General features: G+C 39.6%; 1 pseudogene; it reads left to right on the top strand.

Annotated features, from left to right (window-relative positions):
- The first annotated feature begins 41,823 nt into the window (after positions 1-41,823).
- On the top strand, positions 41,824-67,125 carry LOC132347365 (nitric oxide synthase-interacting protein-like; annotated as a pseudogene).
- Positions 67,126-72,089: the final 4,964 nt, after the last annotated feature.

Raw genomic sequence — 72,089 nt, 5'->3', positions numbered from 1 at the left:
AATGTAGGTGTTGGGAGGATTAAATAAGATAACATAAGTAAACTGCAGTCCTGGTACACTGTAAGAGCTCAATAAATATTTATCATCATCATCAACATCATAGTTTTAAATGCCAGTGAGTGTTCAGACTTATGCACTGGAGTAACCTGGCAGAACTTCCCAAGACAGGCAGAAAGGAGTGGGGCCATAAAGATGAGGTGTGGGGTGAGGGAAGACCTTTACAAGTGAGAGAAAAACAAAATGAATTTGGATCCATATGACCAACTGAGAATCCTATGCAGAAATAGCCTTTGACAATGGCCTTTTGAAGTGTGGGTGGCCCAAGTTGTATACACTCTCCTGTGGCTGGTGGATGGTCTAAATATTTGCCTCACCTTGGACTCCACTGCACCATGGATGCAAAACTGGAAGAAGTGTAGATGCTGGGAGCCCCTGTCCTACTCAATTTTAGAATTCAACTACAAATTTTGGCAAAGTGAAAATTGTGCTTTTTCTACTACAGACTTCAAAGGAATTGTTTCATAAAGGCTGGGCACTCTCAACAACAGCATATTGTGGAATATGAGGGTATGGTAACACTAGCAGTATCTAGGAGTTATTGGGCAAATCCCACCTATCTTTTTCATAATAACCATTTTCCCTGAAAGGTTTTCTGTATCATCGTGGCTACTGGTTAAATTAAGCTTTAAGGAAAAATAACAGAATAATTAATATTAGGTTCTGTAGATTTCCAGTAATAAACATCACTAATGCTTCATTTTGGGGCCACTGGCAACTAATTTAAACTTTTTTCTCATTATATAGTCAATTTCCTTAATTCGAGGAGGCCACATTATTTTTCTATTAGCTTTTGGTCTTCCTCCAACTTGTCTTAATCAAAATGCTTATTGTGTCTTGCCATTAAGGATAATCTAGTTCCTCTATAGATAACAAACTGCACATTAAAAAAAAAGAGAAGAAAAAAATTCAGTTGCTGCCACACAATTTCACTGCTTCTTCCAAGTGAAAACAAAAATATTTGCAATTCAACAGTATGGAGCTATCGCAGGACAAGGGCTAATGGCAGTTAAATGAAATATTCTTTGCCAACAGCATTGTGCAAATTAAAGTTCTTTACTTTGAATGTTGAATGATCTGAACTACGTTTTCCGCATTGCCATTGCCACTGGAAAGAGGAGAAGAAACTTTGTAAACATTTCATTTCATTTTCCTTCATCACATACTCACTGAGTCCCTACTGTGTGCCAGGCAACTGTTCTGGGCTCTAAGGATGGATGTAACCATGAGTAAGACAAAGTCTTTGCTCCCACTGAGCTTAAACTCAAGTAGGAAATCAGCCAGCCAGCATACAGGTACATATTGGGTGGAGGTAGAATCTATGAAAGTACATAAAGAAGGTAAAAGGGAAGTGGGAGAGAGCGCCAGGGGATGGGGAGGAGTCCTGTGTCATATAGTGTGATAAGGGAAGAGGTATCCAATAAAGGACACTTGATCAGGGACCTGATTGAAGTGAGAGAATAAGCGACGTAGATACCACAGTAACAGGCTAAAAACACCCTCTCCAACACTTGCATATGCTTACACGTGCTCAGCAATGAACAGTCTGGGTAAACAGATTTGGAAGGGCTTTTCACTCATCCAAATTCTCTAAACTTGTAGTGCTACCAGAACTTAGGTCTCTCTCTTTAAAATGTTAATAAACGGTTGCCTGCTTAATTTTGACTCCAAGGGAAGACTGTAAATCTGAGAGGCGGCCATTCTGTTATACATCATGCATATTGCAGAAATCAGCAGGCTCCAACTGCCCAGAAGGCTGAACAAAAGTGGGATTTATACTCCTCCCTCTCTGACCTTTCACACATGAATCAAATAATATATTCCCAAAGAAGAATGAGAAATTGACACAGTCTGTGCCAGCATGTAGATAAGGTTGGGACCTGTGTGTATCGATGGTTACACTCGGATCTCGTGTCCCTCTGCCATATGGAAATTAATCTGGCTCAGGCCCTGCTGATCGCTGGAATTAATAACCATCCTTACACAGTACCAGCCAGTCACCACAGAAACGTGATCCTGAATGGAGCCGGAGTCATCAAGTGCAACCCAGCCATCACCTGCTCCCATTCCCCACTTTGTCAAACTTAAAATTAAACATAGTCACAAACCACTTACAGAGAGGACAGATTTCCGCAGCCCTTAGGAATCCTGGAAGCAGCTTTCACAAGGTCACAGTACCAAATCCAGGCCGTACCCTTTCATTCAGTCCTACTGACTGCTACTTAAAAGCAAAAAGCTCCAAGAGCTCAAAACTAGATTTTCAGCTCCCAGAGGATTTTAATTTGCTAACTAGTAGAAGCAGGAAAAGGAGACTCATAAAAGAAGGAAATAATGGAAATCGACGACTTGGTAGAGACAGAATACAGAGGGGAAAAAATTAAAGATGCAGCAGAACCCAGCAGTAGGTTACAGCACAGAACAAAAGTGTATGCTGACTCTGAGCTAGGTTTGCCATTTCCCATCTTTGTGACTCTGAGTTCCATAATCTCTCTATTCCTCTGTTTCCTCAGTTGTAAAATGGAATGAACAGTAACCCCTTCTGATGAGGGCTATAACTTATACCGTGTGCCCATGAGACAGTGAGTATGCATGTCTATGATGGTGACTTTTACTCTACATTCTAAGGGCAGCCTTTTGCCCTAATTACGATTCACTTTGCAGCATTTGATATGAAAAGACCCAGCCACTGTAACCATTTGTATCTATTCTGATCCACACTGGAGGTTTTGTTATTTAGCATACCGAATGTTAGAAATGGGTTTTCATTAGTGAAATGACTGGGTTTGACTTAACGGGTATTAGTACTGGGTTTTCATTAATTAAAACTAGTGATGTTTAAGATGTAGATTGGCTAATATATTATAAATGTATTTTTCACCACTCCATGGACAAGGAATAAGACCCTAGAATTTCTTCACTCTTAGAAGTAGTGTCCTGGGCTTAATTCCTAAAGAACTGTTCCTAAATAACTCTTGGTTCTGAGGGATTAACCAACTGAAATTGACTAGATGGCTAGCCAATTTCCACTCTAAAGTGTTGTCATATTTGCTTTGGGGGAGCCTTTCATGCGAGGACCAGTCAGATCTCCCCAAAACACACAGATTTTATAGAACAGGTTAAAACTATCATTTCATACCTTCTCACTTAGAAATGTGTGTAGTGTTTCTACCATCTGTTTAAGATGACACAATAATTTGTTATATATTTTTGAAATGTTTCCATCGTATTTATCCTTTCAAATTTTGGCAACTGCAAGCATGAGTTTCAGTTATATGAAAATGTCACCTATATGAAACACTCCATTTCCAGTGAAGTTCACATTTTCAGGTACTGATTTTTGACTTGTTACTGCAAAAATGTTGCACCTAAGTGATTCACACTGTTGGGAAACAACTCCTCATGGGTCTCTCACATTTGTGTACATGTTGAATGCACAAGCACTACTGTCTGACTTTATTCTGGACTATTTTTTCAAGGATATTTGTATGGCAAACAACTTTGAAAGACAAAGACAGTGTCTCCCTTTGGAGCAAAGGGCAGGTTTATTTACTGTCCATTATAATAAATATAATGTCTCTGGTGCAAAGTTCAGGCAGGATAATTGTCCGTTATAAAATATATAGGTTTTCTAAACTTGGGATTCCTCTCCTATAATGCACTTTACTGTGTATGCAAAACTCACCCAACCCTCCAAGTGTTGGCCTGTGGGAACTGGGGCTCTGGGAACCAAAGTAAAACGATGATAAAGTGGCTCTGGCTATTGCTGTAAGAATAAATCATCTTTTCTCTATCATCTAGGAATCTTGTGTCCTCTGTCAGCATCCATCATACTGTGGCATGCTACCCTGTTAGCTTGTATGTAGGGTAAAATCTCAGATTGTTCACAGTTTTTGACACACATCAACTCTGAATCAATTTTACTTCAAGTAAATAATCGTGATGAATGCCATGAAGTCCAAAGATGAGCGGGAATACTATGGAGACCTCAAGAATTTTCAGCAAAGAAAAGGGAGAGAACAATTATCATTCTACTTTGGACAGAATCATGACTGAAAGCTGCAAAGTCTTGGTGTCAGAATTGATTGCAAAAGGAGAGTTATAATGTTAAAGAGAGTCAACTCTTCTCAAGTGCCTCCAAGCTGACTGGAAGCATCTGTTTACATGAATATAATTAAAATTCCAAATATAAATGATTATTTTTTAGTCATTGAAGAGATATCCTCTGAAAATGTACTAAATAATACGTTTGCCTATTTTTTAAAAAACAGTAATTTTTTCTTTAAATATTTGACTTGTTTTTCTTTATTGTATCTGATAATGCAAGTACTACATAGTCATTATAGAAATTATTAAAAATTGTGTAAAATTATGAGTATTAAGAATGTACTCGTTGGAGTTCCACTCCTGGAACGGCAGTGTGAGGAGCTCCATTGCCCCAACTCCCTAGTGAAACAGTCATAACTTTTGAAATTATTTTTAAAAACATTTAAAATTGTTCTAATTTAATTAGGACAATTGAGCTGTCAATTAAAAGAATAAAGAAAGAAACATATATTCATAAAAATCTACTAAGTCTTGCTAAGAACAGCTGGAGTCTGTGACATCTGAGCCACCCCTCCCATTCACCTCAGCATGACAGAAGCTCCACTCTGGATGGGTGTGGCCAACAAGATAAGGCTTCACCATCATTCAGCTCTCAGTCAAGGGATCAGTGTTTGACTGGGAGAGGCAGGACATCAGGATTTCTCACCACCCTCCCTCCAGCTCCAAGTTTCAGAGGCTAAGTTCCTGACAGGGGGGCTGAGAGGCCAGAGGCTCCTTCTCCCACCTATCTACTACTCACAGGGCAGGAGGTTTACCACAGGTACAGAGAGCAGGGAATACTGAAGTCCCAATGTTCTTCATCCCAGCTCATTCACAGGGTAGAAGTTTCACCCAGGAGAAAGAAGCCAAGAAGATTACAAGCTACTGTCTCTACCGAGTACCCTCCTTTTTCTAAAGCAAGGGTGTCTCAAGAAGCAGGTCACTGTACCGATCCCCATCTGAGGAGTAACTGGGAGATTCTCATCAGGGGAGAGGATGTCCCTAAGAACAAAGAAGTTTGAATATGTCCCCCAAAACACCTGATATTATCTGGAAAAGTGTGGGGAAGTTCAAGTTTAAGGATGCTCTCAAAAAAAGGAAAGTAGATTTGGGTAGTGTGCAATTATGAAAAAGTTGAGAGCTTCATGAGAGCAGTAACCTAAAATATAGACCAGGTAACCAGAGAGAATCAGGGGGAAAAAAATCAGCTAAAAAGGGATTTCCTGGGTTCAGAACAAATCACAGACTGGTCTCAAAAACCACTCCTGAAAAGGTGTCTGGATTTAGCTGGATAAGATGGTAGAGCAATTTATGCCCCCGAACATTGCTGAAAACAATAGAACGACCAGTTGGAAATTAGTGGAACCTAATAGCTGGATGTCATACAAACAGAGGCAGACAGATTAAGAGTGATATCAGGGAAAGAGAGAGAGGCTTATTAAAACCATTAACCCAGAGTGACTGTGTGAATACCCATGTCTTAGTCATCAAGAAGAGCAACATCAGAGGCTTCATGCTGCAGATGAGGGAAATAAACTTCACTAAAATGCTCCAGTCAATTCATCAAACAAATAAGCAAGCAAATAAAAACAAACAAAAAAGCCAAGGTGGACCCCAAAGGGGATCAGCATCTAAGGTTGCTATAACATGCTGCCTAAAATGTCCAGTTTTCAACAATAATTACTAGACATGAAGAGAAATAAGAAACTGTTACCCATACATAGAGAAAAACCAAGCAATAGAAACAGACTTTAGGAAGCCTCAGATGGTGGATTTAGCAAAGGCTGCAAAGCAGCTATAATAAATACATTTAATGAAAACTATGTTTAAAGAAATAAAGGAAGGTATGATGACAATTTCTGACTGAACAAAATCACTGAAGAAATCAAAATTATAAAAAAGAACTAGGGGCTTCCCTGGTGGCGCAGTGGTTGAGAATCTGCCTGCCAATGCAGGGGACACAGGTTCGAGCCCTGGTCTGGGAAGATCCCACATGCCACGGAGCAACTAGGCCCGTGAGCCACAACTACTGAGCCTGCGCGTCTGGAGCTTGTGCTCTGCAACAAGAGAGGCCGTGCCAGTGAGAGGCCCGCGCACTGCGATGAAGAGTGGCCCCCGCTTGCCGCAACTAGAGAAAGCCCTCACACAGAAACGAAGACCCAACACAGCCAAAAACTAAAATAAATAAATAAATAAATAAAATTAAAAAAAAAAAAAAAGAACTAAATGCAAATTCTGAAGTTGGAAAGTACAGTAACTAAATGAAAACAGTTGCTAAAGGGGCAAACAATAGATTTGAACTGGAAGAAGAAAAAAATCAGAGAACTTAAAGATAGATTGATACAGACTATGCAATCTGAAGAACAGAGAGAGAAAAGAATGAAGAAAAAACAGAGCCTTAAAGAAATGTGGAACACCACTGTGTGCAACAACACACACATATAGGAAGTACTATAAGAGGACAAAGAGACAGGACTGGAAAAAATATGCAAAGAAATAATGGCTAAAAATCTCCCATAAGAAAGACATTAACCTACACATCCAAAAGCTCAATGAACTCTAAGTGGGTAAAATGCAAAGATATCCATCAACAGTTAAAATAGTGAAAGGCAAAGAGAAAATATTGAAAGCAGCAAGAGAAAAGAACTCATCATACACAAAGGGTCCCCAGTAAGATTAGTAACTGACTTCTCATTGGAAACCATGGAAGCCAGAGGCAGAGGCAGAGGCAGTGGGATAATGATTTAAGTGCTAAAAGAAGAAGAGGAAAAAAACCCTCTCATCAAAGAATCTTATATCCAGCAAAACTATCATTAAAAATAAAGGTAAAATTTAAAAAAATACAAAACTGAGACACAAAAACAGAGAGAAGATCGTGCTAGCAGATCCACCTTATAAGAAATAACTGAAGGAAGATTTTTCAGGCTGAAAGTAAGTGCCTCTAGGTAGTAATCTGAATACACACACAAACAAGAGCACCAGTACAGGCAATGTGATAATTATAAAATACATTTGGGAACATACTCTGTATACCACTTTGCAACCTGCTTTGTTCACTTAGTACTGTATTTCCAAAGAAAAATGATTGTGATAAAGTAAGAGATTTAGAGAAATTATTTGTAGATTAAAAAATCCATAAAGTGGTCCAGTGGCGTAAGGGAAACTAGTAAAGCTCCTAAGAAGATGTGAAACTACTAAAAATTAGCCTATTGATTGAGGAAATAGGTGTCTTAACTCTATCCCCTAATATACCATTTGTGTCCCATATGAGATTTTGCTATTGATGCCTTTTGAGATTTTTAATTCTCATGGAAAAAGTGAACTTATTAAGTGGTATAAAAAATCAAAAAATCTTGGCTAAAAGGCAATTAGCTAATGGGCAGTGTGGCTGGGCAGCTGGCAGTGAGGTTCAGTGAGTAAAACATTGGCCTAGAGGAGAGCATGCCTTAATTAAGTTTTAAGTTGAAACTGCTCCTAATTCACTGTCCTCTTCTAGGCAGGCAGTCAGACTGTTAGGAGTACTCACACTAGCAAAAGCAGTCATGGGTGGTGGTTATTAAAAAGACTGACAGTATTACCCTGAACTTTAGCCAGGTGTCATGGAACTTGAAGTTGGGAACCAGAAAGTTAGGAACTGAGTCAGGGGTGTTACCTTCTACCTCTTACTCTTGCCCTTTGTTACTGCCAGTTCTTGCCCCCCTCAGAATCTGCTAGGTTACCCTCGATGCAGCAATGAGCCATCTACTTCCACGTCTCCTACTCCCTCTCAGTTCAGGCTCACACATGCCTCACGTGAATGGGTGCTGATTGCAGCCTTGACTGTAACAGTCCTTTCAGCTCAAGGAATTACTGACCACCTTTGGTCTCTTAGTTAAAATTTTGGAGAGAACAAATTGCAGTGGCTTAGTCCAACTTATAGGTTAATTCCTCTCTACGTCTCCAAGTTGAAGCAATCTCCTGTGAAAAAGAAATTCATGTACGGTTGTCCCACCAAGGGTGGCAATTAGGGGCAGCTAAATTCAAAAAGAATATAGGTGTGTGTTGTCAAAAATTCAGAAACAGTAAAAATTAAAACCAGACCAGTAAAATATTATTTAGTAAGAGTTTATTTTGCACAAAAACACAGTTTATGAACTGGGAGTCTTCAAATGCAAAACCAATAAGAAGCTCAGAGGCATGACATTATGGGATGATGGCTTATAAAGTGAAAATGAGGAGGCAGTTTAACAGTCACAATAATTGGTTATTACAATGAGGTTTCCAGATGGCAGGGGACTGGTTAAAAGTGACTCTCATACAACTTTAGGAAGATGACTTAAGTTTCTTTTATGATTATCAGAGGCATTTACCAGAGATAACCCAAGTTAACTTTTGCTTATGTTCATGGAATAAGCTAGATTTAGTTTTGCTTATGTGGCTTAAATGGTTTTGCGTGCTTGGGGAGTTTCAAGCCTGGTCTCTATTTTTACAGTCTCAGTGTCTGTTACATTGTTCTTTATTAAGTTACTGCCTCTTTTATCTACAATACTCATCTATAAAATTCTTCTCTGTGGCTCCTTCGATTCAACATAGAATAGTCTACTTCTCCAGGGATACATGAATAACTAGTACCCAAAGGCTTTCTGAATTCTTGAGTGTTCTGCACACCCACTGGCATGACACGGGACGATCTTCAGGTACCGGACAGTGCCAGAACTAGGTCATACTGTGTTCTAGCCCCCCACTCACTCCCCCAGCCCACCCCCAACACTACCAGCATACCTGGTACCTTCTTTGTAACTTGGAATTCCATATTCTCTTTGGTTTATTTTCAAAGAACCAGGCTCTAGCCTAGGCATCTGACTTGAGAATTTTCCCAGTTACATTTTGAAAGAGATCCCCACTTATTTCTTTTTCTACATGGAAATGCTTACGCATATCTGACATTAATTAAAGGACTAATTTAATAGCAATTCTAAGAAAAATAAGCCAATCTCTAAATATTCAACCTCATTCTCTCTTCTCTGCATATTGCAAATAAAGTCAATCCTATAAGTAATGTGTAAGCCATAGTGTGAGCAATTTGAGTCCTTAATTGGATGAATATATCTGAGGCCGACTGACAGAACTTATGTTATCAAGTTGCTACTGTATGTCTTCAATGCAGAATTTCCAACAGATGTACTCACTGGGGGCTGAGGGGGGGGAGGCAGACACAGCATTGAGGATGAATCAAAGGAGAAAGTGAAAGTGGATTTTACCAATAAAGTAAGCTCAAGTTGCTGTCTTCACAAGCCCTTCAAAGCACAGTGGCAAATCTGTTCTTGCCCTCCCCTGATTTCCCATCATCTGTGACCTAAAACACTGGCCCTCTTGACCGACAACATGGTGGTCCAGAAACACTTTTACTAAAAATCTAAGGAATGCCCAATAAATCTCGAAAAAAATTCTACTGGATAATCTAACTTATAGCTTGATTATATTTAGCTCAGAATCTTATTAGAGCCTCATACTCGTCTTTAACTATTTTCTTCTACCACAATTAGACTGTTAGTTCTTTATCAAAAAAAGATTGGGGGCTTTCCTGGTGGCGCAGTGGTTAAGAGTCTGCCTGCCAATGCAGGGGACGTGGGTTCGGGCCCTGGTCTGGGAGGATCCCACATGCCGCGGAGCAACTGGGCCCGTGAGCCACAACTACTGAGCCTGCGCGTCTGGAGCCTGTGCTCCGCAACAAGAGAGGCCGCGACAGTAAGAGGCCCGCGCACCGCGATGAAGAGTGGCCCCCACTTTCCGCAACTAGAGAAAGCCCTCGCACAGAAACGAAGACCCAACACAGCCAAAAAAATAAATAAATAAATAAAAACATGTCAATTCATTTAAAGAAAAAAAAAGATTGGGCCATATTTTTCTTCTGAATCCTACTGGAATTCTTAATATATTATTAGCTAAATGCATAGTAGACACTCAAAAATGCTTATCCCTTTGAATCAAGTTGAACATATGGTCTTTTAGGATCTAAATCAGCCATTCCAGTTTACCCTGGAAGTTAACTTCCATTTTCCTTAGCAAATGGAGCAGGGAAAAAAAGAAAATCACATATATGAAAAGCCAGCATGCTCATAGAACAATAGATAATAAAACACCAGAGGGTTCCTCCCTTAGATATTGTCTAAGGTATTCATTTTACTGAGGAAGAAACTGAGAATGAGAGGGGTAAGCTACCTGCTCGAGGCACATCGTTCATCACAATCTTGGCCCCTTCTCTGCTCTCATCATTCCAACTGCTGAACAATTATTAAAAAGTCAAAAAAGACCTCGATCTTGCTCTACAGTCATTCTGCACCAGTCTGCCAAACTTCTTGTTACTGGTGATTTGCAATCTCTCAAAGGGGACAGTTATTCAGCAGGCTTTCACAATGCCTTGAATGTCTCCATTCATTAGTGTCGCTTTTCCTTTTCCGTTACACGAAGTCATCCACAGAATTCGCCCATCAAAATTCTGCCCCCTCCTTCATATTCAAAGCAGGGTGGTTATCACTGCTTCTTCCTATCTAAATAAGCCAAATAATTATGGCACATTCCCTAGAATGGATTCTCAGGGGTAGCAAAAGGATGAGTAAACCTGGAAAGGCACTGCTTTAAAAGTTTCTCTTACTGAAGGGTGAAGGATCTATCTAGGATCAGGTAACAGTCATGGAAACCTCAATCTCACATCAACCAAATAATAAGAGGCAAGTACAGGAGACTTTCCATCCATAAGGAAATGTATTCCTCTTCGAAGAGGAATATACAGAGACTGAAAATGACAAAGCTATGAGTTAGGAACTTGGCAACTTGTCTCTTAGGGACTTCTAAAAACATTCATTTCCAACACAGATTCTATGCAGTCTTTGCAAAGGAAAACATCTCTAATGCGTGCGGGCTTTCTCTAGTTGGGGCGAGGGAGGGGCTACTCTTCGTTGCAGTGGGCAGGCTTCTCATTGTGGTGGCTTCTCTTGTTGTGGAGCACGGGCTCTAGGCGTGCGGGCTTCAGTAGTTGTGGCACACAGGCTTAGTTGCTCCACGGCATGTGGGATCTTCCCGAACAGGGCTCGAACCCATGTCCCCTGCATTGGCAGACAGATTCTTAACCACTGCACCACCAGGGAAGCCCCCATCATGGGATTCTTATACCATGTAACATCACTCTGTCCAGGCTTGACACCATGGTCCAGTGAGGCATTAATTACATTCTGCCCTCAGGCTTCAATTAGTGGATCATGATGTGGACTCATCAGAGGAACTACATGTCTTTACAGAACACTAAAAATTGTCGGGGCTTCCCTGGTGGCGCAGTGGTTGAGAATCTGCCTGCCAGTGCAGGGGACACGGGTTCGAGCCCTGGTCTGGGAAGATCCCACATGCCGCGGAGCAACTAGACCCGTGAGCCACAACTACTGAGCCTGCGCGTCTGGAGCCTGTGCTCCGCAACAAGAGAGGCCGTGACAGTGAGAGGTCCGCGCACCGGGATGAAGAGTGGCTCCCACGTGCCGCAACTAGAGAAAGCCCTGGCACAGAAACGAAGACCCTACACAGCCAAAAATAAATATAAAAATAAATAAATAAAATAAATAAATAAATGAAACCTCTAAAAAAAGAAAAAAATTGTGGAAGTGCAAGCATGCATCTTGATGACACATTATCTAGGGATCCCAGTTAGCCATTCTGTCATTAAGAGACCTCCACCCCAAGTAAAGGAAGATGGAGTGTAGAGTTTGGGAGCAGACAAATGGTTTATGGCAGAATTACAAACACCAAATGGAATGGAAGCTACAAAATCACATTTGCACAGATTTCAGCTGAGGAGAAAAAGGAAAAGAGAGAAAGGAGATTTCTCTCTTGGTGATATGTAACTTCATTTGGTTCTCACAATGCTGGCATTTGTCTTGTTGTTATTAGTTTCTTCTCTCAAACTCAAGAAAGAGCAAGAGTAGAGTTTTTACTTAATATGTTCTCCAAAGTGAATTTACAACCATTCGTAAAGTAGAATATATTATAAAATAGGGGAATAATTGTCCTAAGTGACAATAATCATTTTAGAACAAGATCATCAGGGTGGGATTTTGAATCCATGTTGAGTTTCCAATACAGCAAAGCTTTTCAACCATCTGCATTTTGGTCCATGACCTCACTCACTAAATCTAAATCTTCTCTCAGTCATTACTGGTATGGATTCTGGGGAAGCAGGACCATAAGAAATTTCACAAACTAAACTGATTTACTACTCAGACTTAGAATAAAATAAACACAAGTTATCCTAGATTAATGGCATAGCTGAATATGTCCAGGGGAAAGCTTTATCAGAGTTCCATCTGCAACAGAATCTGAAAGATCTGTGACCCTCCGAGCAAGTATTTCTGCTCACTCCCACAGGTCTAGATCAGCTCGGTTGCCTGATGCTCCAGATTCTTATGTGGAACCCTGCCCCTGCCTCAGCAAGCTCCTTGGAAACTGTACCCAGACTGTGCACTGGATTTACCTCTCCTGGTTTTTACTTCATGCTTTCCCTGAAATGACTTCCCTGGGACTAAATCTTCCCACCACGTGAACTTTGAATTATGCCATTAACAATGTTCCCTTTCCATCCTGCTCTTTCCCACAGCCAGCTCCAGGTATGCCCAAACACCATTGCTGCTTTCCCCGTGGTAGGTCCTCCTGAGAACTACATTCCTTAACCTTTCTAGATGTACTCTATCTGGTGCTTAGAAATTTAAGAAATCAGAGAAATGTGACATTTAATAAACACTTGTTGAAATAATGAATACAATAATGAATGAATGAATGAATGAATGAAGAATGACTATCAAGAGCACTGGGCTTGAGATCAGGAGACCTAGATTCAAGTCCTGACTTAACCACACTCTGGTCATATGATTTTGGACTATGCTTAATTCTTTGACCCTCAGTGACTTAGTTCAGGCTATGTCAAAATACCAATAGACCAGGTATTTTAAACAAGAAACACTTCTGTCTCATAATTCTAGAGGCTGAGGTGTCTAGGATCAAGGCACCAGCAGATTCAGTTCTTGGTGAGGGCCCTCTTCCCAGCTTGCAGACATCTGCCTTCTCACTGTGTCCTCATGGTGGAGAGAGGAAGCTCTGGTGTCTCTTTCTCTTCTTATAAGGGCCCCATTCCATCATGAAGGCTGCATCCTCATGACCTCATATAAGTCTAATCATCTCCCAAAGGCCCCACCTCCTAACACCATCACATTGAATGTTAGGGCTTCACAGAATGAATTTTGAAAGGACACAAACATTCAGCCCATGATGCACAGGGTTTTTGTTTGCTTGTTTTGTTTTCTCTTGTTTTACCAGTAAAATAAGGATAAATACCTCTTCTATCTATTTCACGGTTTTTATGAATATGAAAATGGATTTTTCAAACTGTAAAGTACAACCGAAATATTTTACTGTTATTATTAGAGAACCTTACATACAGACTTTATTCAATTAAAGTGAAAATACTTCCAGACAGAGAGAAGAATTGGGCAAACAGAACCCAGAACTATGTGCTGTTGTATTTGATATACTGTTCACTCTGTTTGGAATTCTCCTTTGTCCTCCAGCCTCCAACCCTTCAACACTCACACCTGGGAAATTAATTTTGACTTATCTTTTAACACTCAGCTCAGACGTCATCTTTGACAATTTTGTGTCAAAGCAGTACATGGTTAAGTGGGGGGAATAATGCTAAGACAGAAGGCTAAAGTGCGATTACTCAATGCCAGATGTACCTGCCACCACAGGATGTACTATAACCAAGACATTGCCACTGTGCAGATGGCAGAGAAGTGGAACATTCATTCATTCACCAAAAGAACGTTCAGACATTTCCCATGTGCCTTATTTCACGATACTAGACACAAAGAAACTTACGTCTTGTCGGAAAGTGTCAGACTGTACATTAGTCAACAAAGAAATATATGTCTGAAAAATATAGTGTCAGAGTTACACCAAATGGAATATGAAAGAGTTATATTTGAAATCTGCAACATGTGAACATATTACTTAGGAACTTTCTGTCAACTTGGAATCTACTGCTTGAAGAGTCATTCAAAGGGATTAATCCCAACCTAATTCACGACTATGAACAACCCATTCCATGGTTGAATTACCACAGTCAGAGACTCAACAGGTATTTACATGCAACTTTTATGTGCTGGATACAGTGCCAGGCATAGGGTTGTGGGACTGGGGGCATGAAGACAAAGGTACATGCCCTACCACCATGGAGCTTACACTCTACTGCAACAGAGTTCATATTTTGAATCTTTTGGACTGGAAAAGTCTTTAAAGATTAACTGTGATCTATCATTATTATTCTATTCTAAATAATACTTCCACAACAAAATTAGAGAGGAGGGACTTCCTTGGTGGCGCAGTGGTTGAGAATCTGCCTGCCGGTGCAGGGGACACGGGTTCGAGCCCTGGTCTGGGAAGATCCCACATGCCACGGAGCAACTAAGCCCGTGAGCCACAACTACTGAGCCTGCACTGTAGAGCCCACGAGCCACAACTACTGAGCCTGCGCATCACAACCCGTGCTCCACAACAAGAGAAGCCACCACAATGAGAAGCCCGTGCACCACAACAAAGAGTAGCCCCGGTAGCCACAACTAGAGAAAGCCTGTGCGCAGCAACAAAGACCCAACTCAGCCAAATAAATAAATAAAATAAATAAATTTATTTAAAAATATATATATTGGAAACCAAATCCTTTAAAAAAATTAGAGAGGAGATCATATCAAAAAATTTTTAAATGAGTATGCAGTTCTGTGAAAAAATGCCTACACTGTTATTTTTCTCATTTCCCTGCTAATCTGAAGAATTTTATTACCAACTGACCTTAGCTTCTGGACTTTGGGTTGGGAAACACTGCTCCAGCAAATATGAGGTTTTCTTGATCCCTACGCCGAAGGTACAGAATCAAGTCAGCCTGAAGGGAGGAGAAAGAGGCAAAATTTTTCTTCCTATCATTATTAAGTTAGTGGTGCCAGAAAAACTGATTTGAAAATATGGAAGTTCATTTTGGACCCCTTCCTTCTACCTTTTTTTTTTTTTTTTAACATCTTTATTGGAGTATAATTGCTTTACAATGGTGTGTTAGTTTCTGCTTTATAACAAAGTGAATCAGCTATACATATACATATATCCTCATATCTCCTCCCTCTTGAGCCTCCCTCCCACCCTCCCTATCCCACCCCTCTAGGTGGTCACAAAGCACCAAGCTGATCTCCCTGTGCTATGCAGCTGCTTCCCACCAGCTATCTATTTTACATTTGCCTTCTACCTCTCTTGCTACATCTCTGGCCTACCTCTCAGAAAGTGCTCGTATTCTCCAACTACTATAAACCCCATCTCAAAAGTAATCCTTGTACTCAAATGACTTATTGAATCCTCCTCAAATCAAAACTCCCTCCCTCTGTGCAACTGAACTCAATTGTTTCAGAAAAGCAATAAGGTTGAAACAACCCTCCCAGATGTGTTTGCATTTGCAAAATAACTTTTATTGCTTTTTTCTAATTATAAAAGTAATTCAGTTATTGTAGAAAACATATGAAATATAAAACAGTATGAAGAAAAAAACAAAAATTCTCAAAGCCTGTAGGATATTTGCATTTCCAAGAGGGAATGTTTGTTGACAGATGTATGCAGACAGGGTAGATATACTGAAGGTTTACAGTATTACCAGAGGATTGTCATAGGGACTTTGAGAAAATTAAAGTGAGGCAGAAGCAGATCTTATCCTCAAATAACTTATACTATAGTACACAAATTATTCTAGTATTAATGAATTAAAGGTCAACAAATGCTCTGCATTCCAAATGGAGAGTATAACCCTAGCTTTGTGAAATTCTGTTTTCAGCTGCAGAAATAAAGGTTCAGCTTTTAAGCTGAGCTCATTTCAGGAAACTTCAAATATGAATGTCGAGTTCTCTCTACAGGATCTACCATCCTTGGAAAGCATGAACCAGGCAGACAGAGAAGGGATTATTACAAATTATGTTAACCTAAGACAAATAGTTTATTTTCCTCACATATTCACTTTCTCTCTTTATAGAACTTTTATAAGAAAGTGAAATCATCTAATACGAACTCTAAATGCCCCTCCTTCCACGTCTCCTGTTTTGTTGTTGTTTGTTACTTACTCTTCATTTATATACTGTAAATTTTACTCTTTATGATAGTCAGTTCTATGAGTTTTGACAAATGCATAGAGTTGTATTAGTACCAAAACAAGATGCAAAACCGTTCCATCAGCATCTCTCTGCAATTCCCTTGTGTTACCCTTTTCAGTCAATCTTCTCCTGCCCAGCAATCTTTGGTAACCACTGATCTGTTCTCCATCCCTATAATTCTGCCTTTTTTTAAAATGTCATATCAATGAATGTGGTTTCTTTCACTTACCACAGTGCATTTGAGATCCATCTATGGTACTGAATGTATATATAGTTAGACTTGTCACTCACAGATCTCCTCAGTCAACTCAGCAGAAACCAGAAGAGACATGAGATTATACAGGTTACACTACAGATGAGCCTCTCATCTAACAGAGTGAATCTCCATGACATACATGGGAGACCTACAAGGTTCTTAAGAATTTTATAGCAAGAAAAACACTACCAGCTTGGATCAAAAGGGACAAAAGGCAAAATAAAAGAAAGCTGTTAAATCTCCTTTTGGAACTCCTACATGCAGAAAAACAGGCTGCTAAAAACTACTCAGCTGAAAATACGTGTTACCATTCATATAAAAGGAAGGAGGACTCTAAGCATGGGACCTGGAGCCCAGAGGCCAGAGCCCTAAACCAGAGAGGATTATTCCTAGGCCTTCAAACCTAATGGAGTTTGCCTAGTTGGATTTCAAAATTGCTTGGAACTGATGGCTCCCTCTTTCCTTCCATTTTCATCCTTTTCAAAGGGAGCGTCTACAACTGCTGTCCTATGTCTGCCCCATCACTGTATCTTAAAAGCATCTAATTTGTTTTCTAGTTTTACAAGTCCACAGATAAAGAGAAATTTTTCCCCAGTATGAATCATACCCAGAGTTTCACCCTTTCCTGACTTAAATGATGAGATCTGGGACTCTGAGATCGTAAGATTTAGAAGAAAATATGGAATTTGAGTTAATACCATTACAAGTTGAGACTTTCAGTAACCTTGGAATAGGATAAATATATTTGGCATATGGGGTGGATGTGAATCTTTGGGGACCAGAGGGGAGACTGTGGTAGGCAGAATAATGGCCTTCCAAAGATGTCCATGTCCTAATTCTCAGAACCTGTGAATATGTCGCTTTGCATAGTAAGAAAACTTTTCAGATATGATAATTTAAAGATCTTGAGATGGGGAGATTATCCATTTTAATCACAAGGGATCCTATAAGAGGGAGACAGGAAAGTCAAAGTCAGAGGAAAAAGGTGGGAAGTGGAGATCAGAGTGATTCAGCAGTGAGCCAAAGAATGCAGCCAGCTTCTAAAAGCTGGAAAATAGAAGAAACATATTCTCCCTCCCAGATCCTCCAGAAAGAACGCAGCTCCACCAACCACATTTAGAAAGGCTTTTTCAAATCTTCCCACTCCCAAATGATAAAGGTATCTGCTTATGTTTTCTTTTCACATTTAGATAACTGTCACTGGGAACTTATCGCAATGTAGATCTATCTTTTTCAAATGACTATCTAATTGTTCCAGCACCTTGTATGAAAAGTTACCATTTTCCCAATTGATGTATGACGCTACATTATTATATTATAAAAGTTTCAAATGCATTTTGTCTATTTCAAGAATTTTGTTTCTGTACCCTTCACTTTTTATCTGTTCATGAACAAAAACCATGCCATTTAATTACACAGGCTTTAAAATGCATTTTAGTATTTGATAGGCTGGCACTCCCTGGCTTAGTCTATTCCTTGTTGACTTATAAGCAGCAGCAATTTATTTCTCACAGTTCTGAAGGCTGGGAAGTCTAAGACCAAGCCACCATCAGATTCAGTGTCTGGTGAGAGCCCACTTCCTGGTTCATAGATGGCTGTCTTCTTGCTGTCCTCACAAGGTGGAAGGGGTAAGTGAGCTCTCTGGGATCTCTTCTTATACTAGCATTAATCTCATCCACAAGTGCTTCACCCTCATGACCTAATCATCTCCCAAAGATCCCGCTTCCTAATACCATCACATTCGAGGTTAGGATTTCAACGTGTGAATTTTGGGGGAACACAAGCATTCAGTCTATAACACCCCTGTACTGATCTTCTTTTCCAGAGTTTCTATAGCTATTCTTGGACGTTTATTATTCTACTTTAAGTTCATAACTAATTTGTTTATATCCATAAAAAACTAATGATATTTTAATGGTATTATATTACCATTTCCCATTACCTTAACATAGAGTTGACATTATTATCATGTTTAGGTTTCTACCCTGAAAACATTTTCATTGATTTCATTCTTCACTGTGTACCAACTTACACTAATTTACTCTATCTATGAATCTTCAGGTAATACAACTACCTGCAAGAATGGCTGACCCTGTTATGAAAGAAAAAAAAACTTCCCCCTTTGGCATATTCCGAAAGGCTCACCAAGTTATAGAAAAAACACTTTTTCCTTCTATCTTTGTCTTCAGGGAAGAAATGCCTTCATTATATATTATCGAGTTAGTAACAGAATACCTCTGCTTTCAAAAAGTAAGTGGTGGTCCATCAGGAGTCCCAAATTGGTAAAACATATTTATTAGATGAGAGATCTCATCAAGGTTCTGTTAATTCACATGTCTGCAAATGTAACCAAAATGTTCTCTCTCTCTCTGAACAAGACCACTTTAACAATATCCTCTCAGCCCCTTCTTTTTCTGCTTTCTCTCCAAAGAAACCAAAGTAGGTCCTGTCAGACACTTAATTTGCACCATAATTGCATATAATAGTCATCCTTGAGCTTCTGTAATTGATGATTTCACATCCAGTGTCATAGGGTCATATTAATGGAACAACTTGTTCACCCCTTTACTCATCCTGGGTTGTATTCACAGGTACATGTAAATCCCTCCAAACATAAACAACATTTCTGTTTGACTTCCCACCCAACTGGGGATGTCCACATGTAACAACTTCCCCGCACTATAGTAAACAAATAAATAAATAAAGCGCTGTGCTCATGCTTTCCCCTTGCTTTCACTTCCTAACCAACCCTGGTGCTACCCCATGTGGCTCTATGTGGCATGGTGTGCTGCTTTCTCTTGGGAAATGTGAAGAATAAACTCTTCTTTCAAAGGCAGTTGTCTTTGCTTCTGCCATCTTACCATACCTGACTGAAACAAATCCAGAGTACATTTTAAAACACTGAGACCTCTGCTTTCCCTCTGCTCTGGGAGCTCTCCTTTCCATCCATCTCACATATTGTCCATCACTGCTTTGCTTGCAGCTTTAATGGTAGTGGAACTATCTGTTCACATTATGGCATTAAAGCATTTTTTTTTTTTCTGTTGCTACTTATTGCTCCTCTCTATCACTGCTTTCCCTGGATTTCAGGTGCTGACATATCCATCCAAGATGCAAAAAATTCCCCTTCATAAACTCCCACAGAATTTCTGTGCCCCTAGTCACAGGGTTACTTTAGTATTATCATAGATTCCCCTTCTTCCCTGGGTACATAAGTGCCTCCAAGAGAGATGAGCCAATAACAATTTCTGTTCTGCCTAGTACTTTAGGACAATCCACTGCTTTCTCCCGACATTCAAGCCTGGTTGCTTAGTCTGACGCACCATGCCCAACAACTTTCTCTATTTGGATGGCTTTTTCCTCCATGGAGCTTCATTTGTCCATCTCATCGCCCTGCAATCTAGCTTTTACAGCCACTTTGCCCTCACGTCCACCAAATGTTAACGTCTAAGCCCAGTTACCAATGAGGTTTAAGTTATCTTTCAAGGAGAATCCTAGAACTTTACAAATATGTGAGCTAGACTAGATGTGACTAGGGATTAGATTTGACTCACTCCACAAATCAGCATACCCTAGCCTTGGCTCTTACCCTTCTGGAACTTACACATCATAATCATTCATTGTGTACAATGCTTTTAACAGATTCATGTTCTAATTTCTTTGACTAAATTATCATTATGACAGAGATCTGTACTAATATTAATGATGTGAAATTAAATTATTCTATTAAAAATGGGAAAAGTGTCATTTCTACAGATTGTTAGGCTAGAAACAAAAGGGCTTAAGGCTAGAGGTGAGTTTTTCAGCTCTTTTTCTAGTTAAAAGTCATGACTTTAGAATCAACTAGAGGTTTCAAGATGTGAACAGCTGGCAATAGAGATGGTGTCAAAAGAAAGGATATAGTGGGGGTTTCACTTTTTTTCTTTTAGGTCATGACTTTTGACGCCAAAAAAAAGTAAAGCTCTTGGCAAGGAACAGAGTTTACCTCATGGGGCCTGAGAAGAATATGTTTTCTGGGAGACTTGCCAACATGATAAAGAGAGATTTCAACTGAAACTTGAGAAAAGAAGGAGGAAATGCCCAGCTTGCACTATAAAATTCTGCCCTTAGAGGTTATTAGGTATGAAGGAGGAAAAAAAAGAAACAGTGGAGAAGATGCCAAGTAATTCATAAAAGGGAATAACAGAGGAGAGAATCAAAGGATAAATCTGACAACTTCAGAGTCCCTGTAGCAATGAAAGAAGTATGGGTAATAAATAAAATGAACTTGAGACATTTAACCCAGTGAAATTCATACAAGTTCATGAATGTCACTGGGACTTGGCAGAGCTACTGGCAAATGATGGTTGGAGGAGAACATGTCCTATGTGAAGGGGGGAAAAAACCTCATAGAAGGGGAAGGGGCAGCTCTGCATTTTAAGAATGTCTAAACCTAAATGGAAGTTCAGGAAACTGAGTAGAAATCATACTCTCAAGTATCTGGAGGAAGATGCAGGAAAGCCAAATGGACAAGGTACTGAACAGTGCCAGCCTGAGACAGGAGTCATCCATGGTATGGTGGAAACCAGGCCATCATGGGGTTCTAGAGATACAACTCTCACTAACTAGGAACGTATTCTTTCAGGAGGTTCAACAGGTCACAAGGAGATTTTCGAATCAGGATGAAGAAACAGAAGCATGAATAGAGGAATATACGATATACCCATGATATAAAAGTTTGAAAACTCCCCACTTTGACTATATGTAAATAATGTTATCAGGGACTAGTCATAATAGAAGAAAGGAGGGTGTTCAGAGACCGAAATCATGAAGGCATGTAGTGGAAAGAATGTGGAGGTGGGATGAATTGGGAGATTGGGATTGACATATATACACTAATATGTATAAAATAGATAACTAATAAGAACCCACTGTATAAAAAAATAAATAAAATAAAATTCAAATATTAAAAAAAAAAAAAAAAGAATGTGGAGAAATGAATTTAAGAGGAGAGACAAGAGTGCCTTCCCCGCTCCTCAATTTTGCCTGGAATTAGTCCTGGATCCCATCCTAAGGCAATCTAATCTGACTTTGGACTGCTACAGCTCATTGTGTACTAGGACAAAAAGGAAGAAGAAGGGGCTACTTTATAACATAGCTGTTTCCACTTCCTCAGCCTATGTGCACCTGTGGGATGGGTGGGTGGCAGGTGCTGAGGAGAGAGGAAGCTGCAGCTGTGAAGGAAAGTACCATAGCGGGCCCAGACCAGGTGGACCACCAGGCAGACTTGTTTTTCAGGTTCAAGTTGACCACTGAGCAAAGTTTGAGAGCTAGAGACTAAGAAAGTAGAATTTAAACTGTTCCACAAAATAAAAGGAATGTTCTTTCTTCTTTTCAAAAGTGAAATCTTTGGAGGCTGTATTGAATTTAGGAAGTTATTTTTTTTTTCTTCCTTATCATGGATTTAGACTGCACAGTTCCTCAGAATTATCATTTGGGGTGTAGTGTGTGTGTGTTGTTCAAAGACTTCTCTCAAAAGACTAGGATAGGGTTTCCCTGCTGGCGCAGTGGTTGAGAATCTGCCTGACAATGCAGGGGACACGGGTTCGAGCCCTGGTCTGGGAAGATCCCACACGACGCGGAGCAATTAGGCCCATGAGCCACAACTACTGAGCCTGTGCGTCTGGAGCCTGTGCTCCGCAGCAGGAGAGGCCGCGATAGATAGTGAGAGGCCCACGCACCGCGATGAAGAGTGGCCCCCGCTCGCCGCAACTAGAGAAAGCCCTCGCACAGAAACGAAGACCCAACACAGCCATAAATAAATAAATAAATAAATAATTAAAAAAAAAAAAAAAGACTAGGACGTGGTGAGGCTGGAGGATGGCAGGAAGAAGCAGCCATATATTGAACTCACACTGGGACAGGTACTTCCCCAAAGGGGACTCGATCTCAAACTCCAAGCCCACTGAAAGTGTCAGTCAAGGTCTCCCAACTATGCGACTATATTAGACTCCAGAAAATGTTTTGCAGTGAACTGCTGTATCCTCAGACTAGTGGAAGGAATGACTGAGCAGAGGACCAAATCTAAAGCACAGAAGGGCGCTCCTGAAGGGTGTGAGATTAACACTGCAACGTTTGGAGGAGGGGCTTGCACTCTGAGGAGGAATGACACCAGAAACTGAGGCTATCCATGAAGAACGACTACCAGATTTAGAAAAAAAATACAGAATGCCCATTCAAATTTGAATTTCAGATAAATACTGATTTTTTTAGTATAAATGTATCCTGTGAAATATTTGGGACACACTAAAAATTATTTGTTATTTATCTGAAATTCAAATTTAACTGGGCATTTTGTATTTTACCTGGCAACCCTACCATGAGGAAACTCCTATTTTTCTTTTCTCTTGGACTTTGCAAACAGTCCTCTATATCACCCAGTTTCCCACCACCGCGTTTAATTTGCTCATGGTATGTCCACAACTGTTGGGCTGGCGAAGTGGAACGCACACAGCTGCTGTTCCTGGTGTCGCTGAGGATAAGTGAAGAATTAAAGGATGGGCAGAGGAGACCTGTGGGGTGAGGCAGGGCAGGGAGGGGCAGAGAGTGCTGCACCTCCTCTGCTGAAGCCATTGACTCTTTGAGGCTGGTAATAACCACCCTCCAGGGAGAGACCCACAGAAAAGCAATCAGAACTCTAAGGCCAAGCTCAAGCCACAACTGGGGATCAGGTGAATCAGACAAGCAAAAGAGAGCCTCTTAAAAGGGAGTAAATTCTACCCCTTTCTAATATGTGGCAGAACCTACCAGGTTTTAGACAATTCAGTCAAACTCATTGTTATTATTAATAACAATAATAAAAATACTTTTTATCTTTTCTACTTCCTCCATGAAAAAAGTTTTCATTGATGCATGTGGTGCTGAGAAAGTCTTCTTTCCATCTAATAGAAGTTTTTCTAGCTGAATGCTACAGACCTGTGTTATCTAATACAGTAGCCACTAGCCACATGTGATTATTGAGCACTTGAAAAGTAGCCAGTCAGCACTGAGATATGCTCTAAAATATACACTGGGTTTCTAAGACATAGTATAATAAAAATAAAGTGAAATAATTCATCTAGATTGAAGGTCAAAATACTAACATTTTGATTATATTAAGTAAAGTGTACTATTAAAATTAATTTCACCTATTTCTTCTTCCTTTTTTTTTACATGGCCACTAAAAACTTTTATACCTGGGGCTCAAAAATATCTTTCTATTGGACAATGCTGTCATAGACTCTACCCCTAAGTTTTCAGAGCTAGAAGTGACCTAAAAGATTATCTAGTTTAGGACTATAATTTAGGTGGTGAGAAAAGTGAGACCAAGAGGGCTGAAGTGCCTGGCCAAGGCCACCCAGCTAGTTAATGAGACAGGATCAGAATTAAAGTCAGGACATCTTAGTGGGTTTCAATTTTCCACACTACTTCCTGATGCTTAGCACAATGTATTATTAAATGATGATAAAATTTCAAAAAAGCATCTAAAGTTTGGAAGGATCTTTAAAGATCAAGGCAATTGACCTGTGGCATCTGGAAGGTTTCATCTGATAAGAATTCCACTTTGTCTTGACAAAACGGAAGAAATATCAGTGATAAATAATTTTTATTTTTAAAATAGTGCTGTAAAATATACTTTAATAGCCATCATTTTATTGTGAATAAAACTTCTTTATAACAAAATATAAAAACATCAAAAACAGCACTTGAACTTTGTGCTAGAATAGCTTTTCTATGTGGCCTCATAATTAAGGTAAATAGGGCTGACCCCATTAAAAAAAAAAATACGGAATCTGGTAAAGTCTGATAGCATTTCTCCTTAGCTCATATCCCAGCTTCTGTAATGATGACCACTGCCAAATTGCAAAGCTCTCTTACTCTCTCTGTAGCTCTCTCTCACCCTCCATGTATTGATATTATAAAAACAACAAAGTATCTGATAGTCACTAATTCTTGTTGGCTGGTCGATGAAAGCCCATTCACACAATATATAATAGCAGCATACATATCCTAAATATTTTCTAACTGTGGAATTTCACGAAATGATACAGGTAGAAATCAAGCAATCTTGCCCTTCAAGACAAATTCTAAACAGGGGAAAAATTGAAGCTAACTGTGGAAGTCAAAAAAAGCAAGCCACTTTAATTTACTTATGGTCTATATACTCACTTGGACCCTACTATGGTCTTCGTGCGTTCCCCCAAAATTCCTATGTTGAACCCTAACCTCCAGGTAATGGGGCCTTCTGGAAGTGATTAGGTCATGAGGGCAGAGCCCTCATGAGTGGGGTTAGTGCCCTTATAAGAGAGGCCTGAGAGAGCTCCCTTGCCCCTCCAACTGTGTGAAGACACAGTGAGAAGTCGGTGGTCCAAAACCCAGAAAAGGGCCTTCCCCAGAACCAGACCGTGCTGGTATCCTGATCCTGGACTTAAGCCTTCAGAACTATAAGAAATAAGTTTATGCTGTTTATAAATAGCACCACCCCCAACCCCTGCCAATGCTATGGTATTCTATCTATTACAGTAGCTCAAATGGACTAAGATAGATCCTCCCCCTCTTCACTTCCCATGTCCTATTTCTTCAATGGGCCACGTCCGTATTGCACTAACATGTATTTATGAGGACTTACAATGCACCGGGCACTCTTCCAGGTGCTGGGAATACTAAAGCAAACAAGGCAGGGACAGTCTACCCCTCAAGAGCTAACCTCCTATGGCTGCTCACCTAATCTCCTTACCCCCCACCCAAAACTACAGTCCTCTACCTTCTTTCCTTTCTTGTTGTGGTCTCACACACATGATGCTCATTCCTTGTCCCTACTCTCTATGTCTTGCATTTATTCCTTCCAAACAAAGGATTCTGATCAGCCTGGGCCATAGGCTCTTCACCATCCTGTGACCTCCTAAGAGCCCCGGGCACTCATGAATCACAGTAGGATGACAGACTTTCTTCCGTGGTCCACTTTAGAAGACCTCCAATATCTAGGCCTAGCCCACTCCTGATGTTGACTCAGAGGATCCTCTTCCAAGCCTTCAAGCTCAGGCCCCTTCCCTAATGCCTCTTCAGCATCCTTTTCCTCCTCCCTCTGCCAGAGCACCAGGACTTCTTCTACCTTCTCTGCCTTGATCCTAGTGAATCCCTGTCTGTTTTGAGACCACCGTACACATTTCATCTTTGCCGCTACAGCTGGCATTATCTCAGCTGGTACTTAATGATTTCTTCACACCATAGTGCCTTCTTCCTCAGCTGACAGATCCATATGCCTTCTGTGCCAGGGAATGAGATTTCTGAGAAATACAAATATGATCAGAATGCCTCATATTTGACAACAGAGGTTATCACCCAATTACAAACTCAGGGTTTTTAGGGGTTTCATTTCAAATTAATATCTGTTCCTTAATTAAAATGATCTCATAAGCATTTATTTTCTTTTAAAAGCATTTTTTTTCTTTTTAACCTGAAATATTAATTACTTATATTAGAAGTAAACAACTGAAAGCTAATAAATTTACAAATTCAATTACCACAAAAACTATCAAATGTCTTTTTGTTTAATTGCTATGGCTTCCCCTTTAGACATCATAATGGAATTAATAGAACATTCTAGCAATCAATGGAAATTGATTAATTGATCAATCTGCAGAACATGGCTAGATTCTTTAACCTCCAGACATTATTATTAATGCCTAAGCAGTACCAGAGCAAGCACCGGGCAAACAGATATGAGAGGCACACAACCAGGCTAGAGGGAGGACATTTGGACACTATCCAAAGTTCAGTGTGGGGTGATGAGTCTTTTGCATATATATGAAGCATGTCACCCTTGAAGGGTAAGCATTATGCTTCTCATTAATATATTATCAAGGTCTCTGCATAAGTGAAGGAAACACAGTTATCCTTCATGGATGAGCTATTTGCATTTATTCCTGAGGATTTATTAAAAATTAACACTCCATCACTTTACATTTTTGGTACCTGCCAGCACCTTAAAAACAGAGGGATGGATTTTGGCCTAAAACTTTTTTAAAAAAATGCTCTGATATGAAAAGATCTCCAAAATAAACATGACCCTCCTCCTCTTCCACCTTAAAGCTTCCCCTCCCACTCCCTCCTCCTGGGTTTCCTGTTGCTTTCTGCTTATCACCAGAAAATTTTTTTAGATCACATATGGGACTCACAAGCTCCTAGAAAGCAGGATCTATTTTTGAGGGAGGAAACTATTAATGTCATCATCACAAACAGTCTACACTGCAAGTTTACAAAGCAGTGGGTCTGCCCTGTCCTGACGTGCAGTCGCATCCCTCCATAGACATGGGATGCGAGGTTGGAGCCGATGCTGCACAACGAGGCAAGGAACCCAGGACAAGGAGCTAGCGGGGGGCCCACAGGTCTCTGTCTGACCCGCTGTCCATCTGGCATAGGACCCTGACTCTGGCAGTGGCCCTGAACATGTCTAGTTTAGGGTGACATAAGTTTCAAAGAGTAGCAATGCTCCCCCAGACAGTCTCCGCTCTCTTCATAATCTACAATGAATGTTATATTCACTAATCATCTAAACCTCTTAGAAGCAATTTCAGTTTTATCCTGGAATTCTTAGTAAAGCAAAACCCACAATTCCAATCCTATTACTAGTATTAGCTACTATTACTGAGCCCACACTAAGTGCCAATTACTCAACATGCCCTTTGCATACATCATGGGGCGCACACCCCTCCACACTCACTTAATTCCAGCCAGGCTGACTCTCTTCCTCCTTCAATCTTTAAGGGACTACACGCGTCCACTTCATCTCTGCATGGAACACCCTAATGCTTTTCAGAGCCAACATTCTCCTCTTCTTCAGATCTTAGATGAAATATCACATCTTCAGGGAAATCTTCCCAGACAAATACACTCAGTTAGTTACTACCACTTATACTCTTGTATTACTCCTACTTTCCCTTCAAAGCACTTATTATTGAAAAGAAATAATTTTGTGAAAAATTATTTTTTTAATATTATCTCTTCCCTGGGATAAGCTTTATGAGGGCAGGGAAATTTCTCATTTACTATTATATCTCCACTGTCTAGTACTGTTCCTTAGCACACAGGTGCCCAATCAATAGTTATTACAAAAATATGTTTTTTCATCAAATTTGCACAAGAAGGTAGGTAAAGCAGAAGCCCTAATAAGCAATCTCGACCTAACCGACTGCATCAGTGATGCTTTCAGCTTCGAGTGATGGAAAAATCTCAATTCAAAACAGCATAAATAATGCAAATATTACTTTCCCCATATATGAAGCAGTTCAAAGGTATGGTCAGCTCCAGGGATGGCTGACTCTGCAGCATGAGGATATCATCAAGGTCTCTCAGTCTTTAGAACATCACTCACACTGTCATGCTCTGTATGTCAGCTTTGCCACTGGGCTGGCTCCAATCAGGGTCCCACAATAGTTGCCCCAATTCCAGGTGTCACATCTAAACAGGATAGTTTAGGAGACGATTGTCCAGATAGACAGGCAAAGATGAGCAGAAAGTATTGTGGGGTTCTTTATCAGTAGATAGGAAATCACTGATTAACAAGCCATAAGCTAATGAATCAGCTCCTATGCCTAATTGTGCCCAAGAGAGGGATACAGCCTGTCTTAGTCAGTTCAAGCTACTATAACAAAAATGTCACAGAGTAGTTTAATAGAAATGTATTTCTTGCAGTTCTAGAGGCTGGGAAGCCCAACATCAAGGTGTTGGCCCATTCAGTTCCTGGTCTAGTTTCTTGGTTTGCAAGGTGAGGGCTCTCTCCAGGGTTTGTCGAGGGATACCCTCTTACTATATCCTCACATGGCAGAAAGAAAGAGCTCTGGTCACTTCATCCAATTCCATCATGGGGGAGAGAGGGTCTACTTCCGTGACCTCATCTAAACCCAATTATCTGCCAAAGGTCTCATTTCTAAATGACATTCTACTCTCCAAATGGCAATTAGGGCTTCAACATGAATTGTGAGAAGACGCAAATATTCAGTACATAACACAGCCCAAAGCAGGTCACCTGCCATCATCAGAATTCTCAAGTAAGACTAAATCCTTTTGTCACCTCTCATATTAATAACAGAAGACTTCAGGGAACTTAAAAGTAGCACTTCTTCAGAAAGGAGCGAGATACCCCTGTTGTAGGAGGGCAACGCCAGCCGATTACAGGGCTGTGCCAGCCTTATGAGACCAGAACCAGGAAGGACAGTGACACCTCCAGGGAAAACAGCACTGACAGTGGGCTGCTGATTAGAACGAACTTGCAGAAGCTACAACTGCCCAGCTGCCGGACAAGGAGGCAGAGCGGGAGGAAGAGGGAGGCTGTACGTAAAGGGTCGAGCTTGTCAGCGGTCTGTTAGAAGCGCTCTGCAGAGGCTTACTTGTTAGCAAGGCTCTCTGGCGTATCTTCTCTTCTCTCCTCGTCGTGTTGGGGGAAGTGGATGCTGGGCAGCTGAGGAAAGCAGCTGTTGGCTATACTGATTCTTTGCAAAAGCCGAGATTATTGGATCTTTCACAGTTGCTTATATTCCCATTAAAACTAGGCAAAGCCAATAAGGTTGGCAGAAGCACAAGATTTCATGGAGTCAAAAGTGACAGTTATACTCTATTTAAAACAACTGTGAAAATGTCTTTGGTCAAAAGGACAGCACCTCTGGCCAAGCTAGAGAATGTATATTTCTTTTCTGAATGGCAAGAAATGAACATTTTGAGTATCTAGTACTATCTGTACCTATGCCAATGTTGGGAGATAGACAAGCATTTTTCTTCAGGGAACAAGCAGTCTAAATATTTACAGGGAACATGGGCTGTGGGAGATGCAAAAGAAGTGAGCATCATGCCTCCAGTCCCAAGGAAAACAAGTCTAAGTCTTTAAAAACATTTTAAAATAGCTACTTTAAAACAGCGTAAGACAGTATTCAGTTGCATAGTACTGATCACTAGTACTGCGTAATTCTAATATAAGCTGGTGTCACCAGAAGACTTCATGTAAAGGGAGAAGCTTAAAGAGTGACTATGGTTAGATTCACAGAAGCACTTATGTTCTGGCCACTTCGCCTCCCCACTATTGCCTTTTCTCCTTATCTAATGGGATGCTTAGTGAGCTCAGAGTTATGTCCATTTAGGAAACAGGAAATAAATTTGTGTCCTTCTTCTCTCCCAATCAGAATGTCTTAAAAGTCCCCAAATTAAGTATTCTTTTGATGGGGAAAAAATAACCAGAAACTGTTGTTTCAAATTAATGGAAACAAGCTCATCTCCAGCTCATAAACACATGTAAACCTGCATATGCTAAGCCTTAGAAAGAATGAGATGCTCAAGAGAGCAGAAGAGAGGAAATGCAATGCTCTCAACTTCCTTCAGCTGCAAAGACTCAGCAGACTTTGTCACAAATTATTTGCTGTGTTTAATAAGCATGCTGGTGCAAATGTGCTAAACACATAAATGCAGCAAAGTCATAATCACTAGGTTCAATGTCAAGCACCATTTAAATCCACTGATTAAATCAATTTGATTATAGTAAACCTGTTTTATTAGAAGCACTGTCTGAAGGAGAAAGCAAAATTTAGGGGAAAACTGTACTTCTACTCTTTCCTTGCAGGAAAGGAAATCTATTAACTACTTGAATTCCATTAATGGTTTAACTACTTTTCTTTGCAAGGGATCTAGTGCAATCTAACCTTTTCTCATTTAGAGTAAAACGATCTATTTTCTTCTGTAGAGTCAGGGTAGTGGGTTTGTCTATGGATGGACTGAGGTTCCTGTACAAAGTCTGGGTGATAAGAGGAAGAATTTATTCTTTGGTGGTGCAGGAGTCCATGCCAGATACCTCAGCTGCATTGATGAGTAACTTCGGAGGCCTGAGTGCTGCCCAGGAAGTTTCTGATACCATCCTGTCAGAATCCGAGCCAACATGAGGCCACCTCAACTTTGTCCCCTTACATAGCACCACTCCCTCAGCTTCAGCAAGACCAAGTTCCCTGCCAACTTAGAAATGAGGTCACAAGGACCCTCATAGAGCATCAGCTCCAATGTGACATCAATCATGCCCTCCAGATGCATCAGCAGAATGGAGATGCTGAGAAGGGTTCAAAAAAGAACATATCAACATATTCAATTAGATCTTATCATTCATGGATTTTCAATAAATTTAGAGGAATAAAAGATAAAACATATCTACATTCCAGAGTATATCATACAAGGTCTTATACAGTTCCTTTCAACATCAGAATGTAAGTTATCAGCATCCAAATAAGAAAAAAAAAAATCAAACTGAGGCGTAATTCAAAAGCTCTACAAAGCAAAGGAAATCATCAACGAAATGAAAAGGCAACCTACAGAATAGGAGAAAATACTTGCAAATCATGTATCTGACAAGGGGTCAATTTCTAAAATATAGAAAGAACTCATACAACACAACAGAAAAAAAAAGCCAGTTACATAATGGGCAAAGGATCTGAACAGACATTTTTCCCAAGAAGACATACAGATGGCCAACAGGCACACGAAAAAGTGCTCAACATCACTAATCATCAGGGAAATGTGAATCAAAACCACAATGAGATATGACCTCACATTTGTTAGAAAGGCAACTATCAAAAATATAAGAGATAACAAGTGTTGGTAAGGAAGTGGAGAAAAGGGAAGGCTTGTGCACTGTTAAGGGAATGTATATTGGTGAAGCCACTATGGAAAACAGTATTGAGGTTCCTCAAAAAATTAAAAATAGAACTATCATATGATCCAGCAACTTCACTTCTGGGTATTTAGCCAAAGGAAACAAAAACACTAACTTGAAAAGATATATGCACTCCCATGTTCATTGCAGCATTATGTATAATTGCCAAGACACGGACACAATCTAAGTGTCCATCAATGGATAAATGGATTAAGAAAATGTGATACATACACACACATACATGCACAGAATATTATTTACCCATAAAAAAGAAAGAAATCTTGTTATTTGTGACAATATGGATGGAACTTGAGGACATTACACTAAGTGAAATAAGTCAGACAGAAAAAAGACAAATGCTGTATGATCTCACTTATAAGGGGAATTTAAAATAAAAAAAAGAAATCCAAACTCATGGATTCAGAGAACAGATTGGTGGTTGCCAGAGGTAGGGATCAGGAGTGAATAAAATGGGTGAAATGGGGTCAAAATGTACAAACTTCCATTACAAGATAAATAAGTCATGGGGATGTAATATACATGAAGACCGTAGTTAATAATACTGTACTGTATATTTGAAAGTTGCTCAGAGAATAGATCTTAAAAGTTCTTAAGAATAACTGTAATTATCTGAGGTGATAGATGCTAGCTAGGCTTAATGTGGTAATCATTTCACAATACATACAAGTATTGAATCCTTATTTTGTGCACCTGAAACTAACGTAATGTTCTATGCCAATTACATCTCAATTAAAAAAAAAATCAGGTAATTAGTTCTAGCATCTGAACTCTTATCACCTATACCAAAACATCCCTATACCCCCAGAAAAAGCCAGACAGTAAATGTAATCTTAAAAAATAGGGAGGTAGAGAGGCCATGGAAAACTTTTTGCAAGAGATAAAATTTTATCTGAACCTTAACAATGAGTAGGATTTTGACTAAGAGAAGAGAATGAAGTACAGAATAGAAAAACGAAAAATGAAAGTCAGGAGATTTGATGTTTGTGGGGGTTTTTTTTCCGTTATGTGGGTACAGGTTATCTAGGCAAATTCTGCATGTGCTGTGTCATGGCTGTGGCCCATTTCTCCCACTGTCAGCAGGTCTGTGTTCATACAATCATTTATTGAATGATGTGATTAAAAGGATTTATTAAGAGCTTGTTATCTGCTAGGCTCTATGCTAGTCACTATAAGGTTGGCAAAACAAAGTCCATTCCTATCTGGAGTTTAGAATACAGTGGATTTTATTCTTCAAAAACAAAAAAGAACTCATTTCCATACCTGGATGCTTGGTTCTTAACTTACAGTGACCAATTATCACTGTAATGATCTTTTCTTAACAAAGTAACTTACTGTATTGTATTTTCTTCTTAGAAGAGCAATAGAGACATGGCTTAGTGCCACATGATAGACTGCTCTGGTCCCTTGTCACTACTACAAACACGTGGAAATGCTGGATAAAACACATTTTTAAATTTTCATACAGTAAAATTCATTCCTTGGATGTACAGTTCCAAGAGGTTTACCACATGGATATATCCATGTAACCAGTTTACAATAAGGATCCAGAATAGTTCCATTACCCCCAAAATCTCACTTGTTCCTTTATGGTCAAATATTTCCTCACTCTAACTCCTGGCATCCACTGATCTGCTTTCCGTCCCTGTAATTTTGTCTTTTCAAGATGTCATATAAATGAAATCATATACAACCTTTTGAGACCACATTGTTTCATGCAGCAAAATGTCTTTGTAAATGATCTTTCTGGGATATTTTTAAGGAAAATTATCATAAGCAGAGGTAAAAGTAAGGCACAGGCAGGAATAAGATATTTAAAATTTACATAACCAACAAAGAATTAATATCTGTAATATATATAGAATTCCTGCAATTCCAATAGAAAAAGCCAACATCTTGGTTAAGCTGCAATTAAAATTTTCACATGAAGGCTATTCAATAAACATTGGAAAAGATGCTCAATTTCAATAGTTTCAAACTGAAGCAAAGTTCTCCATTATGGTTGAATTTTGAGGCTGTTGAAAGCTCTTCTCTGTAATTAAATTTTCGTAAAAGAAAGAGAGCTTATTAAGAAAGTTATCTCAAAATCCAGGCACTGTTTTGCTGTTTCATAGTTTTGGAAGAAGACGTGGTTGAAGTTTGTAATTTTAGGTGGATAGGAATTATTTAAGTTGCAATCACAGAATATTATTATCTCTTATACCAGTTATGGTTTATGACTTTTCATAATTTTAAGCATGTTTCATGACTCAGACAAACAGAGTTTCACAGTACTGTATACATGTGTCATGAAATAACAGAACAGTAAAAGAGTCTTTATCTCTTTACATTGGTTGAAAGGGAAAATCTCTGTATAAGAAATATGCCAACTGTAACTGTGCAAAGCCAAATTTTCAGTCTTACTTTGTCTCAATCTGATTACTTACCAGGCATGTTCTTTGTTTAGCTCTCCAAGTTATAAGTATTCTGTAACCTTGGCTTTTCTTATCAACAAAGAGAAACAATTTACAACTTACAGCCTTTACTCAAAAAGTATTTTTAGGTCTAAGTGACTTACTTCAGAGTTCACTTTTAATTAAAATTGATTCCCTGCTTAAACAGAGACATATTTTTCTTACTTCACTTAACGCTTGAACAGAATGAGGACTTATATTCTTTTGCTTTCACATCAGTTATTGAAGTTTCATGACTTGTAGCAATAAGGTATAATTTTATTGCTGAAGATTAACAAACAACAAAACTTAAATTTTATACAATCAAGTACTGGCAAGCATGTGGGGAAATGAGTATTTTTACACCCGTCTGTGTAAAACTACTATTTCCATGTGGAAATAGAAACGATTTTTATGGAGAGCTTAACTGGTGCTGGTCATTGTTCTCCATGTTTTTAATGCTTTTCGAAAAGGCAATTCTCCCAAATACTTATGAAGTAAATATTATCCATGCTACGGCTAAGAACTAAGCCTCAAAGAAGAACTTGGTCACAACCATATGTGACAAAAGCGAGGACTGACCTGGGGTCATCTAACCGCCCCCCCCCCCCAAGGCCCTTGCTCTCTTCACTAGGTCATTCTGTTTCTAAGACAACGAAGGATTAGTCTAACCATCCACCAAAGATTCAGTGAAGCTAATGTTTCCTAGAACAACAAGGATAAACACTGTAATGCCAAAGCCAAGTTCACACCTTTCACTTCCATTTTCTCTTTCCTGTCTAAGTTGTCATTAGCAACAACAGGTTGTTGTGATGTAAAATAAATGATGTGGAAAAAACTCATTTTCCACCTACTTCCCTCCCTTTCCCTACTACTTGAAGAGTAGGCTGACTTCAGCTACCGGAAATGACTTCTTTGCAGCTTCAGACAGAGATTGATAATTACCCCTTGACCTCTCACCACGTATCCACAAGGAAAGCTCCCATCATTTCACTCATATTTGCAAATGTAATCATCCTTTGCTTAACATATAATACATTCACATTACCCTTTTTCAGGATCATAGCTTTAGAAGAATGTATAACATTTTCCCAAACAAGAAACAAACATTTACATCTAACAAACACCACAACCTTGGTTGCTGCAACTGAGCAGAGTTGTAGCCTTTCAGAGAGGAGTTTTGGGAAGCCACAGTGCAGACTGGTGGCAGGAGATCTTGTGTGGCTCCCCTTAGCTCACAATCCAGAGACCATCTGCAGAAAATCATCAGTCATAATACAGGAATGCACTTTAGCCAATGCTTCCTTGTTCTCGTGTGAATTGAAAATTCATTCTGAAAACTAAGAACAGTGCCTGGTGGGTTGGGCAAGAAACAGGGAAGGTTCCTTTGCAGCAGTGAAGTGTCCAGGCAGATCTGATATCCAGTTGGCTTAGTACCAACAGCAGCAGGGATATTTTTCTTAGGAGATTAATCAGGCTTGTTAGCCCTGTGTTGATGGATCTGTCCAGTTGCAGTGGCCCATTCTGTTTGGAGCAAAGGAACCTTCTTTTATGTGACCTTCCTGTGTTAACCAAAGCCTTAGTGGGAAGTTATAGTCAGGGGTAACAGAGGACACCAGTGCTTTTACCTCTATAAACTACAGAGAGTATTTTTATACTTTAAATACTTCCAACAATTAAATCACACTTCAAACAGCAGAATTAAGTTTGTATAGAAAGGTGAGGTGGAGGCCGGTAAGGAGTAAGATGTAGTTCTTGCAAGATTAAAAAATAACATATAAATAATAATCATTTTACTGCAATACACTTGACTCTTCTAACCACTTTAGAGATACCAAATTTAAAACATCATACTTTAAAATAGTATGTCCAATTTTTGGATGTGGTATGGGCTACCCAAATCATCACCAGAGGATGCATTACATTGTTTTCCTTTAGGGGCCAAAGGTAAGGGAGCAGTTCTCAAAATTGCATTTAAACAAAAAGTATGGTTTCTGCCCTTTTATCTTTAGGCTTGTATACGCCAGAAAATCCTGCCTTTGGAAGAGAAGTATTTTTGCCTCATGAACGTACACTTTTATCATGTTTTTGTTTGTTTGTTGTCGAATAAATCACATGGGCATAAATGGACATCCAGGAGAAAATCGTGCATCTGTTCCTCCCAATCCCTGGTCCTAACATCACCCTGAGGCTGGGGATTATTCAAAAAGTGCTGAGCCCACAGTGGACTTTCAATAAATAGGAAATAAATGAATGATAAAACAAAGGGAATGGCAGAGCTCCTGAATAACGGTTTAAATTCAGAAGAAGAGAAATTTTCTTCCAGACATGAATCTATCTTCTCCAGGCACACAACTAGACATTATTTCTCTTGATAGAGGGGGAAACTGTGCTCATTTTGCTTATTCTTAGCAAAATTCTATTTTCAATTATTGATATCCATAGGAACAATTCAGCATATTTACTTGATACTCAGTAAAGATATGGATGAATGAAGCCTTCACGAAGCCTTAAGGGAAGCTATGAAACACACATAAGTTACAGTGACTAGACCACCACACAATTTCTCATTCATTCATTATTTATTCAACAAATATCTATTGAGCCCTGTTTGCCAGGAAATGTTCTAGATGCTTGGGATACATCAATGAATAAAAGAGTCAATGGTACCCGCTAGCCTGGAGTTTGCATTTTTAGCAAGAAGGAGATAGATAATAAATGATAAACAAAATAAATAAATTATATAACATCTGGGACAGTGATATGTGCTATGGAAAAAGAGTAAGTATAGTAAGAGAAGGAGTATTTGCTTTGGAGGGGCAACTACAATGTGAAGAGTGGTCTGGTAGGCTACATTGAAAGGTGACATTTTAAGCAATGACTTAAAGGGAGTGAGTATGAGAGAGACCCGGGCAGTAGGGAAAAGTGCAGAGGCCTAAGGAGGAAGTGCTCTTGCCAAGTCCAGGGAACAGTAAAGGGGCCAAAGGTGGCTGCAGCAAAGGAAAATGGGGAGATTTGAGGTCAGGGAGCTCATGGGGGGTTGGAGATTGAGGTAGGCAGATCAGACAGGGCTTACTGGCCACTGTAAAGACACTGGCTTATTTTCCAACTGAAATAAGAAGTCACTGCAATGGTTTGCATGGAGGATGATATAATTTAAAATTGTTTTAGAAAGATCACACATGTTGAGAACAGACTATCCGCAAGTGTAGGAACAGGTAGATCATTTAGGAAGCTAGAGCAGTCATCTAGATTAGATACAGAGGTGTTGAAACCTGAGTGGTCTCAGTGAAGATGGTGAGAAGCAGTCAGATTGCAGATGTTTTGAAGAAACAGCCAACAGGAATTCCTGACACTGGATATAGGGAGTGAGAGAAAGGGAGGAATAAAGGATGATTCCGATTTTTTGGAAGGATAGGGTTTTACTGATTGAGGTAGATGAGTTCCCAAGGGAAAGGGAGAGTGAGGGCTGTTGGAATAGGGATCTCTGATGGCGATGAGGAGGCACCTCGCAGATCTCCAAGTACAGGGAGTGTAATTGCCCAGTGAACTGATGCCAAGCTTCCCAAGATCAGCTCCCACCCAATGACTGAGGACAACAGGGCTACCAAAGTAGACCCAGATCCTGGAAGATGCGGGGACCCTTCTAAAAGGCAACTTTGGCTCAAAGACTAGTCAGTTCTGCTAAAACTTTCTTAGAACTGCATCGCGATCTAAGACTTGTGCTACCCAAACTTCTTTGTTCCCTCTCTCCTTCTCAGGGGCCTGAGTTGCAATCTGAAGATTCTCCCAACATCCTCCAGCTTCCTCTTTCTTCCTTCATTAGTATTTTTCCCAAAAAGCTTCCTGCACTTCTAATCCCATCTTGCTCTATGCTTCTCAGAAAACCAGAAGTAACTCAGGGTATTAGACTGAGTGGATTAGAAAGGTAGAAGGTGGTGATTGGAGAGAACAGAATGCATTGAGTTCATGGAGAGTTGCAGGTACTGGTAATTGCAACATCTAGGATGTGTCCATGGAGAGAGAAGGTGAGTTAGGGTGAAGGACGAAACCACTGTTGGAAAAGAATCCAAGATACTAAGGGCCAGGATATTGGAAGAATCATGTTTATATGTTCTGAAACTGCAAATAATACAGTGAGCCAGCAGCTAAAGTAATCAAAATGAGGGGAAAGTGATACAATATCAGTAGATGAAACCACAATGAAGAATAGAGGGTGATGTAATCTAACGACATGATATTCCCAGCTAAAATGTTTGGGAGGTGGGGGGCAAAGGAAGGAGAACAGACTGATGTGACAATAAGTTGCAAAGACTCCATCTCAGTCCCAATTATTGTAGAGCTAAGGGAGGTGACAGGGTGGGGAGGCAACAGCTACACCTTGAGAGCGTTTCAAGGGAAGCAGTATCTTTGGGAGGGAGCCAGTTCCCTTAGCAAGTGGTTCTCAATGGGGGACGATTTTATATCACCCAGCTTCTCTGTCCCCTGGGACATGTGGCAAGGTCTGGAAGTTGGGAGTTTGATCCACCTGCATCTAGTGGATAAAAGCCAGGTATGCTATGAAATATTCTACAACACACAGGACAGCCCCCCACAGCAAAGAGTTACCTGGGCCAAATGTCAATAGCGTTGAGGTTGAAAAACCCTTCATTGGAAAAATAAGGTGATAGGAAGTTGAGAGAAGGGGTTGAGGAGACAGGGAATTTTGGCCAGTCCTGCAACCTGAATTACTGAAGGCACAGTGGGAGGGGTTTAAGAGCTGGGGAAGAATGGAATAAAGAGAGAGAATAGGCCACGTGCAGATCCTTACCGGAATTAGAGTTTGGAGACAAGGAATGGCCAGAAGGCGTGAGTTTCTTGTGCTAACTGATATACATGAGATAATGTACGTGTTGGTGAGGGTTGCAGACGTGAGTTTCTGTTGCTCCCTCTTCCTTCTCGTTGATGATGGTGAAAGACGAAGAGTGTGTGGACTGAGGTCTCAGTTCCAGGGCACTGAGTTAACCTGGATTCTTGCCTGGAAAGGACAAGCATACAACTAATGTATGCGTGGTGTCCTGGCTCATACAGACACTTCATCTTTTCTCTCCTTTCTGGGTCTCTCTTTTTTATTATAGTCCTCACTACCAGTCACCCTCAAGTCCTCATATTTGCTCAGAAGCCCTACCAGAATCTAATAGCATCCCTGATGATCATTACTTTTTCTTTCTAATTCTTCCCTACACACACACACACACACACACACACACACACACACACACACCCCCTACCAAAACACACCTGCTAGCCATTTCATTACCTCGGGGTTCTGATAAATTAGTGGTTGCATTAACTACCACTCCTAGATTAATATGTTAAACCTACTAGAAAACAATGAATCTGAACAAAGGATTTCAATATTTTATGGAGTCATTACCAATGGAATTTCAGACATGGAGGCAGAACTACTGTTAGAGACATTTTCCAATCATTCTACCCAGGCGGCCAATTTTGTTCAGAAAGAGCCTTTAAAGAAGGAACAAATCTTTATTAACTTCCTTGAGGTTACTTCCTAGTGGCTGAAAAACTCCACAAAGACAAATTCCAGAAAACATTATTCAGATATACACTGAGAAGAGTTGTATCTCCTATGTCACTCTCCACTTTTGTTCCTATTTAGCTATTCACGCCAATCAGAAGCTGTCGCTACTATGGCTTGATTTGAGTATCCTCTTTGCCATCTTGATTCTGATGTAGTGCATGATTCATTTCCTTGCCTGACAACACTCTCTCCTGCCAGTTTCCTCACCCACATTCCTTCCCCCTTTTTCACCAGCTGAGTGACATATAGTTCTGTGCTCCCAAGGCACCCAATGCATTTATCACACTACATTCTTCTTTTACTCACCATTTTCCCTAACTTTATTGTAATTCTTGGTTTACTCACTTCTTGTCCCAAATAGACTCTGAGCACTGTAGAAGCAGGGACCATGGGTTACCCATCTTCATACGAGTAGACTTGCAACGGTGCCTGGCACATAAATACTTGCTAAATTAGTGAATAAATGGAAGGACGGATGAGTGGATGAACAACTTTAGCTTTTATAAGGGTTCTAACATTGATGGCCTTTTGTGAATGACCCTGAATTACTGGAGTTTTCAATTATCATCTTTGTACTGCTTTTTTCTCCCATCTTTTACTGTCATGCAATCAATTCTCACCATTGACTGTCTTGCCTGTTTCTACCAGTGCTTCCTACAGTTTCACTATCCTGTTTATTTCTATTCTGCTGTGAGGTGGGAAATCCCAGGTAATCAAGATCATGATCAAGTTAGTAAAAGCTACGTGCAAGTAGATAGGCTCTAAGGACTTTGAAAACACTATGAAAAAAGTACATGATTTTCAGGGCGTGTGATTTTTGAAAGTTAGTCTTGTCTCCCGGAAGCCCTCTGCTTCTTGTGTGGTGCTCATCTGTGCTCTTGATGGCTGAGGTCATGAGATAAAGGACACATTATCACACTCACATGTGTATTGGTTAAAGACTGAAATGCTATTGGCCTGGTCTAGGGGTGTCACCTCAAAGGCAGGAATGCTGTCTAAACTTCTTTGCATACTCTTCAGCATCTCATACATTCTTTTTGCATTCTTTAAGAGTTCAATAAAAGCCCCCGTTTGCAAGCATTTTACAGCACTGCTTCCACTCAGTCACAACAACTTAATATACAGGGATAACTCCTGGATGCCCTCTACCTTATTTTTCTTTCTTTTTCTTGTCTTTGTTTTTATCTGCTTTCACCATAAGGCAAGATAAATGGTTAAAACACAACTTTTAAGGGAAAGGCTCTAATTCCACTTCCAGTTCCACCACTTAACTAGGTGAGCAGACACTGGGGAAAAAAAATCTCAACTTTTAAGACTCAGTGTCCTCATCTACAAAAATCGGAATAACAGTAATATTTAATTGCTAGGATTTAGATATGAACCAAATGTCCTACTGCATTAAGAAAACCATGGTAAGCTATGAAACATTGTAAGCTAAACATTTCTATGTTAGATCTGAAGGGGAGGACAAAGAGGCTAGGGAGTTACCTTGGAGCAGAGATTCGGAAAGAGCTGATGTGTGCGGAATATGAAGAAGCAGAAGACATGTTTCCTAAACCCAAGGATTATACAATCTATTTACAGAAATAAGAGTTCTATATAAGAAACAATCAGCGAACACTACCAAATGATATATACAATCAATTGAGAAACTGTGTGGTACAGAATATTAACCGCTTTAGGACTTTAAAGAAGGGAGGCACATGTGAGCTGAATAAATTAAGAAAGCCATCTTAGAAATATTACACTCAATTTATTTTTTAAAACCTTATAGAAATCCTAAGACATCTCTAGTTCCAACTTCATCATTTCAGAGATAAAGAAGCCAAGAATTCATCCCACTTCCTTCAAGAAGAATCCAATCCTCAAGAGTTAAAGGATTTGATCAGTATCCAACAGTTAGGCACGCCCTTCATCATCCAGGCTTCCTTCTACCACTCCCCGCTTGGAGAAGAAAAAAAGCAAGGATGGGGCGTACAGTTAAGAAGATACTGTGATAATCCAGTGCTTGGACTAGGAGCTGACCATAGAGGAGCCAGGACAAACAGGGAAGCTGTAGCTGAACTCTGTTGGGCCAGTGATTAGCTCTAGAGACCAAGGTCAAGAAAAACACCTTATGATTCTCACAGAGCTGTCTGGGGCCATGAAGTGTCACTTCAACCTTTTCTCCAAAAGAAAAGAAAGACAAGAGAGAGGCTCTCCTACAATTCTCTGGTATGGTGAAGACACCACCATGTTTACTAGCCCTTGCTGGTGAGCAGCATGGGACAGCTGCCATATGAAATCCAAACATCTATCATGTCAAACATAATCACTACTCTGATTTTAGATAAGTTTCAGAGGGCAATTGATTTCAATTGAGAAAACACTCTCTGAAGGCCAAGCACCTCAAAGGTGTGTCAGGAGCTGAGAATACAAAAACTTATCTCTGTTTGAAAGTGGCTCACTAGCAGTAGTGAAAATCAGAAAAGTAAACAGTTGGTTTTAACGCAATGCACTTAGTGCTGCAACAGAACAAAGCACCAGAACCAAAGAGCATCTCAGATCCAATTCAACTTTTTGACTCAATCTACGTTTTAGCCCCTAAACCCAACCTGCTGAAGGATGAGGTCCAGGAAACACTTCATGGGCACATGGTGCCTGAACTTTGGAAAAAGAGGATGATTTACAAAACTGAACTGTGAGGTGGGCAGTGTTGTGAGGTGGACACTATATTGATTATTGTTACTTCTCCCAGTCCTCAGATTTGGGAATTTAGTGTACCCTTTTGTCCTCCCAAGTTTGGAATCAATGGAGAAATATGACACAGGAGATGGGCAGATGCAGATCACAATGCCATCCACATTATTGATAAAGCTGATTAAACAAGATGGCTTTGTATTTGTGACCGAAGTTGGCTTCCTACTGGAAAGCCTACTCACTTCCTACAGGAAGAAAGGAATTAAGGTGTGAAGGGAAACTGTGAGTGATCCTTCCATATTCTCCCCGCTGGAACATAAAGGCACGGTGCATGCTCCAAAAGTGTTTGTTGAGTGAATGGAATGTGTGTAAACATTTTGTCTGTTGAGCTTTCTGAGAAGCGAGGATGGCCATATTTTCTAGAGAACAGCTGCTCTGGTAGAGCAGGTATTGTTGTCATTCCTTGCTGGGAGGAATCAAAGGCAAGATGTTGTTCTGTAGGAGCTGCCATCAGTCAGAGAAAAGCACTACATTTCTGCCTACTAATTAGTGGTCCTATTTCAAATGACCAGCTGTCTTGGTCTCGCTTCTATGTGGCAGTGTCAGCAGTTTTGGGCTCAAAGTCTCTCTCTCAGTTTTCTTCGGTGCTATAACTTTATAACTGTCTCCATCTCTTTTCTCCTCTTCCTTCTTTCGTCCTCTTCTCCTTTCTTTCTTTCCTTATTTCTATATATCTCTCAGGCCACTGTTTTCCTTGCCTGTTCAGTGTGCCAGACATGGGCTATAACTTGCATAACCATAGGTTTGACATGACCCTCCCCATCGTTCCACATACCATGTGACTTGAAAGAAAATTATGATGCATTTTAGTGCAGAACTAATGCTACTGTTTTATCCAATGAGATGTTCCTCAGCACAAAATCCCTCATGCCATCTCTTTTTACCTAAGTATTCAAATGTATAGCGCTCTACATGGGACAAGACATCTTCTCCAATTTCTTCATGGCAATCACCTTGTGCTCTGAAGCACGAGATTCAGTTACCTATATCATTATCTTGGCCCGCATGGCTACAACTGTTATTAATGATCATAGAATTACCTACTTCTTTGATATAAATTCGGTCACAGTTATGCAGTTCCAATCACACATCAACCAAGTACATTAAAATATATTTTCCCAGCTTCTAGGGAATAAATGTCCCTTAACAAAATTTGCATTCCATTTAAGACAAATTTCAAAAAAAAAAAAAGAAAGAAAAAGAAAAAGAAAAAAAACACTTGTGAAATGGAAATGACTGAACAGCCTAGCTATTACCCAAATTAGGAAAATGCTTCAAAGAGGAAATAAGGTGACTCTAAATAAATGATATGTTTATTTTCTTTACTGTGTATTTGATCTAGGTCTCTATTTGAGGTGATATGTGTGTGTTATTTTTAAGAGACTTTTCTGAACTAGCCATGGATCTTTGCATTAACAGGTGGGAACACTGCCTTGAGGCAGAGGTCACAAGATGCATCACAATTAAGCCAGCACAGCAAGGACGGAATCTTGCCTACTGGTGTGATAGTGAAATTGCCTGTGAGGAGCCTGTGAAGTCTTTAAACCTCAGAAAAGGAAGCTTCCTACTGAAATCTCTTAAAAATCAATGTTACTTTGTACTCACTCTCCATGACATTCTGGAACTGCACAAGACAGTGATAGCACATACATTTTAAATTTTAGAAATCAAACTTTTAATCATTTCATTTTTCAGTATACATTTCTGAAAGATAAGGATTCTTTTTTTCCTTTTCTTTTTTAACATGACCACAATATCATTATCACACAGAATAAAATTAACAAAAATGTGTTAATATCAAATATCTTGTAAAAGATTTAAATTTCTAATTGTGTGTTAAATATCAATTCTTGATTAATGTTTGATTAAAACAGGATCCAAAAATGACCTAGTCACTGACTAATATGATTTTTCAATCTCTTCATATTTTAAACCAACTGCATAGAGGTTTAATTTACCATAACATTTACTCATTGCAAATGTACGTTGATGACTTTAGCAACTTTACATTGTCTCTTTTAATCTATAGGTTTCCCCTCCATCTCTGTTTCCTTTCATTTGTTGTAGAAACAGGGTCATTTGTTCCACAGATTCCCAGATTTTATCTTATTGAGTTCATCTCTCTGTATAGTTTTATATGTTTCTGTTTTTCATTGTTAGCTTTTAATTTACCATTTATATTTTTATAAATTTAGTTTTATAAATTTTATTAAAATAACTTTTATAGTTTTTAGTAAATTCATTATTTACCATAAATTGATAGTTGGCATCATTGGTATGAAGTACTACCTTTAGCTACAATATTCATAGATGGTGATGCGTATTTCATCTGGATGCATCCTCTTGTGATGTCAGCAGTGGTTGATGAATGCCTGCCTCTATTAATCCATTAGTGGTTGCAAAATGGTAATATTCTAAATCTATCATTTCTCCTTCACTTATTAGCTGAAAAACTGTCATAAAAAAAGTACTATTCCCCAACTCATTATTTAGTTACCCACTGGTACAGTTTATATAGGAAAGCCAGGATAAAATGCTTGATTTATTTTATTTACCAGTTTTCAAAGTAATGAGTTAGCTTCCAAGCACTGTCCAATAGTGAACAGTATTTTTTATTGATGTAATTTGTAGATTTTGAAATACTTGAAATGTTTTAATCCTTTGAGTTTATCGTCATCGTTTCTCAAATTGCCCTACCACCTGGTCAGTGGTATCCTCTTCATATTAGTTCCTGAGTCCTTATGATCCAACCTGAAATAAGATATTCCTTATCCAAACCTGGAACTGGCCATGAGAATCTCGACATGAGATAAGCATAATGATGTTCCAAAATCTTGAGGGTCTGCAATGTGATTTGCCTGCAAAAGCCTTCCAAAGGCATCCCTATGTGACACTTCAATGATTATATATCCAGGAGGAAGGACAGCTCACATTGCCCGCTGGACCTATTACAGAGTTTTCTTTCTCTTTCTTGTCTGAACCCAACTGAAAACTTGTAGCTTTTCAGCTTACTCTGTACATGGTTGTAGTAGCATACCACAATGAGACCTATGTTTCCTCCAGAATACAAAGAGGCCCATCAATTGCTACAGATATTTCTTAGTGGTAGGAAGCACCAGATGCAGCAACTTGCCCTTCACTTTGAAAAGGATATCCCGACAGCCTCAGATCAAAGAAACTTCACTGAGGTATGTGGTAGACAAAATAACGTCTTCCCCAAGATGTCCACATCCTAATGCCCCAAACCTGTGAGTATGTTCACGTGTCAAAAAGGACTGCAAGTGTGATTAAAGTAAGGACCTTGAGATAATTACACAGTATTATCCTCATGGATTCAATATAATCACAAGGGTTCTTATAAGAGGGAGACAGAGGGTTCAAGTCAGAGATGATGTGACAATGAAAGCAAAGGTCAGAGAGAGATGGAGGCAGAGAGCTTTAAAGATGCTGTGCTGTGGGTGTTGATGCTGGAGAAAGGGGGCAGTAACTACATGCTATCTTCTGAAGCTGGAAAAGGCAAAGAAACAGATGCTCCACTAGAGTATTCAAAAGGAGCACAGTCCTCACAGCACCTGTAATCAAGGTGCACGGACTTCCAGCGCAGTGAGATAATAAACCTGTTTTGGTTTTAGCCCCCTAAGTTTGTGGTAATGTATTACAATGGCAATGAGAAACTAATATTAGGTGACAATGAATTTGGTGGTGTGGGGGGGTTATTTTCCACCTCCTAAATGTCTAAATCAAATAACTAGAGATTTTGTTTCTTCCCGTTCATCAGATCCACGTATCACGATATAATCAATGTAAAGGAAGAGTGTGATGCCTGGTGGACTGGAATTGAGGCAAGTCCTGGTCGCCTAGATTATGACAGGATTTGAGAGTTGATAGAGCCCTGAGTTAAAACAGTAAAGGTGTATTGCTGACCCTTCCAGCTGAAAGAAGACTATTCCTAAAGGTCTTTACTAATGGGTACGGGTGAAAGAGCATTTGCCAGATAAAGAGCTGCATACCAGATGACATGGGATGTATCCATTTGCCTAGCAATGAAACCACATCTGGACCAACAGGTGCAATTGGGCTCATCATCTAATTAAGTTTACAATAGTCTCCTGTCACTCTTCAAGATCCATCTGTTTTCATCACAGGCCAGAAAGGTTAATTGAACAGAGTTGTATTATAACAAGGACCTACTGTATAGCACAGGGAACTATACTCAACATTTTGTAATAACCTATAAGGGAAAAGAATCTGAAAAAGAATATATATATGTATAACTGAATCACTGTGCTGTACACCTCAAACTAATGCGACATGGTAAATCAACTATACTTCAATTTAAAAACATAAAGTTGTATTAGGTATGACCACTCCTGCATCTCTTAAGCCCTTGTTGGTGACAATATTCTGCAATTCCCTTAGGAATGTGGTATTGTTATTATTATTAAACTATTTTGGTAGGGAGAGGGAATTTTAATGGCCTCCACTTGCCCTTTGCTACCTGTATTAGTTTTCCAAATGCGGCGTAACAAATGACCACAAATTTATTGGCTTAAAACACCACTCATTTATTAGCTTGCAGTTCTGTAGGTCAGAAGTCTAACACAAGATGGGTGGCTTCTCTGCTCAGGCTGAAATCAATGTGTTGAAGTGCATTCTCGTGTTAATTGCAAGATCGTCTTCCAAGCTCGTTCCTATTACTGGCAGGAATTCAGAGACTCTCCACCAAAGAACTCTTTAAAAATACCTCTCCTCACAACTGTTTTTATCGCAGCCTTGGTGAAGGAATTGTCTTCTGGACCCTCTCGGGGAACATGGTTGGGGGGTGGATAAGCAGATCTTACTGGAGAAATGTACTCCAGCATTCAGCTCTCCCTAAGCTTTTGGATTTCATCCTCTACAATATACCAGGAAGTTTTGGCATTTCTACTTGATTTCATTTTCAGTTTGACATTTCAACTTCATAGGAGATTTGGGGGTACAGCTTTCAAACAACCAAGCTGACTTTTAAAGAGACTCACAGTAGCTCAAAGTAACATACTGAATCCAGAATTACCATTTAGTAAGCCATCCAAATCCAACAGTTTATTCCTTCCACTCTCCCCCAATACGCTTAGGATCCATTCCTAATTTTCCCCCAGGTTAATTTCAGTATAAAGCGGCAAAACCGGGGCTTCCCTGCTGGCGCAGTGGTTGAGAATCTGCCTGCCAATGCACGGGACACGGGTTCGAGCCCTGGTCTGGTAAGATCTTACATGCCGCGGAGCAACTGGGCCCGTGAGCCACAACTACTGAGCCTGCGCGTCTGGAACCTGTGCTCCGCAACAAGAGAGGCCGCGATAGTGAGGGGCCCGCGCACCGCGATGAAGAGTGGCCCCCACTTGCCACAACTAGAGAAAGCCCTTGCACAGAAATGAAGACCCAACACAGCCATAAATAAATAAAAATAAATTTTAAAAGTTGTGTTATAAAAAAAAAAAAAAAAGCGGCAAAACCTTGCAATTCTTCTTTACATTGCACGTCCTCATAGGCCATAGTATGTGCCTTACCCTCTCAGGCAGTGTCTGGACTTGCATTTGGTTATAGGCCTAGAAGCAATGGAAGGTTTATGTACTGGGATTGAGAAGGAACAGTAGTCCCCGGCAAGGAACATATCTTCGAGGCCCATTTCAGGTTCTTCAGCCAAGAGGATGTTAACCTCCTCTGCCAGGAAGAGAAGACAGAAAGCCTGCTTCTGCTGGTAAAAGAGGCTCGGTAAAATTTAGGGGTCCAATATCCCCAGATTTATTGGAATCTGCGCATATGAATCCAGTTTCCGGAACACCATTCCTTCCAAACAAATGCCTTAACTGTAACATAAGAGACTCTGTGACACTGGTAATTCAACTGTGCTGTAATTCAGCCCCATGCAGGTTTAGACCTTGGATTTAACACTGAGAAATCTCAGCCATGAGGCTACAGGAGATAAGGGTTTCCTTCGGGGTGATCTTAGAGCTTCCTGGTTTCTTCCCAGACATTGAAACGGAAATTTAAAAGCCCTGAGCTCATAATTTTCTTCCCCTAAGTTCTCTACCACACTTAAAAGCGACCAGCTAACCCCATTATAGTCCTTACTTTCACTAAAGTTATTCCATGCCAGATTCCTGGTCACTCAAAGGCTTGCTTCTACAGGCACCTGATTATCACATGCTGTCGGATGAACAAGGTGAATTAGCAGAGGAACAATAACACGTGTAAGCTACCCCAGCTCATGCACCACTGACCTTCAGAGCAGACATGGCTGCTGATTCACTTCTGCCTCCCAAAACTCATGTCAATTTCTCCCGTTCCTAAGCTGGAACCATATGAAGAAGAAAATTCGTGGAAATTCAGTTCCCCCTTAGCCAAGATGACAAAACCACTACTTAAAGCCCCTTCCTGTGCCAGCCAGTGAGCTACATCTTGAAGATGAAAAGCTGAATGCCCCATTAGCTCTGGAGGAGATGATTCTGCGTAAAATGTGGTTGACAGACATAAAAAAAAAAAAAAATAGAAGATACATTCTAATACGATGTAGTCTGTGGGAGGATAAAGAAAAAACACTAGTACTTTCTCCCTCACCCAATCTAACACAAAATGAATCAATGAGAGTATTCACTGATTCACTGAACCCAAAGAACTCTAGGCTACATTCCAGGTTTTGGAATGTTGTCTTCTGAAGATTCTCCTTTTGCAATATTTTTTCCACATTCCATGTTTTGGAACGTCGTCTTCTGAAGATTCTCCTTTTGCAATATTTTTTCCACCTGTTCTTCTTGGGTTCCCATTGCTGCCCCCTCATAATTAACATCTATTATCAATACTTTATTTATGGACAGTTATGTGTCCACCTGACCGGTATGCTGTCCTCAGTCTCCCACTGTGATCCATCTGACATATCTCAGCAGATTGTTTTACTTTCATCTTGTCATTTTTCTGCTCAAAACCCATTAATAACCTACTCTCCAATCCCCATTCCCCATCTCCAGGAAAATGTCCTCACTCCATGTAGGGCCCTTTCCAACTTTTGTTTCATAACTAAACTGTATTAAAAAATCATCGCTTTGATAGGTGGTAAAAAGGCAGATCTAGCTAAGAGTAGCAAGGACTACACAAAAGACAGAATTTTGGCTCTGCAGGAAGAGGCTGACTAGCTCCGTAAGTCAAACAGTGCATAGGTCAGATTTTGCAGTTGTTGATCATACTGCAAGTGATCAAGTGTATTGTATAAGTTGAAGCAGGTCAGAGTTTGTGTCCATAGAATTTCACTAATACAAAGAGTGAAGGAAGCAAAACAGCTCTAAAAAGGCAAAGTCTAAAGTTCAGGAGGTCAGATTGTCAAAGATAATTGCACTGAAGTGCAGACACTGAGCTAAAGCCTATTTTTTCTCCTCTACACTTGACACAGCCTGATAGGGGGTAGCCAGCCCTGCTCACACAATTACCACAGCTGGAACGGAGTTAAGGATCTGAGGGCGAGGGGCACAACCAGGATGACCACGGGTCTCAGTTTGCATGGAGCATTCACATCCAGTCAGTAGCCCTGCCACGCTCAAAAGTGGCCAAATTTGGATAATAAATTATACGCTCATTTTACACTTAGATAATACCTCAGCTCCCACAAGACTGAACTAGTTTTGTTTATCTTACTTTCAAATTTTGACTTACATGAACTTGAATTTCTCTTCCTAATTTTCTTTTTCTTTCTGGTGATTAACACCTTTAACGTTCCAATTTACATTACAGTCCCTCATTATGTTCTGTAATGTTGCTACCCTGGGTTTTATTTTGTTACCAGTTGCAAGACCTTATGGAAGTTACTTAACCTATCTGTGTATCAGTTTCCTAATCTTTTAAGTGGACATAATAGGTATCTACAACATGGATTTGTTATGAAAATTAAGAGAGGTTAATACACGTAAAGTGTTCAGATTAGTGCCCTGAACCTAACATATGCTAAATAAATGTTTAACTTCATCAGTAGCAAGGACACCGACGATCTCTCTCTTTACCTGAACTCACATAGCACCCTCATGTGGCACTTCAATTGTTCGTTAAATCTTTATTTGTGGCTGTTTTGTTTTTTTAATTTAATTCTAGTCCTTAATAACAGGGACTATGTCTTATTTTTGTATTCTCTAAGAACCCACCACAACGCCTTGTAAAGAGTAAGAGCTCAGTAAATAAAGATGATTTACTTTAAGATCATCTTTCAAAAATAATTTGCCATTTTTAAGTAGAGCCCACAAGTAAAACAAGAACGTTATTTCCGGTGTGGGATTGCATCTCAAGGCCTCCATCTTGAGAATAAATTCCTTACAGATTGGGACAATGGGTGTAGATGTGAAAGCGATTTTTGAGCCTTGAACTAACTCCTAGGAAACCAGATGAAAGCAGGTGATTTTGTTTTTTAAATGAAATATTTAAATAAAAGTTGTTTGTTGATTTTTGTCTATTTCTCTTAAATTTGGTTTATCTCTTTAGATAATTAAATATTTTACCTGGTAGTTTCCAGGTAATAAAAATTTAGCCATAGCTTCATTCAATGTCCAGAAATTGGTACCAGTCTTAGCACTGTGCTAGGATAGTCATAGGATTAAAAACACAAAAGATAATTTCCCTTTCTTGAGAGACTTACAATCTGAAGAAAATAATTTTAAAATACAGTTTATATATCTAAATTTTAGCAATAAAGCTGTAAAAATATGGACATAAAAATAGGAGTCAAAGTATACACAGTCATAGTTCTAAGGATATTACAGATAAATGAAAAGCTACTATTTTATTTTCTGCACTATCCAATTTACTTCTAATTGCATACCTATTCCATAATTATTTTTTATCTTTCGAATCAAAGTACAAACTTATCAAGGACAAAAAATAGATATTCTCCCTTTCATTTCCAAAGAAGAGCAAACCTTAGTCAATCAGCATTAGAAGTTAGTTTAAAAATCCCTACACTGAGAATAAAGTCAAGATTCTTCATAGTGTTTTTAAATGTTACTGCTAAAATCAACACTTAGAACGACTTTCCCTGTGCTTGAAGAAAGGGGAGAACAGGTGTTGTTTCCTTAGTTCAGGAGGATCTGATTGTTTTTATACTTCTTGAGTTAATAAGAAGTGAACTTATAATCACTTGATTCAACATTACAAGTTTGATGTAAACTCAAATTTGATTTCCTGTAACACATATATGACAAGTTAACATATTCCCTACGATAAATAGGAAAACATGCATCACAGTCTCAAAGTTAAAGGTTATATAACCATGTCTCACTGTAGTTAAAATAGATTCTACAGAACTTCCACGAGAAGGAGGCTATTTAAATCCACATATGTCACTTTTCTTCCCCATAAAACACTGCTAAAACTATAGTAAAGAGGTAGATACTTAAGACACAAACCCCTAGAAAGCTAAATTCTAGGCCAGCAATGGAAAGAGCCAATCAATAACCAACCCGATTTACTTCCTCCAGAAATAGTGGTACCCACTACCTCTGAAGGTTAGGAGGGAGTTAAAGGGTGTTTACAGAGCAGCTACATCATTAGATCCCTTCATCAGTGGGGAATTATATCTCTCAACACCAACAGAACACTAGATGTTTAATTTCTGAAGAAGATAAACAGAGGGGCTCTCACAGGGCATGTTAGACCCAGTTGAGAGACTGTAATAAAAATGGGATAGGAGACAGAGAGGAAAGATTAAGAAATTCTTCACACCTAAATTTCAAAAACTGCATTTAGAATGGGAGTCAAGGTTGATTTTGAAGAAAGTATTATCTATTTCAGAATGTTTCCTCCTAGAATTTTAAAACCAGTGCATAAAATTAGCCACCCAACATCACTGTTAAAAGGTAGAAGTTAGAGGGTATTTTTACAAAAGCTACAAGTTCAGATATTTGTAACCTCAACAGTAGCCAAGGACTCAATTGCACATCTCTCCCACTTTCCCCAACACATCTTCCAGGTGCAACAAACACCCACCCACACCAGGGCGTCAAAGGTGAAAAAGCTGAGAGATGGAGAAGAAAAGATACTACAATGAAGGAAAAAATCATTTTAAAAAGTACGTGATATTAACAAAAACAGAAACTGTCCTAACTAAAATTTAATGATTTAATGAGGCTAGGGTTTTTTTTGTTTTTTTTTTTTTTTAATTAATTATTTATTTATTTTTATTTATGGCTGTGTTGGGTCTTCATTTCTGTGCGAGGGCTTTCTCTAGTTGCGGCAAGCGGGGGCCACTCTTCATCGCGGTGCGCGGGCCTCTCACTATCGCGGCCTCTCTTGCTGCGGAGCACAGGCTCCAGACGCGCAGGCTCAGTAGTTGTGGCTCACAGGCCCAATTGCTCCGCGGCATGTGGGATCTTCCCAGACCAGGGCTCGAACCCGTGTCCCCTGCATTGGCAGGCGGATTCTTAACCACTGCGCCACCAGGGAAGCCCAAGGCTAGGGTTTTTAAATATATATTTCAAATAATTTAATCACACCATGTATTCTATGACCAAATGGAACAGAATTAGAAATCAATAATAAAAGGAAATTAGAGAAATTCACAAACATATGCATACGAAGCAATATACTCCTAAAGGGATCAAGGAAGACATCGCAAAGGAAATCAGAAAATACCTGGAGACAAATAAAATCAAAACTCAACAAACCCAAACATAATGGGATGCAGCTAAAGAAGTGTGGAGGAAAATTGATACCTATAAATGCCTATATTTATTTTATTTTTAATTTTTATTAGTTTAAGGTATAAAACAGAGCGATTTGATATTTTTTAGACATTATGAAATGATCACCTCAATAAGCCCAGTTACCATCCCATCACCATACAAAGCTGTTATAATATTACTATGTCTCCTATGTATACATAACATTCCTGTGACTTATCTACTGTAACAGCTGGAAGTTTATACCTCTTAATCTGCTTCACCTATTTTGTCCATCCCTCCACCCCACCTTCCCTGCCTCTACAAACTATCAGTTTGTCCTCTGTATCTATGAGCCTGTTTTGTTTCTTCACTTGTTTTGTTTTTGAGATTCCACATACAAGTGAAATCATACAGTATTTATTTCACTTAACATACTACCCTTCAGATCCATCCATGTTGCTGTAAGTGGCAAGATTTTACTATTTTTATGGCTGGGTAATATGCCACTGTATATATCCATTCATCAAAAAAGGGACATGTACCCAGGCTTCAAACTATACTACAAGGCTACAGTAATCAAAGCAGTATGACACTGGCACAAAAACAGAAACATAGATCAATAGAACATAATAGAGAATCCAGAAATAAACCCACACACATATGGTCAATTAATCTACAACAAAGGAGGAAAGAATATTCAATGGGGAAATTCAGTAAATAGTTTTGGGAAAAATGGACAGCTATATGCAGAAGAATGAAACTGTACCACTTTCTTACACCACGTATAAAATTAAACTCAAAATAGATTTAAGACATGAATGTAAGACCTGAAACAACAAAAATCTTGGAAAACAACATAGGCAGTAACCTCTTTGACAACAGCCTTAGCAATATATTTTTGGATCTGTCACCTTGGGCAAAGCAAAGAAAGCAAAAATATACAAATGGGACTACATCAAGCTAAAAAGCTTTTGCACAGCAAAGGAAATTACCAACAAAATGAAAAGGTAGCCTACTGAATGGGTTAAAATATTTGCAAATGGTATATCTGGCAAGGGATTGATATCCAAAATATATAAAGAATTCATACAATTCAATATAAAAAAGCAAATAACCCAATTTAAAAATGGACAGAGGACCTGAAATAGACACTTTTCCAAAAAAGACATACAGATAGCCAACAGGTACATGTAAAGGTGCTCAATATCACAAATCATCAGGGGAATGCAAATCAAAACCAGAAGGAGCTATCGCCTCACATCTGTCAGAATGATTATTGTCAAAGAGACAAGAAGCAACAAGGTTCGGTGAAAATATGGAGGAAAGGAAACTCTTGTGCACTGTTGGTGGGAATGTAAATTAGTGCAGCCACTATGGAAAAAAGCATTGAGGTTCCTCAAAATACTAAAAATAGAACTACCATACAATCCAGCAATCCCAATTCTGAATATTTATCTGAAGAAAATGAAAACACTAATTTGAAAAGATACATGCACACCTATGTTCATTACAGCACTATTTACAATAGCCAAGATGTGGAGGGTATCATTTTCTTAATAGCTCATCCTTTGGTGCTTCTCTTCAAAGAACCTAAGTATTAGTTTGGAAGAGTGTTTTCATACAATTCTTCAAATTATCTTTGTTTAGGCTTGAACTTACTGAATCTTTTCCACCAAAACTCAAGAACCTGAGGAATAAAGGGAAGGGGTGGCAATCACACGGGGAAAATAACTTCCAGGAGCCCATCTGAATGGGAGAGTTTGCTCTTTACTCAAGGGTCATTTGGTGGCATGGAGAAGAAAGGAAACTGCTGATGTGAGACCTTTTAGTGGTTCAGATGCTGCCCTACCCCACTGTGTCAACATCTTAAAGTGCTGCCCTGGACAGAGTAGGGGAGAAATACTCTTCACTTTAATTTTGGTGCTTTGAAACAATCCCCTTTCATGGAGCCAGTAGGATTCTACATTCCATATACCTGTCTTGACTTATTATAGAACTCAAGAACAACAGTAAAATATGGTCTCAGTAAGGAATCTGCTCAAGATGTATAAGAAGGCAATGTTTCTTATTTTGTACTCTTTGGGTGAAATTGAGTCACTGAAGAAACTGTGAAGAGCACAGAGCTTTAATATACAGGGAAACTCAGATCTATCCTAAAAACTGGGGATTATTTTATCTGCAGATTGATGATTGATTATTTGGAAAAAGATGGAAGAATCTTTTCCCCAGATTCTACCTCGTCTTTGCAAATACTAAGGTACATGGTGAGTTCCTTGAGTAGTAATTCTGCGTTACTCTTAATATCCAAACAGCTGGAAGGAAATTTAAAGGTCAACTATTCTGATCACTCATGTAACATATAATAACTACACAGCATTCCTGACACACAGCCATAACTCTGCTAAAAATTATTCACGAACAGGAAACTTACTATCTCAAAAAGCCATTCAGTCCATGTTTGGGCACTCCAATAGTTAGAACAGACTTTCCGGACTTTCTCAGCATAATATCCATTTAATACCAAAGGTAGTACTTCTAAGGAACAGATAGCTAAATGTGACTACCTTTAAAAATAATAATAAATCTAGCAAAAATATCCTTGCATCTGTAAGGATAGGCTAGATTATGCTGCAGTAATAAACAACCCCCAAATCTTAGGAGTTCAATACAACAAAGGTTTATTTTGTTTACATGTTTTGCAAGTAGGAGGTACCACTCATCTTTGTCACTTGGGGATGCAGGCTGACATTGTCTCCATCTCTGCCATCATCACATGCTGCCACGATCAACGCAGAAGAGGAAGTTGCACAGTGGCTGCTGAAGCATTTATTTGCCCACAAGTAACATAATGGCTATTGCTCACGTTAAAGTGAGTCATATGACTGTGCTTAACTTCAAAGAGGGTAGGAAAGTGCAGAGAGCTCAAAATGTTTGGGGAGCAAAACTGATCATTACTTTTCTGGGTAAAAAGCGAAATATTACAGATAACATTAAATGACAGAGGACTAATTAGGTAAAACTACTCAAAATACACACGTCACAAAGATTTGCTATCTTTTACGTATGGAAAACTTTTAGAACTCAGTTAAAAAAAAAAAAAAAAAGAGAAAGAGCGTTAATTCCAATATATGAATGAATAAAGGGCCTGGAAAGAGAGGACTGAAAAGCAGAGAGAGAATATTTTAACAGATACGGCCAAATGCTCAACCTCACTGGTAATGGAAGACAGATACAGTACTTGTAAAAATAAAAGCTAATACTTTATTGAATAACTGCACTGTGTCAGGCACTGTACTTACAATTTATACACATTATCTGAATATTTCCCCAACCTTGCTACAAGGTGAGTACCATTTATTAATCCACTTTAGAGATCAGGCTTAGATCTATTAAATAAACTTCCTGGGGTCATGCAGCTTGCAATTATGGAGTTCATTTCAAATCCAGGTGTGTCTGACTCCACGATATGTACTAACCCCTAAGCCATATTTAAATATGAATGAAAATTATAATATGAATGAAAATTATAATTTTTAAAAGTTATAATGCCAGCATTGAAAAAAGAATGAAATCTGATGGATAGTGTAGGTACAAATTCTGAACATCTTTCCAGAGAATATTTAAATTGTAAAAAAAGATTCCCTGTGCATACTCTGAGTCATCAATTCTACTTGTAGTAATCAAATAGATCACTTAAAATATAAGGAAATAATCATAGTTGGGAGCAAAGACACACTGTTTGAGGGCCAATTCTGAAAGCAGGAGCAACAGAGTTCCCGTCCTTATGGCACTTTCAATCCTGCAGTAATAATGAAAATATCAAAGTCACTCTCCTCATTCAGAAAAGCTCACGCACAGAAAGTACCCACTAAACCACATCTGTGCTATCCATTGTGTCCAAACTAGATTCCCTGCACAAAAAATCTAATAAACTCATTTGGTTTTCTTGTGTGATTTGCTCCCACTTTTTTGTCAATTCTACTACGTAAACGTTTCACCACTGCTCAGATTCCACCAACATTTACTGAGCGCACTGTGTAAGGTACTGGGGAAAACTAGATAAACAGATAAACCACAGCTCCTCTTTTCAAAGTGTTTAGCCTAGTGGAGATTTTCCACACAATATGGTAAAATGCTCTGATATTACATATTACCTGGGGTACAAAGAGACAGGGAAGGCATCTACCCCATCCTCAAGCAGTGAAGGAAGACTTCCTGGAGGAAGAGGTGAATGATTTATTAGAGGTAATTTAACTGAGGTAAGGATAGGTTTGAGTTAGCCAGGTGAGAAAGGTTAACAGTCATTCAGGCCAGGGAAGCAGAATAAACAAAGCCATAGAGGCATGAAATGGCATCACAGGGGTTCACTGTGCCAAACTTTTGTGGTCTTATCTGTGGGTGTGACTTTGAAACTCCTGGTGCTAAACTCTGGAGGAGAAATAAAATAGGAAAACTTGCACCTTGTTATCTCTAGCCTGTTAGTAAGACTGTCATTCAATGAAAGATTAAAAAATTGTGTCTCATGACTATATTTTTTCTTGTCGCCGCTCGCCTTAAATTCAATACAACACCACGCATGTTGATTTGGGATGTGAACGTGCTATATATTTAAAGAAAAGGGCAGGCGGAAAATGTGAGGTGATAAATCAAAAGCTACCAGAACCTCTGCACTTAACGGGCAAAAACAGGAGGTCCCTTTTAAATGCGAATGTTGTTTACTGATATGACGAATGGGCTTTAAGTTCCATTCCTCTGAGCGTTCTTTTTATTATGACTATTAAACGATGGTTTCAAATGTGCCGCATTACTTCCCACTGAGACTCATTCCAGGGGTATGGAGGTGAAAGGCTGCCCAGCCTGGGAGAACTTTGCTGGCTTTTCTCTAATATGCAGTGTCCGCTGAAAGCACTGTTGACTCATCAAGAGCCTATTCTTTGTAAGAAAGAGAGCATTGACCTTAAGGAAGCAGAAGAAACATGAATTTTAAAAAGGTACCCAAGACAATTACAAACTGGGATCATGAAGAAACTGTACACGTGGGATTAATATGACATAGTGAAAACCATTCTCCAATTTCACAGGTATCTTTGTGGAATCATATAGCCGTTTATATAAAAATTATAGGAGAATACAGCCAGATATTTACAGTTACTTAAAATTTTAATTTTGAGACAATTGCATATTCCTACACAGCTGGAAAAAGTGGAGCAGCTCTTTTGCCCCTTTTCCCCTTTGCCCATTTCTGTTCCCCTCTAACCTTAAAAGAACTTAATTATAGGAATGAGATCACTAAGCAATTGAAACTAACTTGGACTTTAGCTCTCCTGAAAGCACACCATGCCTTGTCTAACCTATTGATTCTTTTCCTAGATAAAAAAGAAGTAAGAATGAGGAATTAAGTGGTTAAAAACTGACTAGCTCTCCATCCCCCAACATCCCCCTCAGGCAGATCACGCAGGCAAGATAACATCTGAAGGAAGTCAGCCAGTCTGCACTCAATGGAGAATGATGCAGAAGCCAACCTCCCGCCTCCATGATTCACTGAGATTCTCCCCCCCTCATGTTTCCCTTTAGAAACTGTCATGGCTGAGCAGAATTTTTGGAGTTGGTCTCTGGACACGAGTCCACCATCTCCCGAGGTCGCCGGATTTTCTTATTAAAGCACCTTTCCTTTCTACTGACACTTGCCTCTCAAATGACTGGCTTATGAGCAGCGAGTGGCCGAAGCTGGGTTTGGTTACAAAAGTAGTATAGAGAGATACCATGCCCCCTTTACCCTGATGCTCCCAATGATGACATCTTCCGAATCTCTAGTACAATGTCACAACCAGGATACTGACGCTAATGCAGTCAAGATACAGAACATTTCCATCACAAGAAAGATTCCTCAACTCGACCTTTTATAGCCACACCCACTTCCCTCACATTCCCCTCTACACTCTACTCCCCCCCTCCTCCACTGTCTTTAATCTCTGGCAACCACTGATCTGCCCTCCGTTTCAGTAATTTTGTCATTTCAAGAAAGTTACATAAAGGGAATCATACCTGGTACAATTCTTTGGGATTGACTTTTGGCCCAAGCATGATTCTCTGGAGATCCAGCTAAGTTGCTGTGTGTATCAATAGGGTGTTGCTTTTTACTGCTGAGAAGTATTTCATGGTATGGATGTACCACAGTTTGTTTAATCGTTCATCAACTGAAAGACAGGTTGTTTCCAGATTCTGGCTATTACCAAAAAAGCTATGAAAACTTTTATCAGTTTTTTGTGTAAACATAAGTTTTCTATTTCTCTTGAATAAATATCCAGGAGTGCAATTGCTGGATCATACAGTAGTTGGATGTTTAGTTTTTTAAGAAACTGTCAAATTGTCCTCCAGAGTGGCTATACTGTTACATTCCTCCCAGTAATGTATGAATGACGCAGTTTTTCTACATCCCTGTTAGCATTTGGTGTTATCACTAATTTTTATTAAAGTAACTCTAATAGTAAGTAGTTATATCATATTATGGCTTTAAGTTGCATTTACCTGATGGACAATAATGTTAAATATATTTTCTCGTGCTTTTCTGTCATGTGTACATCCTCTTTGGAGAAATGTCTCTTCAAGTCTATTGCCCAGTTTCTAACTGAATTATTTGTTTGTTTTTACTATTGAGGTTTAAGAGTCCTTTATATATTCTAGATACTCATCTTGGATAGTGGTTAGCAAATATTTTTAGCTTCTTTTCAGCCTTTTAACAGCATGTTTCATAGAGCAAAAGTTGTTAATTTGATCAAGTCCAATACACCAATTTTTCTTTTTATGGGTAGTTCCACTGGTGTCAAGTCTAAGGACTCCTTGCTTCACCCTAGATCCTAAGGATTTTCTATATTTTTGAAAAGAACTCTTATAGTTTTACATTTTATATGATACATTTATGATACACCTTGGTTTCAATTTTTATAAGGTACGATGTTGAAGCTTTATGATTGTTTTCTTGCTTATGGGTGTCCAATTGCTCTAGTACCATTTGTTGAAAAGGCTATCCTTCCCCTATTGAATTGCTTTTGCAAATCTGTCAAAATTAGTTGGGCTTATTTGTCTTCGTCTATTTTTAAACTCTTCTGTTTCACTGATTTACTTGTCTATCCCTTTTCCAAGTAGCTTTGATCACTAAGCTATTATTAATTGAGTAGACATTCTTTCCCCTTTATTCTTCTTTCTTAAAACTGTTTTAGCCATTCTAGTTCCTTACCTTCCCATTTAAATTTCATGGTTTTTTTCTACATACCCCCCCAAAATCTTGTTAGGATTTTAAAAGAAAGTGCATTAAACCTGTATATCAATTTGGGAAGAACTGGAACCTTTACTATGTTGAATTTTCCAATCTATCAACATGGTATGTCTCTCCATTTATTTAGCTCTTTGCTTTCTTTCATCACCCTGAGGCTCTCCTGGTTTCTGATGCTGAGGCAGATAATACTGAATCTTAATTTCAGGACTTACACCACAATAATGTCCAGTGTTTTTAGTTGTATTTCATATGAGAATAGGGAAGAAAAACATCTACTTCATGTTCCTGGAAGTGGTCTTTATAACTTAACCATACAATTGCTAAAGAAGTTTTAACCTCTGCACTAGTATGCCACAGAGCACCGTGATATAGCCCAACTGTTCTCTCCCTCTAAGCAAATGATATTGTTGTCCATATTTAGCAAATATTTAACTCTTGTTTATAGTATAATTCACTCCTTTGCGCCAGTGCTAAGTCACCACCTACTTACCCCTCTAATATTTTTCCATTTTTCCCCCAAACCACTGGAAACTTTATTACAAAGAACTAGAGGGGCTTGTCTCGTTTTGCAGTCTGCCCACTGCAGAACTACAAATACTTGGGGAACAAGAAGCTGATTAAAGATCAATCTTTTTTTTTTTTTTTTTTTTTAAATTTTTATTATTTATTTATTATGTTTATTTTTGGCTGTGTTGGGTCTTCGTTTCTGTGTGAGGGCTTTCTCCAGTTGCGGCGAGTGGGGGCCACTCTTCATCGCGGTGCGCGGGCCTGTCACTATCGCGGCCTCTCTTGTTGCGGAGCAGAGGCTCCAGACGCTCAGGCTCAGTAGTTGTGGCTCACGGGCCAGGTTGCTCCGCGGCATGTGGGATCTTCCCAGACCAGGGCTCGAACCCGTGTCCCCTGCATTGGCAGGCAGATTCTCAACCACTGCGCCACCAGGGAAGCCCTAAAGATCAATCTTAAATGAAGTAAAACAACTTTGGAATCTCAAAGGGAAAAGAACATTTAATTTACCAACCAACCAACAAGAAAATCTACTTACAATTTTACAGAATCCCTCAGTTTCTCAAAAAGCGAGGTCGTATTAATAACAGCACACTGGATTAAAGACTAACAGTTAATCAGCATAAAGCAAACATATAATGGTAACATTTTTGGTTGAAGAGAGCTATTAATTGATGCCAAAATTATTTTTAGGTGCTATTTAAGAGTCAATTCAAGCTGAATCTGCTAGAAGATATGGATTTTTCCTATTTATTTCTCTATTTATTTACTTAGTAAAATTGGTATTAACAAGGAAACAACTTTATTTTAACATGCAAAGTAACATATTCTCCTTCTAGCGTATGATGATGATATAAAACCCCAAAGAATAAAATGTTCAAGGCTAAACTACATTAACAAGAGCATTATTAATCCTGGAAATTACAAAACCTGGATCTACAAATAATAAGTAGTCAAATTTAATACTTTTAATTTCATAAATGTTAAGCTGTTCCTCGAGAAAAATATGGGAGCAAAAAAAGGAAGGGAGGGAAAGAGAGCAAGAACAGAGGGGAAATACTGGCTGTAGGAATTATCTAGTCTACAGGCAGATTTAAATGCAGCTGTTTCTGAGTGCCAGGAACCAAGCACTATCTTGGCAGGAAGCATGTGCTCAACATATGTTTTCTGACTACGGGCAAGTTGAAAAAAAAAAGTAGTTTTGCCTCCTCTTCTCTGAATTGTCTTTCTTCTGAGGTCTGATGAATTTCAGGGAAAATAACATTGTCACTTTTAAGGTATTTTGAGATTTCCTCCAATTCTTGACTTTAACATTATATTTTCTTCTCTCTTTTTTTAAGAATCCCCAAGCTTTCCTTACCTGGTTCAATATGAGAATACCTATAGTACCTCATCTTCTGTCAAAGTAGGAAGACTTAACTGAGTGGACAGTAGCACCCTGAATAGTGGGTTTAGGGTGCTACTGGGTAACTGCATGTCACGTTTACTATAACCATGAGATAAATATGACAGGTATAAGGCATCCATAATTTACAACGGGGACAGAAGCAGAGAGAGGTTAAAATGCCAAAAGGAGTACAAACAACTGAATACAGACCAAACTCTAGCCTCTTGACTCCCTACCTAGAGTTTTCTCCCTCTAGATTCTTATTTCTTTAACCAAGAGAGGAGAGAGGGGACTCCTGGAAAGGTCATAAGGATTCTGAGAGGCATCCTGGAATCCACACATATAAGCACTAATCACCGTCTGAAGACCTAATAAACATCTCGCACGTGTATGTACAGCCGTTCTCATACACACACCCACACACACACACGTGCATTTTCAATTACCTAAATATAAGTTCACTTTAAGATGTTACTGAATACCTATTGCTTATGTATATTCCAAGGTGTTGGGGAGGAAGAAAATTTCCTTTACCCTTCTAGATTCTTCTGGCTGGTCTAAGAATCAAATCGACATGAGACAGCTTAACAGGAAAAAAAAATCAAACAAAAGTTTAACAATATGTATACATGAGAAAGATCCAGGAAAACCAAGTAACTGGCCAATCTGGCCAAAGCCCTCACCTTAAATACCATCCTCAGCTGAAGACCAAAGAGGATGCTGAGGACGAGGAGTCAGTTATGGGAGGAAAAGCCCAGTAAACAAGGGTAAGGTTGGGGCTTCCCTGGTGGCGCAGTGTTTGAGAGTCTGCCTGCGAAGGCAGGGAACACGGGTTCGAGTCCTGGTCTGGGAGGATCCCACATGCCGTGGAGCAACTGGGCCCGTGAGCCACAATTACTGAGCCTGCGCGTCTGGAACCTGTGCTCCGCAACAAAGAGAGGCCGCGACAGTGAGAGGCCCGCGCACGGCGATGAAGAGTGGCCCCCGCTCGCCGCAACTAGACAAAGCCCTCGCGCAGAAACGAAGACCCAACACAGCCATAAATAAATAAATAAATACATAAAATTAAAAAAAAAAAAAAAAAAAACAAGGGTAAGGTTGTTATATAAATTTAAGGGTAAGGTTGTTATATAAATTTAAGGGTAAGGTTGTTATATAAATTTAAGTCTGTGTCTTCTCCACTGATAAGAGTTTCTAGAGATTTGGTCATTCTCCTCTTCCAGGTACCAAGAGGGAGACACTCTTACAAGTGGAGATTTCCCTTACAAATATAAATGTTTCTTACAAAAGGGTAACTCCTACTTGATGTTCAGTTTTTCCCATGTCTGCTGTATCTTAGAAAACAAGGAGTTTCAATTAATTAATATGCCAAAGAGACACATTGTAGGGTGGTAAATTCTGCTCCCCTACAAAGGCAATACGAACTAAAAGGCACTGGAAATCTTAAATGAATACATTTTTTAGTGTCAAAGAGGGTCTCTAAACTTAAAAAGCAAGGGAACCCACGTTGCAATAATTTTCTGTAAATAAAGGTGCTCACAAATTAGCACCTGGAAGCGGGAGCAGAATGCTGAGATCTGGTGAGGGAACCCTTGTCAACATTCTGCTTCCCGTGATATCCTATGTACTACACCCAGAGAAAAGAAAGGATAGACAGGGAAAGGATTGTACAGCTCTTCTCTACGCTAGTTCCAAAAAAGGCCAGAAGGCAAGGAGTTCTCCTGGTTTGTACTCAGTTTACCAACGCCCGGAATATGTTGGTGGATTAAGTGTCTCTTCCTTTACAAATCTGTTTTACAGAAATAATAATGGGCTGCAAACTATACCCAGCAGGAACAGAAAACCAGCCATAAGACCGGCAATAACAATAATGCCACATTTAAGCAAGGCACCCCCATAAAACCCCAGAAACACAGGGACAATTCTAAATGACCCATTAATATTTTCGCTCTACCACACAGCACATGTCTCCTGTGCTTAAAACATGTTTGAACATTAACAATGACAGCTGCATCTTAAATTTAGTGGCATCATTTAATTTTAGGTGTGCCCATTAGTAGAGGATTCAAGCTACCCTGTCTCAAGTGAATTACTGGGAAAAAAAAAAAAAAAAAAAGGAGAAAGGGGGCTCCTGCCTGGGCTTTGTGTTCACAGCAATTAGTTTTAACTGTCTGGAATCTGACTTTAAATAATTTTATAGCTTGGGCGAGATCTCTGCCATTTACCATGTGTGCCCTTCCTATTTTTATGGAAACCAGGACCTCATTCTGAAGCTCTTGCCTGTCAGAGCTGCAGGTGAAGGCCAGCTGGGGCCAGCGGCACTTTGTGTGAATATTAGCATCTGAAGAGGGTTTCTGGAGGCCTTGTGTCTTTGGGGACTTAATGCTCTAGTCAGATGAAATAGCCTTGCCTCTAAGTTGCCTTGCCCGCAAATACAAATCCTTAGGAAATGAGCAGTCTGGGCCTGGTGGATGTACTTGTCTTCAGAAAAGGGTCTGGGTGAGGTTTTAGGGTAAGGGGGAATGAGAGGGAAAACGGGGACAAGGCAGGATGTCAGAGGCTGTGTGCTCTGGCAGAGTGACTGAAGTTCATTAACAATTTTCTCCACAGCTGTGTGTACAAGATTTCATATATGACACATGCTGCCCTTGATTAATGGGTGTAACAGTATCTCTGTGATGGGAAATGCTGGCCTGTGGAAAATCATAGCATATCACAGTCTGCCAAAAAGATACTTGTGAAAATCTTTCCTGCGTCAAATATTAATGCAGACTACACACAGAGAAATCGAAGACTAATTAAGTCCTGCACTAAAGGAAAGAGAGTTAATCCAGTTTCCAGTATCCTGAAACCTGTAATCCTTACGAAGGCAAATCTTCCAGGAAGAACACCAAAAATGACACACGTGAAAAATCTTCAGATCCAGGGGAAGCTTTTTATAGGAAGAAAAAGGTTAGCAGGCTTGTATTTCCACCCGCCCACTAAAACAAAGAGGTGTTTCTTGACCTTTATTCCTACCACCTACCTGACAATCACACCCAATCTATTTAAGACTCTACCTAATTGAAGTCTTAGGGTCACAAATAAATCATTAGCACATTCCAATTAATTGAAAATAAGAAGTCTGCATTTGGTAGATTCAGAGTTATAAAACCAAAACTTCTATTTCTGTAAGGAACTTTAGTGGTCATAAAAACAATTTCTCCTTATCTTGCAGGATAAAACTGAGGGCTAACATGTGGAAGCAATTGGAAAATGCCCAGATTCGTTGGGGACTGAATGCCAGGTGATACTTGAATAGAAAAGGGAAGAAGGTGACAGAGTATGTTTTGAGTACTATACAAGTTTAGCATTTTTGCCTTCTTAATTAATATCTTTAAAAATCAAAAATATATAGCATACAGAGTTTAAACAAGTATAAGCTGAAGAACCTTGACTAGTCCACTCATCTTTGGAAGCTCTCACTCTGACACTCCCTGATGACACCCTTCTCTTATTTTGTGTTATGGAAGAAGGGGCAAGGAACTCTTCTGAATTTTGTTTTCATCCTTCCTCTGTTTTTATTTGGAGTTTTATCACTTACATGTTCTCCAATTAACAGGCATGATTTCATACTATATGTATTAACAATTTGCTTTTTTCACTGTTTTTGAGATTTATCATGTTCATGTTAATTCACACGGCTACATTAGTTTTCACTGCTGTATAATATTCAAGTGTATAACGGTGTCATACTTTATCCATCCTCCTACTCTGTGAATAAATGAAACCTAGCTATTTGGGCCGAGAGCTAGGATGACCTGAGACAACATTAGTTGTTTGCTCAAGAAGAGCCTCGTGCAGAAAGATAAGACTACGACCTGAGAAATAGCTTCACTGGTATGGTCAGGAAATTCTTGCAATTCACCTTATCCAGGCAAATAATTTGCATATTTGGAAAAACACCTCTTTTAAAAGTACAAGAGTCTGATCATCTGGACACAGGGTGAGCTTATCAGAACAAAGGCATTTAAAAAAATTACTCTATTAACCCCAAAGGCAAGAAAATAGGGGAGGAGGATCCAAGCAAAGATGGGACAAATAGAAAACGACTAGCAGGATGGTAGATTTAAATCCAACCCTGTCGCTAATAACATAACATGTAAATTGTCTAAACATAAAAAACAGAGACGGTCAAACAAGGTAAAAAGCAAGAACTAATCGTCATCCACAAAATACCAACTTTTAATATAAAGAATAAATAAGTTAACAGTAAAAGGATGGAAAAAGATATAGCACGAAAACCCCAGTCAAAAGAAAGCTGGCTAAATTAACATAATACGCAATTCTCTGGTTCCTTTCTGGTTTAAGGGCACATCTGAAGAAGCCAGGAAGAAAAAAGGAGTCGTTTATAAAGAAGATGCAGCTCTGCAACAGCAGCACTGCAGGGCCCGTACACTCACCATGACAAGGAGGACACAGAGGCCTCAGGCTACGGAACCCAGAACGTTCGACTGGGCCGGGATGCTGTCCAGGACTTCGACTGCGGCGGCCTCACACTGCAGCCCTGCCCCGACCTCACCATCACACCAGACGGCTTCCTGGATGAGTGAAGCAATCCTGGAGTACATTTTGCACCAAAAGGAGAATGCCCAGCAGATGAAGGCCGGCCAGAAGCAGCTGGGCAACCTGCGGCGCGAGGAGCACGAAGAGCGGCAGTGGCCGGGGTGAAAGACCAGGTGCGGGGCTTCCTGGAGCGGGTGGCCATCGTGAGCTGGCCCCTCAACCCCTTCACGCCCAGGGCTGCCTCGGGGAATGGCCCAAATGATGCCTGACCCCGGGGCAAGCGCAGCCCTGCAAGCAAGGACAAGGGCAAAGTTCTACCCAGTTTCTGTCACTGACCCCGGAGTCCAAGGCCACCACGCTGTAGAAGCTGTCGTGTACAGTGACCTGCCCCACATCGCAGCAGCTGCTATGCACAACGGCCCTGACGCGCCTGCGCGCTTCACGCCGCTGGGAGGCTGTGTGGACCACGTGGTGCTCGCCACGCACCGTGACCTGGACAACCCAACAACGCCACGCCTGCGCAGTCCTGCAGCCCCTCCAGGTGCCGCGGTCACCTTTGAGTGCAGTGGAGAAGCTGATTCAGAAGGACGTGATGGACGCCGTGAGCAGGAGGAAGCTCACTAACCAGATATGCTGGCTGCAGCGGGACGCCACCGGCTTTGCAAGATGAGAAATCAAATCGCAGCCAGCGATGTAGGCCTGAGTGTGCTGGAGACCAAATAAATGGGCCGAGACGACAGGGAGAAAACCTCTGGAACCAGATTGCCCGAGTACAAACCCTGGTTCGCTGCTAACTAGCTTGAGTAAATTACCTTAACCCTGAGGGGGGGGGGGGGGGGGCGGGGGCGGGGCGCCAGGAGGGATTGGTTCCAGGACCCCTATAACCAAAATCCACCTGAAGATGCTTGAGTCCCTTATTTAGAGTGGCGAAATATTTGCATATAACGTACACACATCCTCCCATACACTTTAAATCATCTCTAAATTACTTATAATATGTAATACAATGTAAATACTATGTAAATAGTTGTCTGTGCTCTGTGAATTCAAGTTTTGCTTTCTGGAATTTTCTGGATTTTGGGGGGAAAGGGAATGTTTTATATCCGGGGCTGGGTGAATCTGCGGATGCAGAACCTGCTGACTGTAGCCTGCTTCTCAAAGGACCGATGTGAAGATTAAATGAGTAAAATAAGTGATTAGTACAGTTCATGGCACATAGTAAATACTCAATAAATATTAGTTATTTGTATTATTAGTAGAGGACATTAGTAGTGGACATTCCTGAATTATCTTAGACTATGATAGGAATGCATCAAATATTGTACTCTTAAGTATGACACATGATGTTGGTTTACCATAGAACTATTTATCAATTAAGAATACTTGCAGCTTATAGAATTTTTAACATAGTAGTTTAAGCAAGCAGCCGATTTCCTACTACCTACAACACGGACAGGGATTTGTTACCTTGGTAAACTGGCTCTTGCCTTTAGATTAGCTAGTCCCTGATAGCATCTGTGGTCCATTTTGGCTCAATTGCTTGCCCTCTCAGCAAATGAGCTTTCCAGGTTACAATTCAACAAGCAGAAAAATGTGTTCTCAATTTAAGATGTAAACCCTTAACCTCTGAGACTGACTTCTGAGCTGCTTTCTTCGCCTCGAGTTTCTTCATTTCATAATTTACAAGAAAACTGAAAGTGAGGAACATCTTATATTTACTTGGTTCACATAGTGAACAGAGAGCTAGCTAATGCTTTGAGGGCGAAAGGACACCTCACTTGAAGAGGACATGACATTGAACACATGATAATTCAAAACAGAGCAGGCCTAGATATGGTTTTGGCCTCTCAAGGTAGAAGAGATGCCATCTAAGGGGACGAATGTTGTGTTTACATCTTGATATTTATAATACTATTGAGAAGATCTGTGAAACAGACAGGAGGAGGGAGGGCAGGAAGGGAGGTTTCAGACTGGAGATAGAATCCGGTTTAATTTGAGCAGCCTTGATGAATGGCTTAGAAGTGAACTGCAAACTGACCAAAATCTTTCTCTTGGTGTTTCCCGTGTTGCTCAAATCTCCACTGTTTCAAATGCTCAGCCCCTACCCTGTCAAGTGATCCCACAATGATCGTCCAACAGAAAGAACAGAAAAACCTAATATTTATAAAAGTAGAAATGGCCACTACCAGAAATGTGATATGTGATCACAGTACCTCAATCAATGGCATGGATCTAGACTAGCTGTGTCCTGAAAGGGTAATGATCTATCCCCCAGCTTAGACTGGAGAACGACCACAGTGGTGGAGCTGAAACTGAGACCTCCTAGTATAAAACCGTTGAGATGGCCCAAGGTAACACGCTTAAAAGACAAGGTGGCCTGGGTCAGCATAATTGCAGGGTTAGCTTGCCCAGCTTTTTGCATGCCAAGTTATCTGAGCAAACAGTTCGTTCATCTGGAAAGACAACTCTTTTATAAGGACAGTGGTTTACTCAAAAGGACTTGTCTTCAGACCCTTGCCCTCTGTCTAGTACTTCTAAATTACTATGGATCAAACCTAGCCCAATCCCAAGCATCTTCTTGCTGTGAAAGACCCACCTAAACCATTAAGCCCAGACTTCAAAGCCCTACAAACACCCTTTCCTAACTTCCTCCTTTTGCAGTGCCATGAAGACTTTGTCAAGGTGACCTTCTCCCTGGCAGCTTGAAATTTAATACCTTCAGATTTGCTTAATAAACAGGTTTTCCTGGAGGAATTTAAAAAGCCCACATTTCTGTGGGGTTATTCCTATTTCTCTAGTTGATTTGTAATTCCTTGTATATTCTGGACAGTGGGATGTGATTCAAAAATTTCTGAATTCGGAGCTTGTCTTCTTAATTTTTTTAATGGTTTCCTTTTATAAACTGAAGTTTTACATTTAATATGGAGCTCAGAGCATTGTTGCAAATTTTAAAAAAGAAAACACATGTAAATTACTAGCACAGTAAACTCTCATGGAGTACATTTCTCAACACTCCCCACACAGATTTGGGAAGAAGGTAAAATTTGGTTTTGACCAGTGTTAAATACTTAGCGGTCTTGTGCTGGCCCAGCAGATAGGACTCTAGATCCTCAGGATTTTTCTTGTCCTTCAAACCAATAAAAAGGTTCCCATGTCCAGTCACAGCAGTTTGATAGGGATTCCTAACACAAGTCTACAACTTCTCTGATGAGAGAAGTCATTCATCTACTTTAATGTCTCATGATCTCTTAATGAGCCCTGTTTCCATTCTCCAGGTAGCATAGTCTCTCTGAAATGAGTTTCCTCATCTGTAAAATAGGGATAATATCTCATCTACCTCTTTCACTGAAGTTGTTGTGAGGGGTCAAATGAGATCATTAAAGAGTTATTATAATCATGTTTGCATTTTAACCGGGCCTCCAGGAGGTGATAGTAATGCCCTACTCAATAAGGGTAGACATTTCTGATGGAAATATTTTTGAAACAAGTCAGAATCTACATGAACAAATGAATACATGTGGATATATCGAGCAGTTTGACCAGCCACTGAGAGCTAAGCTTATGGAAGACAAAGCTTTTAACTCCAATAAAGAAATCATATATTCGGAGGGGGCTATTAAGAGAGCATCTCAACAGCCTCACCTTCACCCCCTCCCCCCAATTACATGCACCAGTGCAGGAATCTCTTCTATAGCATTTCTGATTCATTCTGATGACTTTCTGTCATCTTGCTTCTCAGAACAGGAAGATCACTACTCTAAATGCAGGTCAATGAACTATAAGACAGCTCTAATTGTTAGCCCCTGATCCTAATATTGCCTTCTTGAACATTCCAGGACCAATCTCCTCCCCGCTGTATGCACTAGTCCTTCAGACATACCTCCATCCCTTTCTCCTTTAAACTTCTGTCTTAGTTAAACATCCTTAGCAACTTCTTTGGTTACGTGAAAGGGTCTCCAGTTACCTCATCACTCTTCCCACTGTTTTAGAAGAGATTTGCTGTTTCCACATACTCCTTTCCCCCCCTAATCCTTAGTAACTTTCTACACAGGGAGAACCTTGCCCCAGCCATAGTAATATCAACTCCATTTACTATCCCCTCTCCAAGTATGCTTTATAGCTAGGAAGATGATGTCATCTTACCTGTCCTATTAGAAGTACTAAAAAATAGCTCTAAGCATTTGAAGCTTCTCTGGTGTATAGACTATATCATTCCCAAGCCCCGTCTTTCTGGAAATGATAAATTAAAAGAAAACTGGAACATCTTGATAATTCAGTTAAATGCCCTACAGCACATACGTTGAAATCCATACGGTTTACTAACTACCGAGGTGGAGCTTACTTCCACAGTTCTGTTAACTAACTTGAAAAAAAGGAAAAGGAAAAAGGCAACTTAATCTTTCACATACTGTCATTTGATCATTTTCCAATAATGGTGCTTGGATAGCCTTCAGCTCACTTAAGAGTTTTCCTAATGTGAAGCCAGTGTTCAAGGGAGAGTAATTAGAAAACAGTAATTTAATGCAAACTTTAAAAAAATCTCAGCTCCATGACTCAGTGATTTTGTAGTAAACTCCTGTATAGAGGATTTGCAAAATCTACACACATCCCAGTTCTTCACCCTGATTACCTCTCTCTTGGGATTTTAGGAAGCAAACTATTCCAGACTTGTCTTCTCAAGCTGGAGATAAACTTCCTCTCCATCACTTACAATATTACTATATTGTGATAGTTGGTTTACTTGCCAGTGTCTTTCATTAGACTACTTCTCAAAGTCTGGGACCTTATCCTTTTCAATATTGCATCCCTCACACCCAGCACACTGTCTGATTCCTATTGGACCTAATACACATTTCATAAATGACTGCTAAGTTTGACGGAATGAATGAAGAACTCAGGAAATCCCTTGGTTTCCTGCTTTCTTTGGTGTATCTTTTGTCATTTCAAGACATCTTTGTTCACACTTACTCAACATGTATTGAGTATCTGATAAATGAAAAGCACTGTGTTAGAGTCTTTGAACACACAAATAGCTATATGATTGTATAGGACATGGTGATCTTAATGTCCCCATGGCTAAATAAGCCTTTGATGGAACTAACCAGAAATAGTCTATTACTCATGAATCACTATGATATGGCATTACATACCATACATTACTACTTTGGTCATGATAGGCATCAGTGCCTGCTACAAATATGACTAGCTATATACTGGCCAGTAATCTCTGAGGTGTCCTTGTACATGAATGCTGTTCAATAATAGTTCACTATTATGGGGGGTGGCTAATTTAAATCTCTTGGGAAATTTGCATATGAGAGGCATAGAAAAAAATTAAGTCAGCAGCAGAAAAAACAGGTGCAGTAAGAGAGACAGAAGTTGAATCATCAGAAAGACCAGCACTGTCATCAAGGAGGAAGCATTTACCCTGTGCAAAGGGGCCAAAAAAGCAACAGAGGAGCTATGTCCTGAAGAATAGTCTAGTATACCAGGTGGCCCCTAGGAGTAGTTTCTGTTCTTCTTACTTCTCTGTTTATCCGTATAACGAACCCCATGAAACGAGCCAGCCAGAGTGTGGTTCTGCTTCTCACCATTGGAAAGAGTCTGATTAACTCAATGGTATAGCCACTGCCT

The sequence above is a fragment of the Balaenoptera ricei genome, chromosome 14, assembly GCF_028023285.1.
Source record: "Balaenoptera ricei isolate mBalRic1 chromosome 14, mBalRic1.hap2, whole genome shotgun sequence".
Classification (NCBI taxonomy): Eukaryota; Metazoa; Chordata; class Mammalia; order Artiodactyla; family Balaenopteridae; genus Balaenoptera; species Balaenoptera ricei.
The sequence above is the reverse complement of the archived record's forward strand: the minus strand, read 5'-3'. Positions and strand labels throughout refer to the sequence as shown.